Source organism: Phocoena phocoena, chromosome 7, assembly GCF_963924675.1.
Source record: "Phocoena phocoena chromosome 7, mPhoPho1.1, whole genome shotgun sequence".
In the NCBI taxonomy this organism is placed as follows: domain Eukaryota; kingdom Metazoa; phylum Chordata; class Mammalia; order Artiodactyla; family Phocoenidae; genus Phocoena; species Phocoena phocoena.
The window spans coordinates 80,777,702-80,849,790 of NC_089225.1; the positions used below are offsets into that span (position 1 = coordinate 80,777,702).

Here is a 72,089-nt window from a genome sequence, read left to right on the forward strand (position 1 = left end):
AATTTATTTAATCTTTACTTTGTAATACTCCACTGTGCAATACAATTAACTTGCCATCTAGGTGACTGTGAAAGCTGGCTGATTCAAAAATTACTTAAGACAGCTAGAAACACTGATCAAAGTCATTTCATTGGGTTTATTTTTGCATTTAAATAAATCCCCAGAAATATAATCAACTATAAAATGGCAGCATTCAACTGCTATGTGGCAGAAAATAGTAAGGCATAAATTAGAATAAGAAAAATGTATCTATCCTTATATCTGTGGTATAGATACCTACATTTCCAACACTTCCCCATCTATGTTTACTACTCTACATTTTTTTCTGGATTTAGTACCTTTCTTCACATGCTGTATTCACCAACTACTAGACCAGAACTGTAAAGAAGCTACAGAAGTGGAGAGTGCTACATTTACCATAGGACAAGTAAAAGGAGGCAGTGGGGTGTTAATACGCATTCAACGGGAGACAGGAGTTTAATTCTGGCTCTGCTTCTTAGTTATGTGACTCTGATCACATTACAACCTTTCCGAGCCTCAGTTTCCTGAGGATGGATATGGAGGGGTGGGTGCTGGGAGACTGGCTAGATTATCTCTACAGGCTCTTTAGCACAAAAATTCTGATTCTATAATAAACAGGCACAGGAGCGTCATCAGGAGGGTAAGAATGGTGGTAGGGGTCAGGATTTCAAATTAGAACCATCAACCCCCTCCAGATTCTCAAAATATTTTTATATTTAAAAATCTTACTTCCAAGGTAGCTTTCACTTTACACTTGGTTTGTTCTAGAACATGTAAATGTTCTAGTAACATGATTACAAATTAATGTCATAGTGAAGAGTTCCCAAAGCTTTCAGATTTCTTTGTATTTTTTAATCAAACCCGGTATAGATGGCATCAATCAAATTTTTTTTTATAGAAAACAAGTATTTTCTCCCTAACTAGCTTGTCCATAAATGGAAGAACTTTTTAAAATGGAAATTAGGAAGTATAGAAACAAAAGGTTGTTAAAGGAAAAAGTGTGAATATTGCTGGCATATATTTGTAACAGCTGTATATCTCAAAACTATTTTACATTAAATGCCAATAAATAATGCAAATGAATATCAAAAATCTCTTAGAAAATGTGACTATGGTTTATGACTGACTCATTCCATTTTAACTATATCTTGCACAGGAAATCTGTTCTAAGACTCCGAATGCAAAATTTGAACTAAATGAAATGTTTCTTCTTTGGGGCCAAATTATATCACTTAAAAGAATGGAACACAAATGTTAGAGGATAATGAAATATTAACAGCTATGTATATGTACAAAATATATACGAATACACATAGAAATAAATGAAATTCTCTAAGGTGAAAGTTTTTCAGAACAAACTTTTCAGGTATAATGTAAGATTTCTAACAAACGAGAGGGAGAGCTTATTATATTTATTATAGCCTCTGTTGTAATTTGGTATTATTTGGTATTTTTTTGTGCTTTAACTAAAATCATGGTAGATTTAGATGCCAATAAATGCACAATGTGTTGAATTAAAAACAACCCTTCAGTCTCTTAAATCAACCAGACATTCCTGCCATAAAGTGACTGATCTCCAGCCATGGCCAAGATCTCACCCCCTGGTAAGTACAATGCTCTTTTCCTTTCACACCTGAAACTCTGTATGTTACAGACCTTTACACCTCATTTATTTTGTTGCTTTTAAATCATTTATCTGACATCCCTTAAATTAAAAGAAGTAAGGGATATCTAAAATATTCTTTGTGATTTATACATATACACACTACACACACACACACACACACACATATATATATACACAATCAACAAATCTCTGTTTATCAACTTTTAGCTTTCTCCCGGACTTTGGCAATGTTGTAGGTAATAGTTCAGGTTCTAGCTTTCCATTTTCATGTGAGCTGAAAAATATTACACACCACCAAATTCAAACAAGCATCTCACTGTTCTTATAAAGATTCTAACAGAAAGTCCCTTACAAAAACCTCTTACAATAAAAGGTGGGGGGGATGGGTAGATTTTTAGGTGTGAAAAAAACAAGAGGCATTTTTCTGGTTATTTTATTTATCAAAATCTATTGTAATTTTAATCAGTAGGGATAATATTTTAAACTTTGTTAATTAGGAGAATACTTGCTTTCTATAAATTCAGTATATTTTTCTTTCAGAACAATAAAATAAAAATGTCTAAATGTACAAAGCACTAATCACTCTGACATACTGTGTGGAAGAATGTATAGCAGTTCAAGTCACAATACACTGATTTTCAAAAACCAGTATATTTTCTTCTATTTCAATCAAGCATTAGAGCCTGAGACCCAGAAGAGGTCATAAAGAAACCTTATCCAACCAAATCAGAACTAAAAAAAAAATTTTTTTAAACCAATAATGCACTTTTGTAACCTCTTAGCACAGTTACCAAATGCTACGTACATACATTCAACATCTAGCTTACTGGCATGATTTTTTATAAAAATGAGAAACTTTTGCAGATATATGATTAGAAGGTACACAAATTGCATTACATTAAACACAAAGGCAGTGTGGTCCTTTTAGGAGAAATCAAGTCAGTACCCCCTGGTAGAAATGTTCTATAAAAATGTGTCACATTGAAGCATCAGTGTTTTCAGCCAATTATCTGTCCCTGATGTATTTCCTTGGAGTATATGATCTATCAGGACTTCAGGTTTCTTAATCCAAAATATCTGACTGAATTTAGGTACATCTAGAAAGCAGCTGAAAGGGTTTCTCCAATAGTCTGACATCACAGAAAGTGGGTTGAGAAATCCCTCTCTTTACCTGAAGACGTACCTGTTCTACTTCAGTCATCAACAGCTCACAAAGGAAAAGAAAAAAAAACAATCAAAACTTCCCCTCACACACAATCCCACACAAGCTAAACAAAAACTACCCCCTCCCCCCATAAAACCCCAGCACCAAAGTGTCAATCATTCCTGGGAAATAGAACATGCCCCTTGGATTCTCTGATTTATTAGCTGTTCAAACTTGAAGGACAGAAATGACCTTATGTCCTTGTGGGGAGGAGGGAAGACATGTTAATAATGACTATAGAGCCATTGAGAAAGTGCATTATCTATTACACAATCAACTTAGAGCCCTGTCCTCCAGCAGAGGTGGCTACAACTTGATTTAAATGCCTCAGTAATTGAACATTGTGTCCTCGAGATAAAGGAGATGGGGGAAAAAAGAGCCACCCTCGTTTTAATGAAAAAGTGCAGCAGTCTACCACCTTTCCCCATGCTTCTCAAGAAAATAATTGCACAGACTCAGAGAAGTCCAAAGTCATAGCAGAATCTCTGAGGCACTCCTGGTTAAGAGAGAAAAAATATGACCCAGTAATCTTCATAGATTATGAGAACAAACCCGTTTTTTTTTAAACAAAAGCTGAAGAATCATTCATAGGGATCATATACACCATTTCCTCTAACATAACCTCAGTCTCACAGTGTTGAAATGGGACCGATCAGCCTACGATGGATTGCACTTCACCCAAGGAGAAAGGAAGGTGTGGAAAACACAAACATTTTCTACTGCTTCACAAACACATTTACAAGGAATAGGTGAAGAGAAGATATAGGAAGGAGGGAAAACAAAACCTTATTGCTGTTTCCATACAAAATACAGTATGAAGATACCTAAACTAAATCAAATCTGTTTATGATGACCAATATTTTCACAAGTGGGATGAAGTGTCTTCTTGCACATGAAATGTTCAGTTTAGAAGGTAAGCAGAAAGATGAGAGAGGATGTCAAGACTACACCTGGGATATTAGCTGCATATTGAAACTTGGGGATCGAGACTGCTTGGTTAAGGGAGCCCCTGGGCTGAGGAGCTCTTTACCTTCTCCAGCTTGACCTAGCCGGTCTTCCTGCAGACTGACAGTTGAATATCGATTAGCATTGTTAGCTGCTAAATTAGTAACACCCTCAGTGCCAACCCCAATGCTGGTACTTGCTTGACTGCCATTTACATAGTCAAACGATTTACTTGAGGAAGCACTGGCTGTCCGGATTAGACTTATACTATTAGTTTTTGGCACCACCTGGCCAGCAGGCAGGCTCAGGTGTTTCTTCATCGGCGTCAGCTCAATTGAATCTACACTAAGATCAGTTGGTTGCTGTACATACTGCCTGCGAACTACTGAATCTCGAGGGCTCTCACTGGATTTGATAGCAGAAGTTGTTTCTTTATCCTTGGCTGAACGCCCAGTTGCTACTTTCCTTAAGTTTCCCCTCTGAGAAGAGGAGGATGGTTTGGTCCCAACTGGCTGGCTGCTGAGGGAAGCCCCTGATGAAAATCCTTCATCTGCATCATTCAGGTTTACCGACTCCTCTCCTCCATTTACACCCTCAGCACCTAAAAAACAAATCAGACAGACTCAGCAATAGCTAAAATAAATAAGAAGCAGCTGTGAATAACAACTCAACTGACCTTATCTCCTAGGTAATGTTTGCTATAGGTCAGCAATGGCCCTTGCTATCAACACTTCCCCTAAATAATTTAGGGAAAGAAACCTTAATCTAGAATTCTAATGTTATTCATTCTATTCATTTAGCTTTAATTAGGCTAGCTTTTGTAAAACTATCCACAAACAAACCTAGCATACCGTCAATATTTAGACACACAAAACAACTTAAGGTAAAATACAACATTTTGTTACATAAATCTTTATGATACACTTTGTCAATTTGAGGTGACCATATCTATTTAAAAAAACAAAAATTTTTCCTCATATCTTCCTTAACCTATCATAAAATAGAACTTACAAATGAGACCCCCTTCTAATTTCAGTCACCCAGAATAATGTCAAAAACTCATCCCCAAACCCTTTTTAACTACAACGAAATTTTATATTTATTCAACAGCTAATGCTTCTAAATGGCTTTAAAACCTTTAACATGGAACTAGTACATCTTCTAACTCTAAACTAAAAACTCTAGATTGCTTCCAGTAACTTCATATTCACATTTTGTCTTATGAAAATCTCTACTCACTTGTTTCCATATTTTTCTTGATCGATTAATGCGAAAATATTTGATTATCAGAGAGCAAGGGTAGGGAACCAGCAGGGATACTGAGGAAGAATTTTTACTATTTTATAATATATAAATAATATATACAATAATTTTTATATGATGTATTTCCATAATATTTTTAGTACTGAGATATATTATTGTCGGGATCACAAAATACTATAGTGTCTCATTACGTTTCATGCAGAAACTGCAGTTAATGAAAGAATCCTTATCTTGGGATTTTGTAAGAAAGGAAGCATATATAATATATTTAGCTTGGGGTTTCCAGAAAGCCCAATTCTCTTACTGAAAGTATGATCAACATTCTCTTAGAAAGTAGAACATTTGTTTCTTTCAAAAACTGATAGCAGTTTGCTACCTTTTAAATATGTTTACCAGACTGTAAGAAAGTTAAATCTGAATCTACATACAGATATCAATATTATAGTTAAGGTAAAATGTTAGGAAAAAAATCTGAAAAAACATTACTTTGAGATACAAATTACCTAAGTAAAATATACATGAAATACTTAAACACAATCTTTATTTAACACAGTACCTGAAAAAAATTAAAATGTTTTCTCATATGGATTAGTTATTTCTTTGCTTCAAAAGAAGAATGAACTAGGCTATCCTTAAAGCAAAAGGCATCTTGTTATATCCAGCAGTTTAACAATCTTTATTCATCATGCAAAGCCATATGAAAATGCAGCTGACACCACTTCTCTCAACCCCTTCTTCAAAAGAACCGTATATAATATACAGCAAAACAAAAACTTTATATGACATCATCTTAGCAATTTATTTACAATTACTCTAAAGAACTCCACAATGCCCAAGAAAAGACAGTTACTGGTTCAGAATTAATATCAGTAATATAAAACTAGGAGTGAACAGAAATGTATCATTGGGTATATATATGGTTAGGAAAGGAGACTGAGAGACTTAGTGCTAGCTTCTGAATCTTGCCACATGCAGATCTGATGCCCAAGCAATATGGCCATAAAGAGATGATGATAACATAAAAACCACCATGCAAGAGAATCTACTGATATTTTATATACTAAGAAATGCTATTTCAGTATAGTGGAACACTGAATATACTTTAATCATAAGCGTTGTCCTCAGTTTAGTAATAACTTTAAATTCAGCTTTTAAAAGTCACAAAATAAAATGTTACTTCACAATCGGGATAAAGGTAGGTGATGGGCTCATATTCTCCCTTCAATCTCAACATATAATAAATACAACTTTAAAACTATTTAAAACCATTAGAAAACATGTTTTCTTTTTCTTTCTTTCTTTTTTTGGCTGTGCCACACAGCTTGTGGGATTTTAGTTCCCTGTCCAGGGACTGAAATTGGGCCCTCGGCAGTGAGAGCACTGAGTCCTAACCACTGAACCACCAGGGAATTCCCTTCTTTTTCTTTTAGAAGACCAATTATTGATGCTAATCCAAAAGCTCCAGAAGACTTCAGAATTACCAAAACTTTTCATAGGTTTTAGCAATTTCCATATTTCTGTTTAAAAAACCTCAAGGAATAAAAAGGCAATTGTGTCTAACAACTTTTTTCCTTTCTAATTTTCCCCCGGGTGATAATACTATTCATGATCCAAAGATGAGGCAACCAAAAAGGATTTTTAATGAACTTTTCTATTTATGTCTGCCTTTCCTTATAAATTAGCTTTTACTAATATTGATTTAAAGCTACAATTAAGCTAGATTAAAAGGGAAAATAATTTGAGAAATTTCAAACACACCAAAGGGACTCATTCCTCTTTCTTTGTGGCTACACCCCACCCTCACAAAGTGAAATTTTACCAGTAATAGGAGATATTAAAATAGGATGTTTTAACATTTAATAGGATATTTTAAAGGAATTCTATTTTGATTTCTTTTTCAAAGTGTATGACTTATGATTAACAGGAAGAAATGTTTCTACCTAATCCCATACTTTTTAGAATTTCATCAAGTGTTAATGTACTTCTGTTTAGCACAAATACTCCAATATTCTAACAATGGTAGTAGATACACGTCAAGTGTCTCATTTAGGCATCAAGAATGTGGAGAAATAGACTGTTGTTCAATTTAGGCCAACTCTGAATTCGACATCTATTCATATACTTATTTTTATGCATTATACAAGATAAAACTGACTCCCAGGGATAACATAAAGAGATACAGAAGAACGAAAAGGGAAGGCTGCGTCTTTCACACGATTCTTTTCATAGCACCAACTTCTTTGTGTCCCTAGATCATGCACATGCAACAATATTAAATGAAGTAAGGCCAATCTGGGCAAATGGGCAAGGAAACAGAGGGTAGATTTAGATTCTTACTGAGCATGCTCAAATTTCTAATGCACCAAAAAGCAAGAGATTTCCCTAAGGTAGAAGGTAACTGCTTCATGTATGTTTGGTCTTTAAAATAAGTAAAAATATGTAACCTATTTTAAAACTTCTTGCTATATTTCATAAATTAGTGTATAGCTTCCACAGCAGCAATATATTAAATAATGAAAAACTATCAGGCCACAGTTCCCTCTTTCACAAAACCAGCTTCTATGGCATCACATGTAAAACTGCAAATAAATACTTTCCTATCAGAGAGAAGTATTCTTTTCCAGATAGTGGTCATGGGTGTGGTGGCAGGGGAGGGGTAAAAAAAATTCTCATTTGAGATACCCACACTGTAGAAAAAAGGATCTGCTAGGATTTATAACCTCTAAATAATACATTTCAATTCTGTTTGGGAGCTTTATAAGGCAATCATTATTTACAATAAATGATAAAATGTAGTGTGCACCAGGACAGCACATTTATAGAGGAAAGATGTCAGTAGTTCACTAGTTAGACCCAGGCAACCTGACTCAACGATTATAAAAAGCCAATCAATACTTGTTTATTCTGTCAAAGAGATAAGAAATTCTTGTTAATTGACCACCCTGGGACTAGAGACAAATCAGCTGGCTCCACTTTAGTCCAGTTTCTCAAAGATAATTTGTTAGTGCTTTACAACTCTCCTCACATATTTTCAAAAGAATACATTACTATATAAATGAAATTGATGCATACTGACTAATAAGGCTCATGTCCACTGGGTGCATTTTTCCTTTCCTGATGTTAGAATAAACATGCTCAGTAATGAAAAAATCCCAAGCATTTGCAGACCTTTTGGAGACAGGCCTCTCCCTTGTTAGTAGCCATGCCAAGCTGTTCTTTAATTACACAGGGATGCAGACTCCAGGCCAGCACAAATGGTAACTAAAGATTGTACCTGACCTGGTGCTAGCCATATGGCGGGGGGGGGGGGGGGGGGGGGGGGGGGGGGTGCACTTTGCAAGGAGGAGCTAATATACCCTGGGGTAGTGGAAACACACACTAGAATGGAAAGATGTTCTGCTTGGGGACAGAGAGCCAGGATCCTTCTCCAGCAACTGCCTCACTGACTTTTGCCTCCTCATCTCTGTCCTACCCTCTGTTGTGGCTGCTGCTGAGTTGGGCTCCGGTGAGCCGTGCTCAGGAGTCCTGCGCACCAGCACCTCCCCCTCTTGCACACGTTTGATCCCTAGGTCAGTGGAGCCGTGTTGGATCGGGGAGCCAGGAATACTCGAGTCAGCCTCGTTTGAGAAGTCAAAGCCATCTGGGATTCAACATATAAAATTTTAGTGCTTTTGTGCTGCTCTATTCTTTTCTGAGCATTTTGACCCAGGCAGATAAGAGAATGTATATATGGATATGATATAAACGCAAACATTACTTATATAGTTACATGTGTGTGCACAGCATGCACACACATAAGGTAGCAGATGAATAATGTGAGGTTTGCAAATGAATAGGAGAGAAAAATATAGATCATTAAAACGGCAATTAATATCTCTTAGGCAAGACAGCTTGACTATTCAAGTACCATACGCCTATGAAATACTGTTGGACTCAGCACTTATATGAAAAGAAAAAGAAAGATAAAAATCAATTCTTTTATGGATGGCTGTATTATACCATTAGTTTGGCCAGTTATAAAGTTTTCTCCCACAATTCTCATACAGGCACCTTTTTTCCCAGTATGGTAACAGGCTTACAGAAATTTCTTTCCTATTGTTATTACTAGTTCAAAAAAAGACAAAAATTAACTTGATCTTATTTTCTGTTTTAACATTCATAGAGCAGTCTAAATAACATCTTTCTGCTTTATAAAATATATATACATATTTATATTAAAATGAATTCAGGTATTTAAACCATTTTCTAGCGCTATTTTTAACAACTAAACAATTTTACTGTAATTACATAAAGTACTATAATATCATGTGCTAATATAGTCTGTAAAAACTTACTTTAATCCGTGAGTGGGCTGTAGGGATTTCGTACTCACCTTCTCTCCTCCATCTATGGCGACGGATTGAAGCTGTTGTAATCGCAGTCCGAGAAATCCTCGGCACTGTTGGAGTGACTTCGACTTTAAGTACTTTCTGGCCTTCTTGTGAAGAATCAGGAGCATCAAATGGTAATGAGTTTTTCATGGCATTGGCAACCTAAAATGATAACATAAGTCTATATATATTTATACCCAATATACAATTTATGCTTATTTTATACTTCGTGTTTCCCTACTTTTTAAAATATGTACTTAAAACATCTATTATAAAATATACAAGCATAATGTGTCAGAAATGTCTGTATCTCCACTGATGTATATTCTTTTAGGCAGGCTTTAAAATGAGAATTCATTTAAAATAATGTGAGTCACACACCCCCATCGATTCCTTGAAGTGGTTGACTTTCAAAGAGAAAAAAACACTCCAAAGAAAGAAAAAGTGTTTTTAACATTTGAACCCTGATATAAGAAAATTTAGAATAAGTTTCTGATTATTCAGATGATAAATAACATGAAAAATTTAATCTATAATAAAAAAATTAGCTTTGTTTCCATGAGGAGAAATTTTCCCTAAACACGTCTGGCATTTTGTTCCACCACTTTCTGTTCTCCATGGAGGAGAGTGAGTAATCACCATTGGCTGCTCCATGCTTCCTGATTGGGTAGTCCTAATCTAGCAAAGACCTTAAGCTAGAGGACTGTTTGCTCCCTCCCTCTCCACTTGGAAAGGGCAAGTGAAATGCAACAACCTGGATACCTGTGCCTGCTCTGCCAACTCAAACCTTCTCTCCAGTGGGCTGTTCCAAATCCAGATGAAAGTGTAGGGAGTGAAGTCTTTCAATCTAGCCTTTATCAGCAATAAAGATGATGCTTGCTTTCCTATCTACCAACTATTTTATCTATATCACCGGGCTCTATTTTAGAGAAAAGAAGTGTTACTCACTGGGTCCCTTGGAGACCCCTAACAATAAAGGATTATTCTAGAACTACAGATTACCAATCTCTCTACTTATATTGCCTTGGAAATGCCACCTCTAGTTAATTTATAAGACTTACAAGGATAAAAGTATGAATTTAAAGAGTCTCACATGCATGGTCTTATTATCATGATACAATTTTTTATCTTGTTGTCCATTTGTTTTTTGGTGTTCTTTTTGGATGCACCGTGCAGCTTGTGGGATCTTAGTTCCCCAACCAGGGGTCGAACCTGGGCCCTCGGCAGTGAGAGTGCAGAACCCTAACCACTGGACCACCAGGGAATTCCCTGTCCATTTGCTTTACAGTAACCTTTAGGGTTAAATTAGGGATGCTGACATGAGGAAAAAAAATTCAAATATGAAAGAATTAATGTAAATGTTACTTCAATAAATTTATATTTAGCTTAAGATATAAAAAATGATATGAAGAAAATGGCTTTAAAAATTGTACTCTTAAATTGCTGCAAGTAAAAATACATAAGTAATATTTTTAAAATACCATTATAAAATACTACAAAAAGCTTAGAAAACACAGAAAATTGCAAAGAAATAAAAACTATCCACAGTTGAATCACCTAGACAACTATTAGCATTTGTTTCCTTTGTCCTGTCTAGATTTAAAAAATAGTTGTATACTGCTTTACCACTTAACACAGCTAGCATGTTCCTTTAAAATGAATTTTCAAACATATAACTTCATCAAGTAAATAACATAACTTAATCATTCTCTGCTGTAAAATGTTTAGAGTTCTGATTCCTTTGCAATTAAACTAACATTGATCTAGTGTTCACAATACTTAAAAAAAATTTTTAAGTAGTTTCTTGGGAAATGTTGCTAGACATGGGAAAGAAAATATGCACACATTACCAAACTGCTTCTGCAAAGGGATGATCAGAGTTGTGTCATACTGTTACTGGTAACATAGAGAATGCCTTCCTTACTCTGCTACTGGATGTTCACATTTATTTTTTGATTGATCATTTATCCTTTGGAGACATATTTATTTTGTGGAAGAGTATAACATTTTTATATAGAACAAAATATTAATTGGCTTTTTTGTCATGCCTGTTGATAATATTTTTCTCAATTTGTGTACCACATATTAATTTTGGTTTTAAAAAACTGATGGTTTAGGGAATATTCGGTGGTCTAGTGGTTAAGACTCCGCACTTCCATTGCAGGGGGACATGGGTTCAATCCCTGGTCAGGGAACTAAAATCCCAGATGCTGCATGGTGCAGCCAACAAATCAAAACAAAACAAACAAACAAAAACTGATGGTTTAGAATTCAGATGTTTATGTAAGGAAAAAAGAAATCAACCTTTTATGGTGATGTGTCACCATCACTAAAGCTTAGAAAGTCCTTCCTTCTCTAGAAATTTGAGTAAATATTTATAACTTTTCTTCTTTCTTTTCTTAAAGGATTTTAAGACATTTAATTCTTTAATTTATCTGAACTTTATTTTGATATGTTGTAAGAGGACAGGATCTAAACCAATTTTGTTTTCTCTCCAATTGTTACTACGGAATAAATCTTTTTCCCTCAATGATTTAAAATGCCTCATATATTACATATTGAATTTTAAACCTACTAGTGCCCTTTTCAGGCACAGGAATGTTTAATAAAAACTAAATATAACAACTTACCAATAACGGTTGAGAAAAGAGTTCTAGCTGAGCTCTATAAATGATGTCATCAAGGACTTCCTGGCCAAGATCCCATTGTCCATTATACCTATGCAGAAGCAGATTATTTACTATCTTTAGAAATTATCTCTAATTTTCAACAACCATCTTTTCTATTCTTCTATTATTTTGGTTCTGTAACAAGATTTTCACGTTAATTTGTGCATCATTTCATTTCTTGGTTACAAGAACAAAATGAAGATTTCAATACTAACATTTAAAATATTTTACAGGACTTCCCTGGAGGCTCAGTGGTTAAGAATCCACCTGCCAATGCAGGGGACATGGGTTTGAGCCCTGGTCCGGGAAGATCCCACATGCCGCAGAGCAACTAAGCCCATGTGCCACAACCACTGAGCCTGCGCTCTAGAGCCCGCAAGCCACAACCACTGAAGCTGCATGCCACAACTACTGAAGCCCGCGCGCCTAGAGCCCGTGCTCCGCAACAAGAGGAGCCACCACAATGAGAAGCCCGCTGCAACGAAGAGTAGCCCCCACTCGCCACAACTAGAGAAAAGCCTGTGCACAGCAATGAAGACTCAACACAGCCATAAATAAATTCATTAATTAATTAAAAAAAAGAAAGTCATGAAATTTTCTAAAAATAAAATATTTTACAGATGTCTCTACATATTAATTGGTTTTTATCATGTGTTGATATTTAGGGTGATCTATTTAATGCATTCATGAAAACCTGGGTTATGAACTACATAGAAAGACATAGAGTTCCATACAGAAAACCTGACAGTTTTTAGTCTTCAATTTAATGATTACTTATATTTTGGCTATTTTAAAAGTACTGAAAGGACTATGGACAATTATACATCAACAAACTGGACAACCTAGAAAATGGATAAATTCCTAGAAATATACAACCTACCACGACTGAATCATGAAGAAATAAAAATCTGAACAGACCCATCACTGTACCCACAGGAGATTGAATCGGTAATCAAAAACCTCCCAATAAGCAAAAGTCTGGGACCAGATGGCTTCATGGGTGAATTCTACCAAACATTTAAAGAAATAATACCAATTTTCAAATTCTTCCAAGAGTGAGCACTTCCATATTCATATCACAAGGCCAGCATCCCCCTTATACAAAAATCAGACAAGGACACTATAAGAAAATTACAAGCCAATATGCCTGATGAACATAGCATAAATGCAAAAATCCTCAACAAAATATTAGCAAACTAAATTCAACAATTCACTAAAAGGATCATACACCATGGTAAAGTGGGGTTTATCCCTGGGATGCAAGGATGGTTCAACATCTACAATTTAATCAATCGTGATATACCATATTAACAAAATGAAGGATAAAAATCACACAATTATATCAATAGATGTAGAAAAAGCATTTGACAAAATTCGAAATCCATTCACGATTAAAAAATTCTCAAAAAAGTGGGTACAGAGGGGATGTAGCTCAACATAATGAAGGCCATACATGATAAGCCCACAGTCAACAACAAACTCGATAGTGAAAAATGGAAAGCTTTTCCTCTAAGATCAAGAACAAGACAAGGATGGCCACTCTCGCAACTTTTATCCAACATTGTACTGGAAGTTCTAGCAAATCAGAAAAAAAGAAGTGAAACTGTCTCTATTTGCAGATGACATGATATATAATACAGGTGACCCTTGAACAACTTGGGCTTGAACTGCACAAGACCACTTATAAGTGGATTCTTTTCAATAAATACCAACTACAGTAATACACAATCTGTGGTTGGTTGAAGCGTAGATATGGAAGGCTGACTTTAAAGTTATACTCAGATTTTCAACTGTGCAACTGGCACCCCTAACCCCTTTGCTGTTCAAGAGTCAACTGTAGAAAACTCTTAAAACTACACCAGAAAACTGTTGGAATAAACAAATATGGTAAACTTGTAGGTATAAAAGCAATAACAAAAATCTACTGCATTTCTTTAAAAAAAAAAAGAGAATCCCCCAGTGGTCCATTGGTTAAGACTCTATGCTTTCATTACTGAGGGTGTGGGTTCAATCTCTGGTTGTGGAACTAAGATCCCACAAGCCACGTGCTGTGGCCAAAAAAAAAAAAAACCAAAAAACTGCTTTCTATACACGAATAACAAACTAACAGAAAGGGAAATTAAGAAAACAATCCCATTAACAATTAAATTAAAAAATACCTAGTAATAAATTTAACTAAGGAGGTGAAAGATCTGAGCATTTTCTTAATTGTGCACTTATGATTTTTCATATAATACCTCAATGAAAGAAACTGAAGAACACACAAATAAATAGAAGGATATTCCACGCTCAAGGACTGAAAGAACTAATATTGTTAAAATGTCCATACTACCCAAAGCAATCTACAAATTCAGTGCAATGCCTATCAAAATTCTAGTGACACTTTTCATAGAAATAGAGCAAACAACTCTAGAATTTATATGGAACCACAAAGGACCCTGAATAGCCAAAGCAATCTTGAGAAACGACAAACCTGGAGGCATGATACTTACTAACTTCAAACTGTATCACAAAGCTTTAGGCCTAAAAACACACAGAGATCAATGGAACAGAATGGAGAGCTGAGAAATAAACATATGCATATATAGTCAATTAATTTAAACAAATATGAGAATATAAAATAGGGAATGGATAGTGTCTTTACTAAATGGTGCTGGGCCACGAAACCAGCTTTACAACAAATGCTAAAGGAACTTCTCTAGGCAGGAAAACACAAGAGAAGGAAAAGACCTACAAAAACAAACCCAAAACAATTAAGAAAATGGTAATAGGAACATACATAATGATAATTACCTTAAATGTACATGGATTAAATGCTCCAACCAAAAGTCACAGACTGGCTGAATGGATACAAAAACAAGACCCATATATATGCTGTCTACAAGAGACACACTTCAGACCTAGGGACACATACAGACTGAAAGTGAGGGGATGGAAAAAGATATTCCATGCAAATGGAAATCAAAAGAAAGCTGGAGTAGCAATTCTCATATCAGACAAAATAGACTTTAAAATAAGGACTATTACAAGAGACAAAGAAGGATACTACATATGATCAAGGGATCAAACCAAGAAGAAGATATAACAATTGTAAATATTTATGCACCCAACATAGGAGCACCTCAATACATAAGGCAAAATGATAATAGCCATAAAATCGACAGTAACACAATCATAGTAGGGGACTTTAACACCCCACTTTCACCAATGGACAAATCATCCACACTGAAACTAAATACGGAAACACAAGCTTTAAATGATATATTAAACAAGATGGACTTAATTGATATTTATAGGACATTCCATCCAAAAACAACAGAATACACTTTCTTCTCAAGTGCTCATGGAACATTCTCCAGGATAGATCATATTTTTTTTTTTTTTTTTTTTTTTGTGGTACATGGGCCTCTCACTGCTGTGGCCTCTCCCGCTGCGGAGCACAGGCTCAGGACGCGCAGGCTCAGCGGCCATGGCTCACGGGCCTAGCCGCTCCACGGCATGTGGGATCCTCCCAGACTGGGGCATGAACCTGTGTCCCCTGCATCGGCAGGCGGACTCTCAACCACTGCGCCACCAGGGAAGCCCATAGATCATATCTTGGGTCAAAAATCAAGCCTTGGTAAATTTAAGAAAATTGAAATCGCATCAAGTATCTTTTCTGACCATAACACTATAAGACTAGATATCAATTACAGGAAAAAAAACTGTAAAAATACAAACACATGGAGGTTAAACAATATGCCACGAAATAACCAAGAGATCACTGAAGAAATCAAAGAGGAAATAAAAAAATACCTAGGAACAAATGACAATGAAAACACGATGACACTACACCGAAAGCAGTTCTAAGAGGGAAGTTTATAGCAATACAATCTTACCTCAAGAAACAAGAAATATCTCAAATAAACAACCTAACCTTACACCTAAAACAACAAGAGAAAGAAGAACAAAAACTCCCAAAGTTAGCAGAAGGAAAGAAATCATAAAGATCAGAACAGAAATAAATGAAAAAGAAATGAAGGAAACAATTGTAAAGATCAATAAAACTAAAAGCTGGTTCTTTGAGAAGATAAACAAAATTGATAAACCATTAGCCAGATGCATCAAGAAAAAGAGGGAGAGGACTCAAATCAGTAAAATTAGAAATGAAAAAGGAGAAGTAACAACTGACACTGCAGAAATACAAAGGATCATGAGAGATTACTACAAGCAACTATATGCCAATAAAATGGACAACCTGGAAGAAATGGACAAATTCTTAGAAAAGCACAACCTTCTGAGACTGAACCTGGAAGCAGTAGAAAATATAAACAGACCAATCAGAAGCACTGAAATTGAAACTGTGATTAAAAATCTTCCAACAAACAAAAGCCCAGGACCAGATGGCTTCACAGGCGAATTCTATCAAACATTTAGAGAAGAGCTAACACCTATCCTTCTCAAACTCTTCCAAAATATAGCAGAGGGAGGAACACTCCCAAACTCATTCTACGAGGCCACCAACACCTTAATGCCAAAACCAGACAAAGATGTCACAAAAAAAGAAAACTCCAGGCCAATGTCACTGATGAACATAGATGCAAAAATCCTCAACAAAATACTAGCAAACAGAATCCAGCAGCACATTAAAGGATCATACACCATGACCAAGCGGGGTTTATCCCAGGAATGCAAGGACTCTTCAATATACGCAAAGCTATCAATGTGATACAACATATCAACAAACTGAAGAATAAAAACCATATGATAATCTCAATGGATGCAGAAAATGCTTTTGACAAAATACAACACCTATTTATGATAAAAACTCTCCAGAAAGTAGGCACAGAGGGAACCTACCTCAACATAATAAAGGCCGTGTATGACAAACCCATAGTCAACATCGTTCTCAATGGTGGAAAACTGAAACCATTTCCTCTAAGATCAGGAAGAAGACAAGGTTGCCCACTCTCACCACTATTATTCAACATAGCTTTGGAAGTTTTAGCCACAGCAATCAGAGGGAAAAAAAAGAAATAAAAGGAATCCAAATCAGAAAAGAAGTAAAACTATCACTGTTTGCAGATGACATGATACTATATATAGAGAATCCTAAAGATGCAATCAGAAAACTACTAGAGCTAATCAATGAACTTGGTAAAGTAGGAGGATACAAAATTAACACACAGAAATCTTGCATTCCTATATACTAATGATGAAAAATCTGAAAGAGAAATTAAGGAAACAATCCCATTTACCACTGCAACAAAAAGAATAAAATACCTAGGAATAAACCTACCTAAGGAGACAGAAGACCTGTACGCAGAAAACTATAAGACACTGATGAAAGAAATTAAAGATGATAGAAACAGATGGAGAGGTATACCATGTTCTTGGATTGGAAGAATCAACATTGTGAAAATGACTCTACTGCCCAAAGCAATCTACAGATTCAATGCAATCCCTATCAAACTACCACTGGCATTTTTCACAGAACTAGAACAAAAAATTTCACAATTTGTATGGAAACACAAAAGACCCAGAATAGCCAAAGCAATCTTGAGAAAGAAAAATGGAGCTGGAGGAATCAGGCGCCCTGACTTCAGACTATACTACAAAGCTACAGTAATCAAGACAGTATGGTACTGGCACAAAAACAGAAATACAGATCAATGGAACAGGATAGAAAGCCCAGAGATAAACCCACCCACATATGGTCACCTTATCTTTGATAAAGGAGGCAAGAATATACAATGGAGAAAAGACACCCTCTTCAATAAGTGGTGCTGGGAAAACTGGATAGCTACATGTAAAAGAAGGAAATTAGAACACTCCCTAACACCACACACAAAAATAAACTCAAGATGGATTAAAGACCTAAATGTAAGGCCAGACACTATAAACATAGGCAGAACACTCTATGAAATAAATCACAGCAAGATCCTTTTCGACCCACTTCCTAGAGAAATGGAAATAAAAACAAAAATAAAGAAATGGGACCTAATGAAACTTCAAAGCTTTTGCACAGCAAAGGAAACCATAAACAAGATGTAAAGACAACCCTCAGAATGGGAGAAAATATTTGCAAATGAAGCAACTGACAAAGGATTAATCTCCAAAATATACAAGCAGCTCATGCAGCTCAATATCAAAAAAACAAACGACCCAATCCAAAAATGGGCAGAAGACCTAAACAGACATTTCTCCAAAGAAGATAGACAGATGGCCAACAAACACATGAAAGGATGCTCAACGTCACTAATCACTAGAGAAATGCAAATCAAAACTACAATGAGGTATCACCTCACTCGGGTCAGAATGGCCATCATCAAAAAATCTACAAACAATAAATGCTGGACAGGGTGTGGAGAAAAGGGAACCAGCAATTCTACTTCTGTTATATATCTGAAGGAAACTAAATCACTATCTCAAAAGAATATCTGCACCCCCATGTTCACTGCAGCATATGTACAATAGCCAAGACATGGAGACAATCTAATTGTAAATGGACAGATATATAGATAAAGAAAATATGGTGTGTGTGTATATATGTAATGTATGTGTATATACAGTATGTGTATACATACAATTATATACACATATGTGTAAGTATATGTACGTAAGTGTATACATACACATATATATACACACGCGTATATATACACATACATACACACAATAGGATATCATTCAGTCATTTAAAAAAGGAAATCCTGGGACTTCCCTGGTGGTCCAGTAGTTAAGACTCCACGCTTCCAATGCAGGGGGCCTGGGTTCGATCCCTGGTTGGGGAACTCCCGCATGCCGCGCAGCACGATAAAAAAAAAAAAAAAAAACAGAAAAAAGAAAAAAGAAAGGAAGGAAATCCTGCCATTTGTGACAACATGTATGGATCTTGCGGGCATTATGCTAAGTGAAATAAATCAGACAGAGCAAGACAAATGCTGTATAATATCATACTTGTGGAATCTAAACAAAACAAAAAAAAACCAGTAACTGAACTCATAGATACAGAAAGATTGATGGTTGCCAGAGGCAGGGGCTGGGGGGTGGGCAAAAATCGTGAAGGTGGTCAAAAGGTACAAGCTTCCAGTTATAAGATAAAATCCTGCAATATGATGTACAGCATGTACAGCATGTATAGTTAACAATCCAGTATTGTATATTTGAAAGTTGTTGAGAGAGCAGATACAGAAAGTTCTCATCAAAAGAAAAATATGTAACTATGTGTGGTGATGGATGTTAACTTGTGGTAATAATTTTGCAATATAACATATATCTAATCATTATGTTGTACACCTTTAACTAATTCAGTCTTACATTTTAATTATATCTCAATAAAACAATTGTCTGTTATTATATAGCTTTCAAATAAAATGTGTAATTCATTTTTTAAAAAGTACTAAAAAAGAGAGTTCGACTTGCAGACGAAGGTGGCAGCCACGCACCACATCCACCCCTCCTGCAAGCCCACAAGCCGGTGCGCCCAGCCCGCCTGCCCTACCCGCCGCCTGTTCATTCCCCTGAGGAAGCCAGCCAAGAGTTCACTGATGCACCCATTCCAGTGGTGTAATGGGTTTTTCTGTGGCCTGGGACTGGCGAGCACCAACAAGTCCTGCTCAATGCCACCCATCAGTTTCCAAGACCTTCCCCTCAACATCTACATGGTCATCTTTGGCACAGACATCTTTGTCTTCATACTCAGCCTCATCTTCTGCTGCTATTTTATCAGCAAACTCTGGAACCAGGCACAGAGCAAACGATATGGATATAAAGTGGTGATGCTTAAAGGTGATGCCAAGAAGTTACAGTTATATGGGCAGACCTGTACAGTCTGTCTGGAAGACTCCAAGGGGAAAGATAAGCAGGGTGTGCTCTCAGGCCAACATGCCATTCACCACAAGTGTCTGGTGAAGTGGCTGGAAGTACGCTGTGTCTGCCCCATGTGTAACAAGTCCATTGCTGGTCCCTCAGAGGCCACCCAGAGCATCGGGATCCTACTGGATAAGCTGGTGTGAGTGCTGCCTCCATACCAAGGCCTGGAGAAGACCTCTAGCCTCATGGGTGCCTGGTCCTTCCGCAAAGCTGCAGAGAACAAGACTGGTGGGTGGTGATGGGCGTGCTCACCTGGAGGGGCAGGGGTGCAGGTCTGGTCTTCCAGCATCAGGGTGAGACTAGACTTGCCCACCTCTCTGCTTCCTGAAGCCTTCTTCCCTGCTACTCAGTTTTGATGGACTTGCCCATGAGGAACACTGTATCCTGGTACTGGACTATCTGCCTGCCTTGTCCCTGCTCTGGGAAAAGAAATCCATTCCTATTTGGCCAAGAACTTAGAGCTCACTCCCTTGAGGGTTCTGCTGAGGAGGACAAGCTGCCCTGACCTAGAAGAAGGGATGAGGTGGGCTCTGCCCCACTTGTGACCTCCCCACCCCCTCCCCACTCCTTCCAGAGGAAGGTTAGAAGGGAAGGAAAGTTGGAGGAACCAATTGCCTCCAGTGGAAGCGAGGGAGGCTCTGTAGGAAATCGGGAAGAACAGAGATGAACAGAAGAAAAGTCAATGTTTACATGGGACCTATGGAAACAAAGGCTGGCTGGCCGGCCTGCTGACTACAGGTGGGTAGAGGGCAGCCCCCTCCCCCTCCTAGATCTGAGGTGCTATCCGTTCCCTATTCTTTGGTTGATCTCAGAGCTTCCTATTCCTTGTTGGGGTTTGAGTATCCACCGGCCCAGAGGAAGGGCTTGGTCTACACTCAAATGGATTCCCAGGGTTTTTTCTAAAGGAGCAAAAAGGGGCCTGGGGATGGGGATGTCTGAATATTAAGGTCACAGTGGACACCCTCTTCCCCTTTGTAAATAGTATTTTTATACTTCACCCTCACCATCTCAGGCTTTATACATGGAATCCCCCAAATGGAAGGGGTAGGGGTTTTCTGTTCCTCCCCCAAGTGGGTGAGGGTGGGAAAAAGGTATGTATTTAAAGAAAATTAAATTTAATAACAAGTTTCTCTAAAAAAAAAAAAAGTACTAAAAGAAATTCATATTAGAAAAACAAGATAATGGGTCCATAATGGAACAAAAAATTCAGTGTTGTGAAACTAATAAGGAAAAAAGAGAAACATAAGTTTCCAAACACTAGAAAGAATTCACCCAATTTCACAGTACACCTACTTACATGGCATAGTAAACTCCTGTGAGAAGTTGCACCATAAATTCGGGATCCAATACTATTCGACCACAGAGTTCTTTCCAGTGTTTTTCATGTTGCCGTGGAAACCCACTCACACAAACCCTAGGAAAATACATTATTTATCACATGTGATTTCCTGATACATTAAATAAAACATTTTTGTTTCCATAAATTCACTTATTCAATGACTCATTTCTCAAATATTTTTTGAGTACTTGCTATGTGTCAGTCACTATCCTGGGCCCAAGCATACAGTTGTAAACAGGCAAAAAGATAAAAATAAAATCTGTGCCCTCATAAAACATACATTCTAGTGTACTATATCAATAAAAGTAATAACTTTTCTCAAATAGGTATCTCTTTCATAATCATCCTTCTCCCTCTTCACAAAAGAAATGCATAACTTTCATACATCCCAAATTGAATCAGGATGGAATTAGTGGAAGATATAGAAATCTCCAAACAAATAACCAAAGTATCATAAACAATTCTGTTTTCCATCTCATTAAGAGATGCTTCCAGAAAAGTTACCCTTAATAATTATCAAAAACTGTTATGTACTTCTATTATTTTAAGAAATTAATTTATTAGAATAATTGTAATGGTGAGTTCAGAAGAAATTTTTTAGTGTTTCATGCATTATGGTCAGGAAATATTTAAAAAATTTTAATTTACGCATTTTTTTGGTGGCAGAGACGTATAATTAGGAGATCAATAAAAGATCTGTAAGTATAATACGGCACGATATTAGGATAAAATTATGTGGATAAAGTGGAACAGAAATTCAATTTTAAGGAGATAAAGAATGTTAGACTATTAAAAGCTTGTTCATTTATTCCATACATGGGATGAGGGTGGTTATCAATCAGATCACTGTGTATTTACATTATATACATTTAAAATAGTGATCAGCAATTATTTATTATGTCAATATTTACCTACTGGAAATCATATAATTTACAACTATTTAAAACAGAATAAAAAATTTAAATGTTAACTTAAAAGTGTACAAAGGCTACACAGTTTTTCGAAATTCCTTAGGGGATATGTGAATAAAATTCTGAGGACTACTAAACTCTATCATCACTTTTGTTATTTTTTTTTTTGCGGTACGCAGGCCTCTCACTGTTGTGGCCACTCCCGTTGCGGAGCACAGGCTCCAGACGCGCAGGCCCAGTGGCCATGGCTCACGGGCCCAGCCACTCCGCGGCATGTGGGATCTTCCCGGACCAGGGCACGAACCCGTGTCCCCTGCATCGGCAGGCGGACTCTCAACCACTGCGCCACCAGGGAAGCCCCTACTTTTGTTATTAAGAAACTCTATTTCATGCCACAGTAATGTTACCAATTAGAGATATGGCAGATTTGTTTTAATGAGCCCAAAAATAGTCATTTATAAATAAATTTATCTGTAGATAGGCAGCAAGTGCTTAAACAGTATACTCTCTTGATAACAGTATCTAGGTTAGAGACAAGAATTTTTTTTTTTTTTTTTGCGGTACGCGGGCCTCTCACTGCTGTGGCCTCTCCCGTTGCGGAGCACAGGCTCCAGACGCGCAGGCTCAGCGGCCATGGCTCACGGACCTAGCTGCTCCGCGGCATGTGGGATCTTCCCAGACCGGGGCACGAACCTGTGTCCCCTGCATCGGCAGGCGGACTCTCAACCACTGCGTCACCAGGGAAGCCCGAGACAAGAATTTTGTTAGTCATTAATCATATTATTATAGGCACGTGAACTTTAAGATCCTCTATAAATCAATCTCACAGCTAATTTAGATCCGCCTTCCTTCATTTAGCAAAACTGAGTTTTGGTCTCTTCCCGATAATACAACAGCATGAACTTGTGCAAAGCATTTGCAGTGGGCAGACTCTTTGGAGGGTGGGGTCAGGGGCCCTGATCCCTATGATCCCTCCTTCCTGGTGTTCACACCCTTGTGTCATCCTCTCCTCTTGAGTGTGGGTGGAACCTGTGATTTGCTTGTAACAAGGCAAAGGTGATAGGATTCTCATGCATACATGTACACATTATGTGATTATACTATATAAGAAGAACTGACCACTGGCCTTCAGCAGACAGTCAACAAGAAAATGAAGCCTGTCCTACAACTACAGGAACTGAATTTTGACAAGAGAAGTGTATAATTCCTCAAATGAACCGCAGATAAGACTGCAACTCCAGCCAACATCTTAACTGCAGCTTGTAATACCCTAAGCAGAGGGTCCACCTAAATGATACCTAGACTCCCAACCCCAAGAAACTGAAATAATGAATGCATACTATTTTAAGCTACTAAATTCATGGTGTAATTTGTTATGAGGCAATAGAAAAACTAAAATAGCATTTAACTTTTGTGGGGGCCTAGTTTCCTCAAATAAAAATCAACTGGGCAGGATAAACTGAGTGTTCCTTCTATAATTAAAATTCTGCTCCTCTGTCTCCAAACTCATTTATATTAATTTTTTTTCAACAGTGGAAATTTAAAATTTCAGCTCAGGTTTGTCCAAATTATTAGAAATTCTGATTTAGTAAAGATTAGAATATACAAATACAAATGAGACATACACATAATTAATGTCACTGCTAATCTTATCCAAAGCAGACAGTTATTTGTGAGATATATAAAGGAAAAAGTTCATGTTTCTTACGACTTTCTCTACATAGAGGACTATTTATTCAAATCACTCAAAGTGATTTATAAAAATTGGCATCCAAGCAGTGACTAGGTATATCACCAAACCACCCTAAACCTAAAACATCTTGGCTTAGCTCAATGTTGAGCTAGAAAATGCTTCTTTAGTAACTGAAATATTTTCAAGAAATCATGATGTATGAGGGATGATAGGATTCCTATAGGAATGTAAGTTCCCTGAGTTTTGTTTACTGCTATATCACCAGAAGTTAGAACAGTGCCTACCAGAGAGAATGTGCTCAATAAATATGTGTGAAGGTTAATGATAATTATTCTTCTTACCTGGAGCCCATTCGGCAAAGAGACTGGTAAGATGAAGCAGGCATATACACAATAGCAGAATTATAACATAACATAAGAAAACTCAGGACTTCAAACCTAGAAAAAACAAAAACAAGGAAAAAGGATTACAATTATTTCTACTTAGAGACTGTAGTAAATGATTTCGTCGTTTGATGGTTATAACAACAATGCCTTAATATTGACCTTCATAATTTCTCAATCAGATTACTGTAATATCCTCCTCAATAATTTCCCTATTTCCATTTGCCTTATTAAAGGTCACAGCTCTTGCTGCCATCTATATTTTCTTCCTAAGGAAAACCCCCATCATGCTTGAACAGATGACTCCTCTATGCTACATGAATCCACTATTCCTATTGACTGCATGATAAAGCCCAAACTCATCATGGCATACAAAGTCCTTTAAAATCCACCCTCAACCTACCTCTCCAGCCCTACTTCCCTCTACTGTCTACCACATACACCACACTACATCAGTCTTATACCATTCCATGAATATGCCATAACCTTTCATAATTCCTTGCTTTTATGGATGCTACCCTTTCTTATTAGAACACACTTTTCACTTGGGAAACTCCTGCTAAGGTTTCAAATCCTGGCTCAAACTTTAATCTCAGACATAAAGCCATTCTCAATTCTTCTAACTAAAACAAACAAACACTGTTCCCTTTATCTGTGTAGCTCTAATACAGCATTTATCCCACTAAATCAACTCTGTCTTTACCTCTGTTTTATCTATTTAGTAATAAGCAACTTTAGGACACAGACTCTGATTTATTCATCTCTAACTCTAGTGTCCAGCATAGTGTTTAATACATTATTACTGCTCAATTAATTTTTATTGAATGAATAAATGAATGCTTTCCTAATCTTTATGATCACTAAGAAAGTGGCTCCTAAGCCTGGATGCACATTATAGTTATTTAAGGACATTTTGGAATAATATATTCCTGTGTCTCAACCCAGACTGACCCAATTAGAATCTCTGAGGGCAGGACCCAGGAATGTTGTTTGTCTAAAAAGCTTCCCATAGGTGGTGAAGAGTATATGGAAACTCACTGTACTATTTTTGAAACAAAAAAGCCAGAAATTATTTCAAAATGAAAAGGTAAAAAGTGAGTTGAAAGTCTGACGTGGAAGCAAGCACATCTTCAGATCCTTTCCCCTTCTCTATGCTGCTAGGTTTATTGAAGATTTATTTTCTGAAATTGAAGATTTATTTTCTGAAAGGATAAAAGAGAAATTTCTACCTGGGAACCACCAGGCACAATTATGATTTGGGGTCAGGGCAGGGGGTGGGGGAGGAAGGGAAGACACTGAAAATAGAAAACTTAAGTGAAATAGGTCTTATTGGATATTGAGACCTCAAGTCCTCCTTCCCTATGTGGTCACAGAATGCTAGCAGCAAGCCCTCTGGTTAAGAGACTAGAAGAGTTTTCTTTGGGGAATTTGACCACCCTAAGAGGAAAGACTTAACGATATGGACTTGGGAAGTTCCCCAGCTGGATGGCCCAGTGAGAAGTTGTGAAGTTCACCGTCAATTAGCCCTACCAACATGGTCATAGCTTCTCATTTTTTTTATTCCCCTACTTTTAAACATAAGCAGGAAAAAAGGATTACCAGACACCTGAGGAACTTCACTAACATGAAAATGAGATCAAAATAAAGAAATGGGGGGTGGCGGGGGCACAATTTGGAGGACACAGAGAACACAGAAGAGGAAAAAATAAAGCTAATTAGCATTAATATTCTAAAAGATGAGATGTTGTTTCAAAAAATTAAAAAAAAAAACACCAAAAAGGGTCTATTTTAAAAGACCATTCAGAAAACAAGAACACCTTTTAGATATACAAAATATGATGACAGAAATTAAAAACTCAAGAAAAGGATTGGTGGATGAAGTTGAGGAAATACCACAGAAAGTGAAGCAAAAGGAAAAAGATATGGTGAATGGAAGAGGAAAGAGGACCACAACAGGAGTTCCCACATTCAAATAATAAAAGCTCCAGAAGAAAGATAATAAAAGATGAGATAGATAAAAGACAAATAGTAAAAGACCAGATAAAATGGGGAGCCTAAACTAATTAACAAAAATAATTCAAGAAAATTCCCAGTCTGAAGGACATGAGTTTCTAAATAGAAAAGGTCCACATAGTGCTCAGCACAAGGAGGAAATAAACCCACACCAAGAAATACCACCATGGAATTTCAGAATACTAAGAACAAAGAATGAGGATACAGGGTGCAGGAAACAGTGGATCCATCCACAGAGGAAAAAGACAAAGAGAATTCCCAGGATAAGAGTGAGGGGAGATCCCAATATAATGTGTACACCAGGCAAAGAGGGCAACACAGTCCAGATTGGAGTAAGTCAAAAGGTTCTGAGATAAAACTGAGAAAATAACTGGTGTAAATGAAGTCTTGGAAGGCTATGTAGAAAACTGATAGAAAATTTGCAGGGTTGAATTACAAAGCACATAGTAAACAAAGAAAACAAAAGGCCAACGATGAACTTCAAGGAAAACAAAAAGATATGCAGGAAAGGAAAAGTAATAAACTAATCACAAAGCTCAGCCTGAATAGCTCTGATGAACAATGATCATTCATAATGATGAGAAATCTAAATAATGAGTTCCCCATAATTACAACATAAGATAGGACAATGAGAGCGGTAACAACCTAAATTTTTATCTTTCCTAGAGATAAGTTATTAGATAATGCCCCAAAGTGAAACATTAAAAAGCAGTAAATTACTCAAAGAAGTGGAGGTAAATATTAAAAGCAAGATTTCTCAACCTCAGCACTATCGGCATTTGGGGCTAGACAAGTGTTTGCTGTGGGGGGCTGGCCCAGGCATGGCAGGATGCTGAGCAGCATTCCTGACCTTTACACTTGAGATGCCTGTAGCAGTCCTCCCTCCCACTCAGTTGTGACAACCAAACAAGTCTCCAGACATTGCCAAATGTTCCCTGGGGGGCAGAAGTGCCCTGGCTGAAAACCACTGGTTAAAAGTTGTTACATCTGGGAAGGGAGAAGTGGAATGGAGAGGGGGCTGGAGATTGCAGTTCTTCTTAATAAGCTCTGTAGGATTAATGCATATTTAACTGAAAAAAAAAGGGTGTGTGTGTATGCGTATTACTGATACAGTCGGCGATACAAAAAAGTAAAATATACAGCAAAGACAAAACAATAGCACAATAATGAGATACCAATTGTCATACCCACTAGGATGGATATAATCAAAAAGATGGAAAATAAGTATTGGTGAGGATGCTGAGAAACTGGAACTATCATACACTGCTGGTGGGAATGCAAAATGGTATACCACTCTGGAAAACAATATGACAGTTCCTCAGAAAGTTAAGTATTAAGTTAAATACCATATAGGGACTTCCCTGGTGGTCCAGTGGTTAAGACACCGCACTTCCACTGAAGGGGGCACGGGTTCGATCCCTGGTCAGGGAAGTTCCTCATGCCATGTGGTGGAGCCAAAAAGTAAAAATAAAATAAAGTAAAATAAAATGAAATAAATACCATATAACCCAGCAATTCTACTAGGTATATGTTCAAAAGAACTGAAAATGTTTACACAAAAACTTATAAACAAACAAATGTTGACAGCAGTATTATTCATAAATATTCCAAAACTGGAAATAACCCAAATATCCATCAATTGATGGATGGATGGATAAACAAAATGTATATTGTGATAATGGAACATTATTCAGTCATACAAAGGAACTACACACTACCACATAAACGAAACTTGAAAACATGTTAAGAAACCAGACACCACAAAAGGCCACATACTGTATAATTCCACTTATATGAAATGTCTAAAATATACAAAACCATAGAGATAGAAAGTGAGATACATGGTAGCCAGGGGCTGGGGAGAAAGGAAAGGGGAGTTCTTTTTAGTGTGATGAAAACATCCTGGAATTAGCTAGTGGTAGTGGATGCACAAGCTTGTGAATACACTAAATATCACTGAATTGTATACTGTAAAGCAGTGAATTTTATGGTATGTGAATTATATCTTAATTTAAAATAAATTTAAAAGTCAGTAATTAACTTAAAATGTACAAGTGTAAAACACAGTGCAATTTCCTCAATATTTAAAAAACTCTTGGGGAATTCCCAGGCGGTCCAAGTGGTTAACATTCCGTGCTTCCACTACAGAGGGCATGGGTTCAATCCCTGGCTGGGGAACTAAGATCCCGCAAGCCTCTCGGTGCAAACAAACAAACAAAATAAATAAATAAACAAATAAAATCCTTGCCAATCACTAGAAAAAAAAAATACACAGTTCAATAAGAAATATGAAAAAAAAAGAAATATGGACATAGGACATGAATATGCAGTTCACAGGTCAAGAAAAATACTTAATGAATTAACATATTAAAAGCATTCAAGCCTAGTCATAATTAAAGGAATGCTAAGTAAAATAATGTGACATCAATTTTTAATGTTCAGATTGGCCAAGATTAAAAAATTTGAAAATATCCAGTACTGGGGGTTAGTATGAGGAAAGAGGCACTCTCAAACTACTTGTAGGAGATTCAATTAGTCCATTGGTTTTGGGGAGGGTAATTTGGCAATACTAACTCAAACTGAAAAAGCAGACAATCTTTAGCACAGCAATTTCACTGTTAGGAATTTATTTTACAGATATTTTGGTGCTCCCATGCAAATATTTATACAAAAAATATTGTGTTCCTTATAAGATTGTTTAAAAAAACTGGAAAAAATCTAAATTTTAGTCAGAATGAGAGTGGTTAAAAACTGATAGTATGGGCACTTCCCTGGTGGCCCAGTGGTTAAGACTCCACGCTTCCACTGCAGGGGGTGCAGGCTCAATCCCTGGTGGGGGAAACTAAAATCTTGCATGCCACGTGGCATGGCCAAAAAAAAAAAAAAAAAAAAAAGCAAGTTGTACAATGTGTACAAATGAATCCAGTGTGTATGGGTCTGCAAGTGTTTAAGGCTGAATATATGCTTTTGCATGCATGAAAATTTTCTGGAAGGACACATAAAAAACTGCTAATAATTTAACTACTGAGAGTAGAAATGGGTGGTTAGAGGGAAGAGGACATATACTTTTCTCTTTGTACTCTTGCCTATTTTTACTTTATACTCTGTTCTATTTTAAATGTACCACAAGTATATATTGTTATACTTTAAAAAATTAAAATGAGAAAACAAAAAAGGAATCAGGTAACCAGATGATTTTTATGCAAACTAGTCTGCAAACAGTACTTATGAACCACTATTCTAATATACATTTTCTATTATTAAATGATTTGAGTACCCCAACATAACTGTATAGAAAAAAATTAGGTTGTTACTTTAAGTTGGGATAAGGTCTTCTCCAGGTGTTATACAGCACCCTGCTGGCTAATAAAGAACAATCACTAAAGCTGAATTCCAATATGTTAGGAAACAAGGGAAGCCACTGTGTTTTCTATCATATGTGTAATATTGGAAAGACCCTTAAGAAGAACTGGAATTCCAGACTGAAGCACTTGATCAAAGGTCAATAATTTAGAAATCTGCTTGATCCTATAGTCCTTCCATAACTCTAATATTATAACCAATAAGATGAGTACTATTTTACTATGAGCATAAAATATTATATAACAAATAATAGTATCGGGACTTCCTCGGTGGTACAGTGGCTAAGACTCTGCACTCCCAATGCAGGGGGCCTGGGTTTGATCACTAGTCAGGAAACTAATCCCACATGCCACAACTAAGAGTTCACATGCCGCAACTAAAGATCCCCGCATGCCACGACGAAGATCCCAAAGATCCCGCAGGCCACAACTAAGACTCAGTACAGCCAAATAAATAAATAAACATTTTGTAAAAAAGAATAATAATAACAGTATCACTAACATATATTATGTTCCAGGCACCATGCTAAGCATGTTTTAAGCATCATCTCATTTACTGCTCCCAATAACCATGCAGGGCAATGTATGGTAAAAAATTTGGCCTTGCCCGAAGAAAGTTTTAGCCTTTGCCCTCAGCTTCTGGGAAGTAACCTATGTCATACCTGATAAGTTGTTTAGAATGGAGGCTGGTGACACAGGCTCTCTTTGTTGGTAATGGCTAGATTGAAAGGCTATATAAGACTGCGATGATTGATAGGATTAAGGTGAAAGTTTGGGTGAACTTTATGTGAAGTGACTGTGTCTCATTTACCTGAATGCATTATGGGAACAGATACTGTGTCTGAAGGACACTTCCTCTATCTAGCATTGTAAAACAGAAGCCATGTAAATCCATCCATCCTTCCTCTAATATTAATAGAACATGCTAAACAGGGATCAATAAGATTGTCCAAGCCTACAAGGTCATTAATTTGCTGAACAACAGCCCTGTGTGGAATACAGACCTGAGCTTATGGCAGAAGCCAGTAAGTGCCACCTAGCAACAACTTCTGGGATTTGGAACCAGAAAATTTCCATTTGAGAGACAACCTGCTTACCAATGGGTATGAAGTGAGACTGCCCCCATGACTGAAACATAAAATAATCCTGAAATGTGAAATACCCATAATATCTTGGGTAATGTCAGAAAAACACCAGAAAAGTTCCATAATAAGTGCCAGAAGAGTTCCATTATAAGTGCCAGAAGAGTTCCATAATAAGGTGCAAATGGTTTGTGCAGAAACATGCTACCAAGGGAATGGAAAGAAGTACTTATAGTACTCATAAGCAGGGAGGCAGGAAACCTCTTTTTCCCTAGGGCCAACTTTGGCACCACCTGACAATCTGCCAGATTCTATCTATCACCTAGATGGGCCCCCGTGAACAACTCTCTATTGATCAACAAAGAGCTGCTACGTTTATGGATGAGTATTTCACTGCTATGATGTATTTCACTAGTATGACATATTTAACTTTTGTCTTTTATCATACCAAACCTGAACCAAAGTAATTGTAGATAACTATTAAGCATAAATTAACAATTTTTACTGTCTACAGTTTTTGGGGTTTTTTTTTGTGGTACGCGGGCCCCTCACTGTTGTGGCCTCTCCTGTTGCAGAGCACAGGCTCCGGATGCGCAGGCTCAGCGGCCATGGCTCACGGGCCTAGACGCTCTGCGGCATGTGGGATCTTCCCGGACCGGGGCACGAATCCGCGTCCCCTGCATCGGCAGGCGGACTCTCAACCACTGCGCCACCAGGGAAGCCCTACTGTCTACAGTTTTGACCATTACCGGTTTTGTGCAGTGAATGTTTCCCTCTGTGGATGAAGATCACTGTAAACAACCCTGATGAGATCATGCTGACACAATGCCCCTTCTGTCAAAGCCATGGATCCAATTGTTGAGGGCTACAAAAACAAGGTAAAGTATGAGACTGTGTCTCTAAAATGAAGTAAAAATCTATATCATGTGAGGATATTTAATCCTGTCTCAACAAAAGACAGTTTCAGACCATTTCTTCCGTTTCAAAACCTCTTCCATTTTTCTGTTATATACATTCTACAGCTCCTTTTAAGACGTATTTATACAATATATAAAACTAAAAATACAGTGCTTTGTTTTTTGAAATATTATGGAATGAATCTACATTTAGGACAGAATAAGAAAAGTCATTGAAAAGAATAAAGGCTACAAATAAATCAACTTTAATTTGTTTGTTTCCAGAACTCAGAGCACTCTTGGGGACTATGCATTCAAACCTGGAGGTCTTTCTAACTTCAGGAAGGTTGGTGCTCTCATTAATCTCATTCCACACTGAAGAAAGCAAGGTGCAGAGAGTTATAATTATGGAACACAAACAAGAATACTATGATCAAATGTCTCTTTAATAGTGACATAATTGATTTCATGTTTCTGAAGTTAGAAGAACCATCCATTTGTAAACTTTTCACTACCCTCCATTTTATTTTGTAACTTGATACATGGAACACAGTTAAAATCTATTACTCAGAAATGTTCTATGCTAAAATCAGCCCTGGTTAAATAGGAGGCATTCTATTTTCAACACAAAACAAAGCCCCAGGAGAATTAATTAAGAAAATAAATAGTTGCACAGAGCTATGAGGCAACTGGATACTGTTTGTTGGTAAGAAAATAGATTTCAATTTTTACACTACTGGTAAAGTTTCTTTAAGCGCTTTCCTCAAGTTTATGCACTGAAGGCCACTACAGACAAGAAGCTTGCTTCAAAGCCTATGTCCTTAAAGAGAGCAGGCAGAAGGAGTTCAGCCCAACAGGAGTCATCTACCTATATAATTATCAGTGTTCTCACAATCTTCAACCAAATAAATATAAGTAAAAATCAGAAGTGTAATTATTTTCCTAAAAAATAATGAAAATAAATCAATCTAACATAGATGATTTCTAATTAATATGGAAGACAAAAAAAATTAAAAGAAGATTTTTGAAAATATTTTTGAAAAAAAAAGGCCAAAAACGATACTGGTAGAAGAATGAAAAAGAAAGAAACCAGAACTAGAGGAAAATTTTCCATGAATTACATTCTCTCTCCCTTGACAACAGCTCAGCTTTATATCACTAATAACAAACATCTCCATTAAGAAACAAATCAGTAAAGATGTGTTAGGAATATTTATCTCTAGTAAGAAATTGACTTTTACTCAACATAATTTAAAAAAATTCTACCTTTCCAGTCTTACTTACCTCATGGTATATTGAAGGCTTGGATAAGGAAGGGATAGTAAAAGACAGAACTTTATTGTTCCCATCTTTATCAGCAATTTCCTATGGTTAAAATAAAAAAGCAGAGATAATGAAATAATCACAGGACTATATTAAAAGAAATAATAATTACTTTCTTAACAAATATATCACTGGCAATTGAGGAGAATGTTTAGAAATAGTAATATATAAAAATATTATTACCCTAGTGTATCTTTTCTAACCTATTAGCAGATTTTGTACACTTTGGTAGTTGAGTTATCCTTTGAGAGACACTGAAAGATATAATACTACAATCAATCAAATACACCATGACAACAAAGACATGAAGTAGGTGCACAAATTTCATGATAAATTTACATACAGGCTAGGGAGATTACAAGTGATCAGATCTTTTAGTTGAAACATGACTGAATTTAAAAGATTAAAATCACTGCTCGCTTCGGCAGCACATATACTAAAATTGTAATGATACAGAGAAGATTAGCATGGCCCCTGCACACGGATGACACGCAAATTCGTGAAGTGTTCCATATTTTTGGAATGGGAGAAAATATTTGCAAGTGATGCGACAGACAAGGGCTTAATCTCCAAAATATACAAACAGCTCATATAACTCAACAACAACAAAAACAACCCAATCGAAAAACGTGTAGAAGACCTTAATAGACATTTCTCCAAAGAAGACATACAGATGGCCAGTAGGCACATGAAAAGATGTTCAACATCATTAATTATTAGAGAAATTCAAATCAAAACTACGAGATACCACCTCACACTGGTCGGAATGGCCATCATTAAAAAGTCTATAAATAACAAATGCTGGAGAGGGTGTGAAGAAAAGGGAACCCTCCTACACTGTTGGTAGGAAGGTAAGTTGGTATAGCCATCATGGTAAACAGTATGGAGGTTCCTCAGAAAGCTAAAGGTAGAATCACCACATAAAAAACTAAAATGAAAGGTTTTAGCCAAGAAATCCACACTTATTAAAATATGAAACACAGGGCTTCCCTGGTGGCACAGCGGTTAAGAATCTGCCTGCCAATGCAGGGGACACAGGTTCGAGCCCTGGTCATGCCACGGAGCAATTAAGCCCGTGAGCCACAACTACTGAAGCCTGTGCACCTAGAGCCCATGCTCCGCAACAGGAGAAGCCGCCGAAATGTGAAGCCCGCACACCCCAATGAAGAGTAGCCCCCGCTCACCGCAACTAGAGAAAGCCTGCGTGCAGCAAAACTAAATAAATTCATAGAAAAAAAAAAAAGGAAAAACACTGTTGTAACACAGGATGAATCTTAACTAAAAGAAAATCTTACAATTATTCAGCAATAAATTAATGACCTGAAATAAGCTACGTATTAACATAATTAATAGTAGTCCAAGTGATTAATCATAAGTTCATACTTAAGTGGTTTTTACTGATTACAAAAACATTCCTGTGATTTTTAAAAGCACTTTATCTTTCACTGAAAAGGTTAACAGCATCTATTTCTACAGTCTCTGGCACTGCCAATCTTCTACAGGTATCAATACAAATCTGCCTACAGACTTCCCTGGTGGTGCAGTGGTTGGGAATCCACCTGCCAATGCAGGGGACACGAGTTCAAGCCCAGGTCTGGGAAGATCCCACATGCCGCGGAGCAACTAAGCCGGTGCGCCATAACTACTGAGCCTGCGCTCTAGAGCCCGTGAGCCACAAATACTGAGCCCACGCGCCACAAATACTGAAGCCCACATGCCTAGAGCCCGTGCTCCACAGCAAGAGAAGCCACCGTAATGAGAAGTCTGTGCACAACCAACGAAGAGTAGCCCCCTCTTGCCGCAACTAGAGAAAGCCTGCAGGCAGCAAGGAAAACCCAGTGCAGCACTCCCCACCAAAAGAATAGATATGAGATCCTATTAAAAAAAAAAAAAGATCTAATAATGTTTTAAAAAAAAAAAACTGCCTACAGATGCCAGCAATTAGAGAGGTGAAATGCTCCTCCTGCATTACTCCTTTTCTCTACTGTCTTTAGCCTGTTTCTTTTAAAACTCATATTAGTATACATAACTGGCATAAAATACAGACAGAGAAGACTGCCCTAGAAGGAAGGTAGTCAGAGAGAGACTGAGTAGTTGCACAGCATAAGAGGAAGAAACAACAGGAAAAAAACCCAACTATCATCACCAGGACACAAACCCAAAAGAACTTCCCTATAGGGCTAGTTTTGGGGTTTAATATGTCACAGAAGAGTACCAATTACATGTGAACAATGGCCATACCTCTAATTTTGGCAGGAAAATGGTTTAAAAATCCCTAGAAAGATCATTTAACTACTCTGTAGGCAAAATAGTTACCACCACATCTGGGCCACTGTGCCTCAGAGAACATCTATGCTAAGATGAATGGTCCTGATTTAAGTTAGGCAATAAAATTTTAATTTTTATTCCTAAATTTCAAATTAAGCCAAATACTTTTTATTTATATCTGTGTATATATCTGTGGAGAAGGGTGTCATAAAATTTTTTTAAGTTGAGGTCAATATAAAGCTCTCTCTTGGGCTACTGAAGCAAGGGAGAAATGCTGGAGTGAGAAAAGAAGAAAAAGAGAGAAATTAATATATAAAAGAAATCCAGTGTGGTAAGAAAAATCGAGACACAGAGAAGAGAGAACACAGGTATCAAGGGAATTAAAAGAAGACAGAAACCTGACGTTACATTTCTGATATATAATTGAGCATCTTTAAAACAGTACACTATTTTTTTTTTTTTTTTTTTTTTTTTGCGGTACACAGGCCTCTCACTGCTGTGGTCTCTCCCGTTGCGGAGCACAGGCTCCGGACGCACAGGCTCAGCGGCCATGGCTCACGCGCCCAGCTGCTCTGCGGCACGTGGGATCCTCTTGGACCAGGGCACGAACCCGTGTCCCCTGCATCGGCAGGCGGATTCTCAACCACTGCGCCACCAGGGAAGCCCAAAACAGTACACTATTTTTGAGATACCAAAAGATAGTTAAACCATAGCACCAACAAGTACTGTCAAGAACTTGTCAGGCATCCCACTATACAAAATTTTTTGCTTCATTTGTCCCACTACTGAATTTTATTACATTAAACAAAACAAATGATAGCTTAATGTCAAACATAATCTAAAACACTAAACTCAATTTTTAAATCAACATTTACTAAGTGCTTTGCTAAGCACTAGAAACACAGTGATATGTGAAACAAATTTCCTACTTTAACAGAAAAAATCAGGCAAGGTAGCAAAATAAAGAATTTTATACCTACACCAGCTTTTCATTAAAAAAACCCATCTTTAATTATGGTATAACTATTACTACTACTATTTATAATAATAGTGGTAAACATTTGATAAACACCTCAGGAAACATGTTGGGTTCTTCTAATTGCTTTCAATCCTACTAACAATGTTTTATTTCTGTTTTACAGGACGAGGCAACTGAAGTCAAGATATTAAGTAACTTGCTTAAATTTAAAACAGCCAGTAAGTGACAGTACCTGATTTTAGACAAAATACAAGTGATTCCACAGGCCAGGCTCCGTCCTTCAGATTCTAGTGATGGAAATGTTTTTTTAATGATTTTTTAAGGGATAATACTTAGAGGAATGAGCACTGGTGCAGAAGAATATTTATTTTTTGTGAGATTCAATGTTTTGTGAGGTACTTTGGTTGAGGTACCTCTCAACTACAAACTTAACTTTAATATGTGGAGCGTCTGTTTACAGTGAATACACAGAATATAAGAATTCAAAGGGCAGGAATTTCAATACCAATGTTCTAAACTGGGCACCAGGAGAAAAAAAAAACAACAACAGAATAATAACGTTTAAGAATTCCTTAGAAGAAAAAAGTTTCATAAATAATGTATCAAATACATAATGTTTTATCAAATGATTAAAAATAAATTTAAAAAAAGGCATTCATAAATATCAGTCAAATAAAATAATTAGAAAAATAAGCCATAAAATATTAATAATGCTATCAATTATAAGTTTCACCTACTTTATAAAATGCACTACCATCAATTACTTATTAATTACTGTACTCAATTACCGTACTCAATTTAGTTAATTCAAATAAGTTATTCAAGAGACATTTAAATTTATTTTCCTCTAAATAGTCTTCAAGTATTATTTCAGAGGACTTTAAAAAATACTTAAAATTTCCCAAACTATCATTTTCCACTTACCAAATTGTAAATTCCTAAAAGTAGTGCTTCAATGCAACCATTACTCTGTCTGTCTCGGCTAACTGTAAGCCGTAAATAAACCCACATCAATTCTGGCAAGAACTGCAGTGTGAACCTCTTAAGTCGAACTTCAGAGCTACGGTAGAGCTCAAACAGCTGGTGGCAGACAGGCTCCAGGAGCTAAGAAGAAAATAAAGTGCATCAGTTATTTCCATTCTTTTGGCTGTAACTGTAATGTTCTTTTTAGGCACATATACCTGTATAATATTTTTAAAATAAATTCTCAACATTAATTTTTGCTTATTCTGAATCAATGCAACCAAAACCTCAATCTCTATTTATACTCAGAGACTACACATTAAACTGACCAATCCAGTAACTGCAAGAAGTACTTTGTGCCCAGATAATAACAACATATCTTTCAATACACCGTACTATTAAACTTATTAATTAGTTCTTTAACCAATGTACTACTTTATATTTAGTGAGTTTCCTTTTCTGTTATTACCAAACCTTACTATCCTCCATTTTTAAAAGTTTCTATTGGAAGAAAATAATTTCAAATAATCTTGTTGGAAATAAACTTTAAATCTCAACTTAAGACTATGATTTATACAAATTATATACCACTCAGTAGATAAAGGGACTTGGCAATACATAATATTTGGACATCCAAAATGTTAGTTAATATTTTAAATACATACAAGTAAAACAGATTACTTCTATGTTTTAAGACTGACAAATTCTACTAATTATATTTATTGGAAAGATTTTGAAAAGGAGGAAGTATAAGTATACAGAAATAGCTTTTCCAATGTTTAACTGGATAATTTTTCATATGATATCATACAATATGACTTATAAGGAACTTCATAATCTTAAAAACTGAAGAAAATGAGCAGTTTAAACAAACCTCCCCTTTTCCCCTAAACTTGTACTGCTAATTTAGACTGGTTTTGTTAGAATAACTGCAGACTTCACAAAACTGGCTATGATTTTAAAATGCATATAAAACACTGAGAGGAAACTATAAAAAAAATTTAACACTAGCTTTTGTTTTGTTTTGTTTTTAAAAAATTTTTGTTGGAGTATAGTTGATTTACAATGTTGTGTTAGTTTCAGGTGTACAACACAGTGAATCAGTTATACATATACATATATCCACTCTTTTTAGATTCTTTTCCATGTAGGTCATTACAGAGTATTGAGTAGAGTTCCCTGTGCTATTCAGTAGGTCTTTTATTAGTTATCTACTTTACATATAATAGTGTAACACTAGCTTTTAAAAAAAAAGAACGATTCAGTAATTTATATGCTTACTTCTATTCTGAATGATTATAATAATATATATATACACTTGTATATCTGCTTGAATGTAGTTATATATGTCTGTAATAATCTAGCACTCTAGAATAAAGTCATTACTTTCAAAATTTTAAATTAAAAGTCAACAAATCCTATGTTGATTGTACAGTTAATACACTTAGATGACTTAAGCTTAGCTCTTAACAAACAACTTTAAAGCTAAAAAAATTTACACGCCTAGTCTAGTAACTACTAAGCTCTTTATATGAAATCACTCTCATAGGATTTAAAATATTAAAAAACATTCCAACTCTCCCCTTACACGGAAGTCTAGACCAGTCAGACAATTTGCCCAAGGTTACAGAAATTAGTAGCAGAGAAAGACACCAGAATTCAGATCTTCTGACACCAAGTTGATGTTCTCACTATACCGCATTTCTTATACCAGGATGGAAGTGGAGGAGGAGGTGAGCGTTGTTTAATTACAAATAGTGTAGTCCATGTAGTGCCAATAACGAAGTAATAAACTTTTGAAAATGGTCAACTGCTGGCAACTTTGTGAAGTACTGACAACAATATTCAGCTCCTTAGGACAATTAAACATTGTTGCTCTCACAAATTTATGTATTAAAAATATATGTCCATGTTTCAAATCTACTTTCCTCTTTAGTAAAAGACTCTAAAATTGCCTTCTCTAAATTTCACTGGCCATGGTACAATTACAATTTGTCTATGTCATAAAGACCTTATTTTCCTTCCTCAACAGCAAGTACATTGGCATATAGAGACTATACTTTAATAAGCATTGCAAAGATATACAGAGTTACCAAAATTATTACTCTGCTTTTTTTTAAAAGGAGGGAGGAGTGGCTGGCAATCCAGTAAATTTTCATCAACTCCACTGCAAAATAACACTGTTAAAAACCTGCCAATGTGCTCTGTTAAAATCTTTAATTCTAAGCATATGTTATCATGCCATCATGTTCTCAATTTTTCAGTGTCAGAAATGACCTCCCCTAAATGGTGCTATCACCCACAGCAAAAGGTGTTAAAAATCATTATCTTCTCGTTAAATAAAAGCTTAAGAATAATTTACACCTTCCCCAAACTTAGCAAATAGTTTTGACATGATAATTACTAAGAGGCATGCCATATGATGAACGCATTGAGAGCAGTTTGGGTGGAATAATGGAGACTGAACCCAAATATGAGTGGGTTAAAGAAAAAATATGAGGTGAGGAAATTGGCACAAGTAGACAGAGACTGTGAATAAGCAATACTTTATAAAGTTCATTGGGAAGAAGGACAGAAAAATAGGGTAGATAATAAAATAGGAGGCAAATCAAAGAAGGTTTTTTAAAAAATAGAATATGGTTGTTTATCATATTCCTTTCATCAGAAAGGAAAAAAAAATCAGTGACAGGGACTTCCCTGGTGGCACAGTGGTTAAGAATCCACCTGCCAATGCAGGGGACATGGGTTCAAGCCCTGGTCTGGGAAGATCCCACGTGCCACAGAGCAGCTAAGCCTGGGCGCCACAACTACTGAGCCTGCACTCTAGAGCCTGCGAGCCACAACTACTGAGCCTGCATGCCACAACTACTGAAGCCCGCACGCCTAGAGCCCATGCTCCGCAACAAGAGAAGCCACCGTAATGAGAAGCCTGTGCACCACAATGAAGAGTAGCCCCTGCTCGCCACAACTAGAGAAAGCCCTCACACAGCAATGAAGACCCAATGTAGCCAAAAATAAATTAATTAAAAAAAAAACTGCTGTTTTAAGAAAAAAGGAATCAGTGACATAGGAAAGGGAGGGGATAACTGCAGTAGCAATCTTTGAGGTAGTTAGAGAAGATGGGATTCAGGCCTAAGTGGAAGAGATGGCCTTTGATACAACCTGAGACACTTCATCTACCCAACAGCAGAAATGGCAGGAGAGTGTGGGTAAAGATGCTGGTAGAGTGGTAGATTTGAATGGGAGAATAGAGTTTCCAACTATTTTCTTCTTTTATAATGACAAAGAAAGCAAACTGAAAATGAGGAGGAAGGGCAGTAAGTGTGAGGAAAGAGAAGGTATAAAATGAACACTGGGACAGTTGTACCAATGAAATATTATGTGCTCATTTATGATTTTTAGTCCTGCATTTAAATGGAAAAAGTCAACAAAATTGTGTTTTTTCCAGGTACGTTCAGCCGCTCAGGTACAGGCATGAAGTGGATGGCTGGGTTTTATCCAGTGTTGAGATTTTGCCCAAAGAATATGAACTAAGGGAATGACAGGCAAAGGAGCTCAGAATGTTTGCAAGGGAATGACTGTAATGATGGATCAAGAAAATTTAGCTAAGAAAAGAGGCAAGTGAGACATTTGAAGGAAGTGAGACATTTGAAGGGAGGCAAAAGGACAATCACATCATAAAAAAGCAATAGGGTTAATGGTCTCCTTGAAGTGGAAGAACTGCTAGAGTGACTAAGGGATCTGGAAGGAGGGAAAGGAGAAAAATAAAGCAACATGTTGGTCTAGAGATTAAAACTTGAGCTGTAGTACAGGTTGGCCATGATATGTAATATTAAACTTCTTTGGGAATTCCCTTGCGGTCCAGTGGTTAGGACTCAGCGCTTTCACTGCTGTGGCCCGGGTTCGATCCTGGGTTGGGGAACTAAGATCTCCCAAGCCGTGCAACATGGCACAGCCAAAAAACAAAACAAAACAAAACACAACAAAAAAAAAAAGAACTTCTAGGAAATATACTTTCTTAAGAACTTTCATGGTATTTAAGGCAAATTTGTTTCTTATTAGTAAATAATACATTTATGTTTCAGAATATAACAAAATCAGGACTAAAAGGGTTCTCCTTCTAGAACTGAAGTCCAGAATTGCTTTGAGATTCTACGGAACTTAACACTCTGTTTTTCTGAAGTATGAATGCATGGTTAGAATCTTATGACCTGACAGGAGAAAGGATGGAAAGACAGACCTGTTCTAGTAACTGGTTGATTATAATGACTGCTGGTTCTTGAGCTTGAGTCTCTCAAGTTGTAATTTTTCTATTTCTAGCCTTGACAAAGTCTCACACATTAGTATTATGAAGTATGACAATATAAAGTGAGTTAATTCTTATAATATCACAGCTTCCAAAGCATAAAAGAAAAAATGGAAGCCAATACATTTCACATACTTGTGAGTCCTAATGAAAACGACAGCATTTTAGAATCTCATTTTGTATTTTACTATTCTTTTTTTCCCCCTGATGATTCTTTTTTGGCCGCGTGGCTTGCGGGATCTCACTTCCCCAACCAGAGACTGAACCTGTGCCCTTGGCAATGAAATCATGGAGTTCCAACCACTGGACCGCCAGAGAATCCCATGTATTTCACTATTCTTCTAATCAATATTTATTAAGTGTTCATTATGCACATGATAAAATACTGGATTCTAGGGAATTAACAGATATATATGTTAACAGATATAGAATATATGACCACTGCCCATGAAGAGCTTACAATTTAAAGAGAAAGCATGAAACAAATGCATTTTAATAAGCAAAGCTAATGTTAAGACAGTGCAAAACAAGGGATACATACATTCAATATTCACACAGAATTTTGAAAACTCCTGACCAAGAAGGATATGCATATATGTCCATTACAATACCTAAAGTTATAAAACATTCAAAAATACATAGCAAGAGAAAAAGAAGCAAATGAATCCTGCGGTTCCTGCTACAAATAGCAACAGATGCAAGCCCAACTGAGAGCCAATCCAAGTTTAGGAGATAGGAAAGAAAGAGGTCAATAAGCAAGCTTTTAGTGATAGTACAAAAATGAAGATGCACTTTAAGTTAAGCTGCTGGTTAGAAGATGATTACCTGAACTTCTTCAAACTCACTCCAGTACACAGCAGAGGCACTCTTGGAGGCTGTATCTGGGAAGATAAGAAGCTACTTTCCTGTGTGTTCCTTTCATTTCATTTTAAAGCATACATGAATCCAGTGGTGATAAAACTGTATGTCATACTATTGTGTTAATGGAAAGAAAATGTGTGTATTTTGTGTAAGTTAACACATAGAGCCAATAGCTGCACCTTTTTTCCCTTCTAGCACAGGCTAAATAATAGGAAACTGTTATTCTAAGTTTACGGATCCTGACTATTTAGGCTTTCTCTGATCATTTTCAAACTAAACTTGCAGCAGCATCATTTCATGTTACCAGTTTGACTGAATTCACTAATTAGAGTGATTACACATAGTTCTTTACCGTCAATAAAAGGACTGCAAACAATACTTAAAATTAATAAATCTCAATCAGTATATGGTTAAAATTTGGACTCCAGGAAAGGAAACATTCCAGAACAGGAAACAGAGAAAAGTTTCAAATTAAATAAATAATCTACTGAGATGGTGGTCACTCAAATCAAGAATCAAAACATACTGTCCTCAACAGGAACAAATTTAATCAAAACATTAAAAAATATGGAGAGGGAGGTCATGGGGAAAGCCAAAGCAACTATCAGAATGAAAAATAGCAGAAAGAAAGTTTTCCAGTCCCACTGGAAGGATTTTAAAAAAAGAAGGAAAACTGCAAAACTTATATATATGTGTTTTAGTGCACATATTTCATTATGTACTACATTAAAATTACTTTTCTTATAAACTCTCCTACCTCATTATTCGAATCTTGAATAACTTTATACAGGGCTGGTACCAGTGTTTTTTTCCGGTGTAAAGTTGCTGCATAATTGGTGATCTGAGTGTCAGGTAATGCCTAAAAGAAAACATCAAAGGAAACCAAAAGTGAACTTAATATTTGAGAAGTTAGAAACTTTATTTTATATGAGTTCCTCTTGAAAAGATTTATAATTGAGTCAACTAAGAAAAGTAAAAATAATTAATATAAGAAATAACCATGAGAGTTAATAAAACAAATTAGTTAGGATGTTATACAATTCTTCTAACTACTCAACAATGAGAAATGATTAGAAATCACACATTACACCAAGATTTGCTGAAGTGAGTCACCTTATAATCTAGTCTAAAAAATTAGTGTGCAATAAATACTTTTGTTCTTAATGAGGTGTGCATTTTTTTTAAGTCTTTTTATTGAATTTGGTACAATATTGCTTCAGTTTTGCATTTTGTTTTCTTGGCCGCGAGGCATGTGGGATCTTAGCTCCCCAACCACGGATCAAACCCACACCCCCTGCGTTGGAAGGCAAAGCCTTAACCACTGGACCACCAGGGATGTCCCTGAGTGTGGGATATATTTCAATTGTTGTATTTTATGTTCACAAAACACTTATTTCCATAGTGTTTATAAATTATATAGCTTTCAATCAAATTAATGAGTGATTTTTTTAATCACAGGAAATAAAAATATAAGGCACAAATCTCATTTCTGTGCCTTATTAAAACTTGGAGGCTTCCCCTCTTTTATTGAATATATCTTAAAATTTATATATCACCTTATCAATCCATTGATATCAATCCATATCAATTATACTCCAAAGTAGCAAAAACAAGTTTACTAGCTTCATTTTTACATTACCTTCTAGCCATTATTCACATTAGTGCCTAAAATTTTTAAAGAGGTGCAGCTACAGAAACATGTTATTTCATATTTTGCCATTCCTACTTCGTAACTTTTGTTTCAGTTTTTCCATGAACATGTATAACTGAATTACTGATATATAGAATCATATGACACATTCTTATCCTCAATCCAACCTACCTTGAATTCTGATAACCATTCTTCCACAACGCCACGTTCAGATCCCAGCATCTTCTTCTACCTTCTATTCCTCTTTTCTCTCTGAAAGAAAAAGGCACTGAACTTGAGGACAGTGTTACTTACAGGAACTATCAAAGGTAAATGATGTGTGCCTTTCACTAAAGGAGAAACTCATCTAGTGTATATTTTAGATAAGGAGGCTTACTTTTAGACTAGCGTTCAATTAAAACAGAACTGTTTATAAGAAATAAGTTCTATTTTTAATGATACGTTTGAAATCTATTTTCCTAATGCTTTTCTATTTTCCAATTATACTCCAAAGTAGCAAAAACAAGTTTACTAAGTAAAATCAAACTGCACATTACCCAAGACAAATGCACAGTCTATGCCTAGAGCTTTTACCAAATATACAACTGGCACATACAACTGGAAAAAGTTATACATAATAGAACACTGTGACAGATTTTTACAAAGGTAAAAAAATTAGAAATCAAGGGTTATATGTACAGCAAACTGATTATAAACATATATATATATTATATGAAATAAGGCCTTTGAAGTAGGTAGATTTATGTTTTCTAAAATGGAAAAATAGCCAGATAGAAAAAGCAAGTTGTACAACAGTATATAAGCTATAATAATTCCACTAAAAATTATATAAATGTGAAAAAGCTGGGAGGAAAAATATATATACTAAACTATTAAGTGTTGGCCTCTGAAGGAAGGATTACTGAGGATATTCTAATTATGTAACTTTGAATTATAAAAAAAAATAAAAATTGGTATGTATTATTTTTTAAGTGAGACAAACAACAGAAGGTTTTTGGTTTTAAATTTAAGGTTCAAAAGGTAACCAAAAGAAAAAAGGAATTTCTTGGGCAGGGAGGGAAATGTCTCCAGAGCAAATGAAATGAAAGTTCCTTTATTAAAAAGACATATTTATCAAAAAGACAATATGTGTCATATTCCATAATAAATTTCTATCTAAAAAAAAGAAATCAGATTTTCTAAACCCCTTCCATTCCTTAAATATCCATATATAATACACTATACCAAGTATTATATAAGCAAGAAGTACAAAAAGGAGTAAGAAATGCCCCTTATTCTCAAGTAGCAAATGCTCTTAAGATGGACTGGTGGATTTATTCAAATAAATTGCAAGAGGAAAAAAGAGACAGCAGATTAAAAGATATGTTAAGAAAAATCAAGAACCAAAGTATGAATCTTATTTGGACTGATTCGAACAATAAAAAAGAGCATAACACAATTGGAAAAGGTTAAACATGACTTATTGTATGACTTATTAATACTGGATGATACTAATTCAAGGAATTATTATAGGTTACTTTTATATTTGATAATGGTATTATAATTAGGCTTTTTACTATTTACTTTTTAAATACAATTTATTTATTATTTTGTCCACACCGTGTGGCACGTGGGATCTTAGTGCCCCAACCAGGGATCGAACTTGTCTCCCGACCCGCCCCGCCCCAGCAGTGGAAGTGTAGGATCTTAGCAACTGGACAGCCATAGAGGTCCCTATAGTTAGGTTTTTAAAAATACTGTTTATCTCTTGCAAGATTCACACTGAAATATTTACTGGTGAAATGATATCTGGGATTTGCTTTTTTTACAAATATATATATATTTAAATTTATTTATTTTTGGCTGCATTGGGTCTTTGTTGCTGTATGCGGGCTTTCTCTAGTTGCGGAGTGAGGGCTACTCTTTGTTGTGGTGCTCGGGTTTCTCATTGCGGTGCTTTCTTTTGTTGCGAAGCACAGGCTCTAGAGCGCAGGCTCAGTAGTTGTGGTGCACAGGCTTAGCTGCTCTGCGGCATGTGGGATCTTCCCGGACGAGGGCTCGAACCCGTGTCACCTGCATTGGCAAGCGGATTCCTAACCACTGCGCCACCAGGGAAGCCCTGGGATTTGCTTTAAAATAATCGGGATGAGGGTAGCCAAAGGAGGAGAGTGCATTGGGTATAAAATATGACTGGCCGTAAGTTGACAACCACTGAAGCTAACTGGTATACAAGTTTCATTACACTACTCTACTTTGTTATAGGTTTGAAGTGTTCCATAATGAACTTCAAGGGGGAAAAATAAAGGATCGATGAACTAACTCTACATACAAATCATAATATACATGATATAAAACAATGGTTCTTAACCTTTTTTGGGGTGGGGCAAAAGCACAAAGTTACAGACCCCCTTTGATAGCTGAGCAAAACTATGTACTGATCCCTACTTCAGAAAAAGATAAATATGATGCCCGCATGTCCATGATTTTACAAATAATTTCAGGAAGTTCACTGATTCACTAAAGCCCATTAATAGATATGGACTCCCAAGTTATAAACTCGTGAAGAAATCAGACTCTTAAAAATAACTTTATGAAATAGAGCACAACTACACTTCCTAATGATAATGTCCTTCAAAGAAGTCATTTTGTAAGGTTCCTATATTTACTACAATGATTGTTCAAATCACTGTCAGAATTTTTTTTTCTTTCAAGTACCAATTAGTTAAGTAGTACTAAATACTCTGTATAACCTAGTACTTCACCTAAAAATGGACTCCATGACATAATTATCATTACTGTGTATCTTGTTCTATGCAAATTACACCTCTTTAAAAAAAAATTTAACTATAAAAAATAAAATAACAAGCCTAGATCCATCATACATTATAACTTTCAGTTATAAATAATGGGCTAAATAACCTAAGGCAGTTGCCCCTGGAAGCTTCTCAGAAAGAACTCAAGGAGGCAACTGACCAAAAAGCAAAGGAATGATTCAGTCAGATATTCATCAATTCATTCCATAAATATTTCTTTCTTTCTTTCTTTCTTAATAATAATTCATTATTATTTTTGGCTGTGTCGGATCTTAGTTGTGGCACACGGGCTCTCTAGTTGTCCTGCAGCATGTGGGATCTTAGTTCCCTGACCAAGGATCGAACCCACTTTCCCTGCATTGGAAGGCAGATTCTTAACCAGACCACCAGGGAAGTCCCCCATAAGTATTTCTTAAGCAAAAACTATATACCTGCCATTATGCTAGGAGCTGGAAGTACAATGGTAAACAGAATCAGATGTAGACTCACTCTAATGGGGCACTTACCTAGTGGAGGAGGCTAAACACATTTTTGCAGAGACAAGGAGTAAGAAGGAAAGGTACACGAAAGCGTAAAACAAAGGAACCTAGTGCTGATGAAGGTTTCTCTGAGGTAGCACTTAAACTGAGATATCAAAGATCAGTAGGAGTCAAGGGGAATAGTGAAGGAACATTCTAGAAAGAGGGAACAGCATATAAAAAGGTTCTGTGGGGGCTTCCCTGGTGGCGCAGTGGTTGGGAGTCTGCCTGCCGATGCAGGGGACACAGGTTTGTGTCCCGGTCCGGGAAGATACCACATGCCGTGGGGTGGCTGGGCCTGTGAGCCATGGCCGCTGAGCCTGCACATCCAGAGCCTGTGCTCCGCAACGGGAGAGGCCACAACAGTGAGAGGCCCGCGTACCACAAAAATAAAATAAAATAAAATAAAATAAAATAAAATAAAATAAAATAAAATAAAATAAAAAAGGTTCTGTGGCAAGAAAATAACATAGGAAGATGTAGAATCTGAAAGAATATCCAAGTGGTTAGGAGCACAGAGAGCAAGGGGCATGGTTGAGGGCAGAGAGAGAGAGGCATGGGCTGATGTTATAATAAACAAGACCTAGTCTACATTAAGTATGGAAAGTGACTGAGGATAAGATTAAAGGTTTGAGAGGCTTACCTGGCTATGATGTAGAGAACACTCTTTCAAAGCTAGCTGCAAAATTCCCATTAGCAAGAAGACTAGGGGCTTCCCTGGTGGTGCAGTGGTTGGGAGTCCGCCTGCCAATGCAGGGGACACACGTTCACGCCCTGGTCCGGGAGGATTGCACATGCCGCAGAGCAGCTAAGCCTGTGCGCCACAACTACTGAGCCTGCGCTCTAGAGCCCACGAGCCACAACTACTGAGCCACGTACCACAACTACTGAAGCCCATGCACCTAGACCCCGTGCTCTGCAACAAGAGAAGCCACCGCAATGAGAAGTCCACGCACCGCAACCAAGAGTAGCCCCTGCACGCCACAACTAGAGAAAGCCCACGCACAGCAATAAAGACCCAATGCAACCAAAAATAAATTAAAAAAGAAAAAAAAAAAGAATTAGGTGAAGAATACAAACAGGAAATTCAAAAAAGAAAAAGAGAAAAAGAAGACTAAAAATATTCCAGGCTTGCTATATATAGCACTTGCTCTGAGAGTTCCTACCTACTAAGTCAAGTCAAGTCTCTGGAAGTTAAAAAAAAAACCAAAATAGCTACTGATAATAAAAATGGTTTTTATTTACAAAGTACCTGAAAAATAAAGTAGGTTCCATTTTTATTAAGCTTCAAATAAAGTATAAAAAGTAAAAGCAATGCCTACATTATTTTCTCTGGAAATAATTTTTTTAGGGATAAATTCTAACATCTGAATCTCCCTTTAATATTTCCCTTTTATCCCAAGTCTCTTATGAAAGTATAAACAAGAGGGGCTGTTTTGTTGATATTACTTACAACATCTCCTTCTACTACCTCATTATCACTAATGAGTTCAGCAGGCCACAAGACTGAGGAAAAATAGACTGAATTTTACATCCTCTTTGAGAAGTACTCCAGAAAAGGAGGTAAATACTTTCAATAAATATACTACCACGTAAAGAAGAAAACCACAATTTCATTCTAGTGGTGACAGAAAGGACTTATCTTCTGAAATAAACAAAATAGGAACTTAAAAAAAACACACAAAACTCCTTTATTTCCACTGCTGAATTTTAATAATGATTGATTTTTGCTTTTTATTTACTGGAAACTTAAAAAGCTATTCTTCCTCTGTACCACAACTATTACCTCTAATTTTACAAATATCCTTAGCTATAAATATGAATAGTTGATATTCAATTATTAAATAATTTTAAAATAGTTATTATAAATAGTATATGTCTATTAAAAAAAGGAACTTAACTAACTACTTCCCCCACCCACAAAGATAAACAGAGTTAACCATTTGGTATGTATTTTTCTTCACATACATGTTTACGTATATGCATGTATGTATATGCGTGTGTATACAGTTTAAATATAGTTGTGTTCATTGTACATAGTATTCCATAATTGTTCTTTCAATTCTCAAAAATATATGAAAGACCTATAGTTCAAGCTCACACTTTTTAATGGGTATAATTAATTATAAGTATAATCCCATAACTTATTTATTTACTAATAAACAAATCTGTTTTCAACTTCCTTATATTACAAAAAAATGCTGCAATACACATCCTTGTACATACTTATGTGTTTCTATTGTCATCTTCTGTAGTATAAATTCTAAAACTTGAATTTTTTTTTTTTTTTTTTTTTTTTTTTGGTACGCGGGCCTCTCACTTGTTGTGGCCTCTCCCGCCGCGGAGCACAGGCTCTGGACATGCAGGCCCAGCGGCCATGGCTCATAGGCCCAGCCACTCCGCGGCATGTGGGATCCTCCTGGACTGGGGCACGAACCCGTGTCCCCTGCATCGGCAGGCGGACTCTCAACCACTGTGCCACCAGGGAAGCCCTTGAATTTGAATTTTTAAGGTCACAGGATATAAATATTATTAATAGCATATGCAAATACAAATAAATTCTCAAAACCATAATCCATCATATAATTTTAAAGAGCATACGATTGTTACATATACAAAATAATTTCTTCCTGCTCTATTTATAAAGTTAATACCTTAGCACTGAAATCTAAAAAAAATCTAAATCTAAATACCTCAATTTTTCTACATTTGTTAATATGATGTATATGACTTTTAAAACTAGAACAACAAAAATCGGTATCAGAACATTCGAGTGAGTACTAGTTACCAAAACATTAAAAATTTAATACACAGAATGCTGTAATGTATTTGAAAGAGGCATGGCAAAAAAGATACCACAATATATTTTACTGTATTTTAAAAATCACTCTGCTTGTTTACTAAAGGCTTGAATCTTCTAAAGTTAAAAACCACATCTATAGTTTACTCTTTAAACAACCTGAAAGTTATTTTAGAATGCAATATGAGATTAAGATCTAACAATGTTTTCTCCCAATAAAAACTGTTTTCTCAGTTGTTCTAACACCTTGTTTGCATGTCCATTTTTTTCTAACTTGCAACACTATTTTTATCATACACTAAAAGTCCCACGTATATTTGGAACTATTTCTGAGCTACTTTTCCCATTAATTTGGTACCGGGACTATAATATTTTAATTACTGTGGCTTTATAATGCACTTTATAATAGTACAAGTCCCATAATAATTCTTTTTCCTAAAAATGTATTTTATTATTATTACCTGCTTATTCTTCCAGTTAAATATTAGACTTCTAATGATAAGTTTCTTTCCCATACTCTATCCTTATCGGAATTAAATTTACAAATTAATTTCAAGTGACATCTTCACCTAATTGAGTTATCCAATACAGAAGCATGGCACTGCTCTTTATTAAAAATCTTCTTTTAGGAATTCCTGGTGGTCCAGTGGTTGAGACTCCATGCTCCCAATGCAGGGGGCCCAGGTTTGATTCCTGGTCAGAGAACTAGATCCCACATGGCACAACTAAAAGATCCTGCGTGTTGCAATGAAGACCCGGCATAGCCAAATAAATAAATTTTTTTAATAAAAATCTTCTATATGTCTCTATAAATTTTGTTTTCTTCATATAGATCAACACATTCAAATTAAGTTGATTCCTAAGTATAATCTTCTATGGACAACTGGTTCCAGACCCATTGCAGATACCAAAATCCAACAATACTCAAGTCCCAGAGCTGGCCCTCCCTATCAGCAGATTCAACCAACCATGCATCGTGTAGCACTGCATGATTGATATTTATTGAAAAGAAATCTGAGTATAAATGTATCTGCACAGTTCAAACCAGTGTTGTTCAAGGGTTAAAAGTTTATATTTTCCTGCTGCGACTGTGATTCTTTTTCATTATTTCAAACTAGCTGTTGTTACACACATAAAAATAAACACTTTCTTAAAAAATCAAAACGAGGGCTTCCCTGGTGGCGCAGTGGTTGAGAGTCCGCCTGCCGATGCAGGGGACATGGGTTCGTGTCCCGGTCCGGGAAGATCCCACATGCAGCAGAGCGGCTAGGCCCGTGAGTCATGGCCGCTGAGCCTGCGCGTCTGGAGTCTGGCTCCGTAACGGGAGAGGTCACAACAGTGAGAGGCCCACGTACCACAAAAAAAAAAAAAAAAAAAAAAAAATCAAAACGAACAAGTTTTTAGATAAATATTTAAAATACTGAAAATCGCTTAAATTAAGACTTCTACGTTTTAGGAAAAATTTATAAACTAATAAGTTATCTTTTTACTAACTACAATGAATTAGAAGGTTTTTTAAAATGTTGACTACGTTATAGAAAGGGATAAGAAAAAGCAAGTACAATTAATCAAAAATGTTTTCCAAATTTTTTACAAAAAACATCAGCACAGCTCTTAAAATAAAAAAGAAAACCAAACATTATTTTTTGAAAGAAACACAAAATTTTTAAATGTAATATATACTGCATCAGAATCCTTATCTGATATAGGGCCCGGAATATATATTTTGAAAAAGTTTTCCAAGTAATCCTGATGACCACCCTTCAGTTAAAAAAAAAAAAGTATCACATCCAGGTTAAATTTCTTATTTTAAATTCCTGTATGATCTCTCCTATAACCACAAATTTGGCACACCAAATCACTTTAGTTTCTACCAATACCATTTTTTAAATGACTGCAAGTTAATTAACTTTAGATAGAAGAACACAGTGGTGTTAATAATAATTATAACCAAAACACTAACATATTTCCCCAATTTTATGATACTAATTTTAAGACAGTAATTTATTAACAAATTTAAGTAGGAAGTAAGACACAATCCTTTATTAAAGTGAAACAAAGTGTTTAAAGGATAAGAGCATAAGCATATCCATATAATCACATATGACTTTTAAAAATTATCCTTGGGCTTCCCTGGTGGCACAGTGGTTAAGAATCCGCCTGCCAATGCTGGGGACACGGGTTCTATCCCTGGTCCAGGAAGATCCCACATGCTACGGAGCAACTAAGCCCATGCACCACAACTACTGAGCCTGCATGCCACAACTACTGAGCCCACGTGCCACAACTACTGTAGCCTGTGCGCCTAGAGCCCATGCTCTGCAACGAGAAGCCAGTGCAATGAGAAGTCCGAGCATGGCAACGGAGAGTAGTCCCCGCTCCCCGTAACTAAAGAAAGCCTGTGCGCAGCAACAAAGACCCAAGGCAGCCATAAGTAAATAAAAAAACTAAACAAGACCAAAAACCCTTACTTTAAAAAAAATAAATTAAATAAAACCTATGGTTGAACAATGTAACATGGTCCCTTTCTTATAGTTCATACTTCTCCCCCACCACAACTTCCTATGTTCTGGCCATATTCTCATTTCAGTTCCTCTAGAGCTTCACACACACCTTCACCCTAGGGATTCTGTGTGGACTGTTCCAGCCTGGAATGCTGTCCTACAATCGCTATTTAAATAACTGGCTCCTTCCAATCCTGTTAATCTCAGCAGGCCTTTCTTGACCACTTTATCTAAATAGGAGCCCTTTCTCCCTTCTCCAGTATTTTCCATTCCAACAAATATGGTTCATTTCCTTCCTAGGGCTTTGGATTTTATACCTTGTATATTAAACCTTATTGTCTATCTTTCCCATCAGGTCACAAATTCCATGAGAACAGGGTCCTCTTCTGTTCTGCTAGCATTTGAGGGCTCACTATGGACTCAATGCTAACAAGTATATTATGGTATCTAGACATATGACAGGTACTTAATGTATATTCATTGAATCAATGAACCACATAGCTTATATGACCTTGGACAAATCGCTTAAACCTTTTGGGCTTCAGGTCACTACAATGATAAATTACTTTCTAAATCTAAAATCCTATAAATATATTTTAGTACCTTCATTTGGAAAACAGAACAGTACTAGTTACAGAGAAATTTTTTAAATATATGTTTTCTAACTAGAATCAGCATCTTTTAGTATTTAGAGGTAGCTATAAACACAGTTATAAACATACTGCAAGCTCTCTTTTTATTTAAACAGACAATATGGAATTCTGAAAATCATTTATTCTACTGTGTTACACCCATCCCATCATCTGATGTATAAAAGCTATATTTATTTATTTGTTTATTTATTTTAACATCCTTATTGGAGTATAATTGTTTTACAATGGTATGTTAGTTTCTGCTTTAAAACAAAGTGAATCAGCTATACATATACATATATCCCCATATCTCCTCCCGCTTGCGTCTCCCTCCCACCCTCCCTATCGCATCCCTCTAGGTGGTCATAAAGCACCGAGCTGATCTCCCTGTGCTATGCAGCTGCTTCCCACTAGCTATCTATTTTACATTTGTTAGTATATATAAGTCCATGCCACTCTCTCACTTCGCCCCAGCTTACCCTTCCCTGTCCCTATGTCCTCAAGTCCATTCTCTACGTCTGCGTCTTTATTCCTGCCCTGCCCCTAGGTTCTTCAGAACCATTTTTTTTTTAGGATTCCATTTATATGTGTTAGCATACAGTATTTGTTTCTCTTTCTGACTTACTTCACTCTGTATGACAGTCTCTAGGTCCATCCACCTCACTACAAATAACTCAATTTCGTTTCTTTTTATGGCTGAGTAATATTCCATTGTATATATGTGCCACATCATCTTTATCCATTCATCTGTTGATGGACACTTAGATTGCTTCCATGTCCTGGCTATTGTAAATAGAGCTGCAATGAACATTGTGGTACATGACTCTTTTTGAATTACAGTTTTCTCAGGGTATATGCCCAGTAGTGGGATTGCTGGGTCATATGGTAGTTCTATTTTTCGTTTAAAACCTATATTTAAAAGCAAAAGTCAAGCTGATATTCTAGCATGCAGATCAATTCAGGCCCATATTGCCTCACTTCCAGAGTATGAAGCAAAATAAAGAGGATATCACAGAAAATGATTATCTTTTTGGTGACCATGGTAATGGCAACCTTTATTAGCAAGCCCTGAATAAAACATAATGAAAAAAATAATAAATTGCTGGAACATGATCTGAAAGAGGTCAATAACTACTTGCCAGGAAGCAAACTCACAGTACTTGCACAAGTACAGTAAGTTCTCCATTAACAACACTGGTAGAAATTGTGTCTTAGCTGATAGCCAGCATATATGTTCTTTTTTAGGAATTGTCAATTTAGAGAGAAAAAGGATATAACAGGCAGTACTGCCTAATGGTTAAAGAAGACAGGCTCTTGCTCTAGACTGCCTGAGTTTGAATTCTACCTCCTAGACCTACAAGTTGTGTTTCCTTGGGAAAGTTACTTACCTAACCTGTGACCTCAAATCCCTCATTTATAAAATGGGGATAATATAAGTACCTATGTCAAAGTTTTTTTTTTAAAGATTAAATAAATTAACACATCAGTGAGCAAAATTATTAACTGCTCTCAAGGGTTTCTAATGGACGAAAATTATTGTATAAACAAACCTATACAATGATCAGGGCAACATATGACAGTAAAAAAATGGCTAGGCTACTGAACATTTTCAAACTAGGCCAAAAACTATCTAGATATTTCAAGGTATAAATCAAAAACAAAGCACTTAACATGTGCTATTACTGTACTGTAAATACCAAATTCCCTAAGGAAAAAACTAGAGCTGCACTGTCCAGTTAGTTTTAATTAATTAAAAAAAAATAAAATTTAAAAATCAATTCCTGAGAATTCCCCGGTGGGCCAGTGGTTAAGACTGCGTTTCCACTGCAGGGGGCCTGTGTTCAATCCCTGGTTGGGGAACTAAGATCCCATAAGCCGCGTGGCACAGCCAAAAAACTGAAAAAAAAAAAAAAAACTAACATTGTATTAAAAAAAAAAATCAATTCCTTAGTTGCACTAGCCACATTTCAAGCACTTAGTAGCTACATGTGGCTAGTGTCTCCCATATTGGACAGCACAGATGTAGAACACAGACATTATCAAAGAAATTCTATGATCAGCACTGCTCTAGATGTAGCTAGATAATACAATTATGCTGAATAAACTCAGTAATTCAAGAGCTGTAAAATTTAGGTAACAAAAAAGTTAAAAGACACAACTATTAAAAAGGAAACACTTTCAAAAGTAAAATTCAAAGGCAATAATTAAGATGTGACTATTCTCCGAGGTAAAACTGCTTAATATATAGAAGCTACCCACCAAAAATTACCAAAAATTCTAACATGTCTGACTATGGGAACTTCATTCTTTACCCTTTAAAAAGTTAAATTCTTTAATTTTACCTCCGTTCTAAGATCAGTGTTCCAATGGAGGAGGTGGCACAGGAATGCGGCAGAGTTCAAGTGTGGAATTCATCTGTTGAGACTTAAATGTTTTCCAACTCTATAAAAAATGAAAACGAAAAACTGTGAAATAGTGAGAGAGAATATCCTCAAGAATGTAATATAAAGGAGAAAGAACAATTTTGAAAAGGCATTTATAATATAGTTTATCTAATTTTAAAAATAATTGGGATTATTTTAAGTTTTCTATAATAACTAGGCTATACTTATGTACCATTATCAAACCTATTTTAGAAGACATCAGATTTGGAAAAAAGAAGTCTGAGTTTTAGTTTCAAATTTACCATTAAATATCTGTAAAGACTTCGAGTAAGTTAAATTTTCTGGAGCCTCACCTGAAAAATCTACAAAAATAAGTACTTTCCAGCCAAAAATTCTATGAGTCCAACTTTTGAAACATATTACAGTGATCGCACACACACATACACACACACACGCAACGATCATTAAAATTTTAATATGCACTATAAAACCAAGCTTAAATATCAATGGCTACATTATAATTTTGGATAAGTTTCACAGACTGAAAATTTTATCATTTTGAGAAAGAACATAGAAAATGCTGTTACTTGAACTTTTGGCACAAAAAATATTAAAAATCATTTTCAAATTGATAAAAGTATACTTTTCTCATAAAGTAATAACTATTATCATGTAGTTGTTGACCACATTATACTCTACTTCTTTGATTCAAAACTTATCACAACTTTAAAAGCTAAAACACCAAAAGAAAATTAGCATTTTAAAATATGTCCATTAACAAAACTTTTTTTTTTTTTTTTTTTTTTTGCGGTACACGGGCCTCTCACTGTTGTGGCTTCTCCCATTGCGGAGCAACAGGCTCCGGACGCACAGGCTCAGCGTCCACGGCTCACGGGCCCAGCCGCTCCGCGGCATGTGGGATCTTCCCGGACCGGGGCATGAACCCGTGTCCCCTGCATCGGCAGGTGGACTCTCAACCACTGTGCCACCAGGGAAGCCCACAAAACATTTTTTAATACAAAGAATACTGCAATAATATTCTCTTGGAGTTAAACAACATTATCATTGTAAAGTCTCCAATGTTTTCCAAACTGAAGATGTGTCAGGACCTCCTATTCCAACCATCTCGTATATACTGGGCTATTGCATGGGATTTTTATTTCATGAGAAGTTCTGCAGTGGGGAAAAAACTTGAAAAGGACTAGCAAGTTTTCTGTTAGTCTCTGGAAAGATACACAAGAAATTGGTAACACTCTGGGAAGGGGCAGCTGGTGCCAAGGAGACTGTCTTTTTGTACCTTGGGAATTCGGAACCACCAAGACAATCACCAGATTTTGAAGCAGTGCAGGCAGGCAGACTTGAGAGCTATGCTGGGAAGACTGTCTCTGACAGTCTTTCAAGGCTAAGGATACAGATACTAGGCTCTCAATTGAGGAAAAAGCCAAAACAAAACAAGAAAACCCAACAGGGCAAATGACAAGAAAACTGAGCCATTCAGAGTATGTTCTTTAACCACAACCAAAGTAACCTAGAGATCATTAACAACAATTAATAAATAAAAACCTAAAAAACCCCCAACTACCTGGAAATTTTAAATTATACTTCTAAATAATCTATGGGTCAAAGAAGATATTAAAACCAAAATTAGGGACTTCCCTGGCAGCCCAGTGGTTAAGACTCCACACTCCCAACGCAGGGGGCACAGATTTGATCCCTGGTTGGGAAACTAAGATCCCACATGTTGCACAGCACAGCCAAAAAAACCCAAAAAACAACCAAAATTAGTAAAAATGCCGAACTCAGTGCTAAGAAAGATATATTAAAGCTTGTGGGATGTAGCTGTAGCCTTATTTCATATGTAGAGAGTTCTTACTTTGCATGTATTAAGCAAAGACATAGTTCCTATATGCATTTAGGAGTTTCAGTTAACCTGGTACCTTGCAAAGCTAAGATTGCCTATATTAGCAGAGAGTCTGAAAAAAAAAATCAGTGGTTTTATCTATTGACAGATATCTATCTCTAGAGGTCAGAGAGGATAGCAAATGAGTGAAACAGAAAACAAGCACACAATCGAGGGAAAAAATCAACAAAGTCAAAAGTTGGTTTTCTGAAAAAAAAAAAAAGTTGGTTCTTTGGAACTTCCCTGGTGGTCCAATGGTTAAGAATCCGCCTTCCAATGCAGTAGATGTGGGTTCGATCCCTGGTCAAGAAACTAAGATCCCACAGGCCACGGGGCAACTAAGCCTGTGCGCTCTAGAGCCTGAGTGCCACAACCAGAGAGAAGCCCGTGAGCACTGCAACAGAAGATCCTGCATGCCGCAACAAAGACCCCGCATGCCACAACTAAGACCTGACGCAGCCAAATAAATTATAAAATATTTTTTAAAAAGTTGGTTCTTTGAAAAGATTAATAAAATTGACAAACCCCTAGTAATACTTATTAGAGAAAACACAAATTACTATGAAATTTTTAGACATCCAAAAGAAAAAGTTATGATAAACTTTATACCAATAAATGTGACACTTGGCATGAAATGAACACATTTCTTGAAAAATACAAATAACCAACACTGAAAGATACAGAATATCCATACAGCATCATGGATATTAAAGAAATGTAATCTATCATTAAAAATCTTTCCATAAAGAAAATCTCAAGTGCAGATGGTTTCACCAGTGGATTTTTCCAAACAGTTAAGGAGGAAACAACACCAAGGTTGTACAAGTGTCACAGTCAATGATAAAATATTGAAAACTTACTTTCTGAGGTTGAAAACAAGAAAGAGGGACTTCACTAGAGGTCCAATGGTTAAGACTCCACGCTTCCACTGCAGGGGGCGCTGGTTTGATCCCTGGTCAGGGAACTAATATCCCGCATGTCGCAGAGTGACGCCAAAAAAAAAAAAAAAAAAAGAAGAAAGAGATAACCATTATCACCACTTCTATTCAACACTGTGCTGGAGGGCCTAGCTACTATAGCAAGTCAAGAAAAAGATATAAGAATAATAACCAGAAAAGAAAAAAGGTCATTATTCAGAGATAATATTATTAATAGACAATATAAATATGTACCAAGAAAATTCAGAAGATTCTACAGAATAATTATTAGAATTAATAAGTGAATTTATCTAGGTTTCTGGATAAAAGGCTAAAATATAAAAATCAATTATATTTCTGTAAACTAGTGTTTTTTAAAAACACAACTTCAGGCTTCCCTGGTGCAGTGGCTAACAATTTGCCTGCCAATGCAGGGGACACGGGTTCCAGCCCTGGTCTGGGAAGATCCCATATGCCGTGGCGCAACTGAGCCCACGCACCACAACTACTGACTGTGCTCTAGAGCCCACGTGCCACAACTACTGAAGCCCACGCGCCTAGAGCCCGTGCTCTGCAACAAGAGAAGCCACCACAATGAGAAGCCCACGCACCACAACGAAGAGTGGCCGCCACTCGCCGCAACCAGAGAAAAGACCACGCACAGCAGCGAAGCCCCAACACAGCTGAAAACAGTAAGTAAATAAAATAAAATAATCAAATAAATAAAGAAAATAAAAACACAACTTCCAACAGCATTTTTTTTGAAAAAGAAAGACATCTAACAAAAGATGTGCAAGACCACTACACTGAAAACAAGAAAACATTTTTGAGAGAATTTAAGGGTCTAAATAAATTGAAGGACATACCATGTTCACAGGTTGAAGACTCATAGTAAAAATGTCAATTCTCCCCCAATTGATTTCTAGTTTCAAAGCTATCATAATCAAAATCCCACTCTTCTCCTTTTAAAGATAAATTGACAAGCTGATTCTGAAATCCCTAGGGAACTACAAGGAGCCAAGAATAGTCAAAGCAACCTTGAAAAACAAAAAAAATTGGAGAGCTATACTGTAAAATATTAAGATCTGTTATAAAGCCATAGTAATTAACTGTACAAGTATAGTAACTAAAACTTATCAATGAAAAAATAGAGCCTAGAAAGTCACACACAAATAAGACTACTTTATTTATGACAAAGGCAAATTGCAGTGCAGTTGGGAAAAGACATTCTTTTAAACAAAAGACGCTGGGTCAACTGGATATCCCTATAGAAAATAATGAGTGTATCACGATCTCTAACTTTACACAACTCAACAAAAGTAAATTCCAAATAGAATGCAGGTCTAAATGTGAAAGTAAACAAACAAAAAACCATAGCAAAACATCTTTATGTCCTTGAAGCAAATATTTTTTAAGCAAACACAAAAAGCACTAACCATAACCATAACAACAACAACGATAAATTGGACTGTATCAAACCTGTCATCAAAAGAAACTGAGAGTGAAAAGGCAAGCCAAAGACCAGAAGAAATCAACAATACCTATGCCCGATACCTAGAGAGAGATGTGACTGCTTGGTGGGGGGGTAGGGCAGGAAAACTGTAAGATCCATAACTTCTCCAGGACAGGGAGGACGTCTCAGATGTATCTGTATTCCCAATTCCTGGGACAGGGCTTAGCACAGTTAGCACTTAGTTCATGACTATTGAGTGAAGGGCCTACCAGCAACAAGCAGTCAGTCAGCGGCAGACTCAGCTGAGGAGACAGGCAGCAAGTATGGTAAAGACTACTAGTTCCCATCTGATAGAGATCTACACCTCCTCGTAATGATCTAGTCTATACAGTCAGCTAAAGCCATTTCTGACCCTCACTTATAGCTAAGTATGGCCAAATGACTAAGTTCTGGTCAATGAGATCAGAGGAAATACCATGTAGGGAATTCTAGAAAGGCTTCTTTCCTTCTTTTTTTTTTGTCATTCACATGTGGCTTGCAGGATCTTAATTCCCCAACCAGGGATTGAACTCGGGCTCACGGCAGTGAAAGCATGGAGTCCTAATCATTGGACACCCAGGGAAGTCCCTAGAAAGTTTTCTTAAAAGATGGAAGGTATGCCCCTTTTGTCCTCTGCCTTTCTTCCTCCTTCCTTCTGCCTAGATCATGGATGGATATCCAGCAACCATTCTGTGATCTTCAGAATAGAAACCACATGCTAAGGATGGCAAAGGAAAGAGAGAGAGAGACTGGGTCCTTGACAAGTCTATGGAGTTGCTGTACCAGTCTTAGACTATTTCTGAATTTGTTTTTACAAGACAAAGAAATGAACTATTATCTTATTGAAGCAACGGTTATTTCTTATCTCTGTTTCTAGCAGCCAAACACTATTGCCACCTGATAAGGTAAGAAAGAGACTGCAGGAACAAATTTATGGTCTAAGATGCCAACAAGCCATCTCAGTTATGCTTCAATTTAATGCTAAGAATAAAGTGTTTAGGATATTCCACTGAAATTGGGGTGGTGGGGAGTGTAGGAAGCAAGACTGACCAAAGAATCTACTCTGTGAAGGTGCACCACCATTACAGTTCAGACAGAGGGGTGTTTATAATAGTTCAGTACACTGACAAGACTTCATAATGCAGTACTATAATTTCTTGCCAACAGTTGGGAGTTATGTTCTAGAAAAGTAATGTGGCTTACTGTGACTGGCCAAAACCAAATTATATGAAAATGAGAGGTTAGGAAAAATAAACAGTTTAATGGAAGATGTTAAATCAGCTGTTTAAAACCTGTTCAAATAAAAACCCAGTGAACTTTCTACAGATTAACCTCCTTCAAGTTTTCAGGAAACACTACTGTAGCACAACAGTTAGATAAGGCTGATTCTCCCACATATTATGCACATTATTCTACTTCATGAAGATTTTGAACCTGTCCTTCTTGGCTTGCTATCTAATGTCTTTGGTACTTGTGTTTTTACTTTTGTTAGATCTCAGCAAACATTTTCAAATTCTTATAGTGACTGTGTCACTTTTTGGACTGTTGTTCATCCTTACATTAAGAAAACAGAAAATAATCTGATCTCTCTGTGAACTATTGTTATAGACTGAATTTTTGTGTCTCCCCAAAATATACTGAAATGCTAACCCCCAGTGTGATGGTATTAGGAGGTGGGGCCTTTGGGAGGTGATTAGGTCATGAGGGTAGTGCTCTCATGAATGGGATCAGTGTCCTTATAAAAGAGATCCCCAGAGAGCTCTCTCACATGTTATAACACAATGAGAATGTAGCCATCTCGGAAATAGGAAGTGGGTCCCTAGTTGACACAAAATTTTCTGGCACCTTGATCTTGGACTTCCCAAGTTCAAGAACTGTGAGAAATAGAAGTTTGTTGTTTAAACCACCCAGTCTATGGTACTTTATTATAGCAGCCTAAATTGTCTGTGACAAAGGTCCTTTTCCATTTTTCCACTCCCTTGAATTTGGGCTAGCTTGGTGAGTTGCTTTGATCATCAGAATATGGTGGAAGGGCTGTTATACAATTTCAAAGCCTAATCCTCAAAGAGGCCTTGCAGCCTTACAGCTTCCACCTTCACCTTTATAGAATGCTACCCTGAGAATGCCATGTAAGGATGCCAGACTAGCCCACCATATGAGAAGTCACACTGAGAAGAACTGAAGCACCTTAATGGAAAGCCAGCACCATGTGCAAACATGTGGGTGGAGACATCTTGGACCTTCTAACTCAGTCAACCCTCCAGGTGGATTCAGCTACATGAGACAGCCAAGTGAAACCAATAAAGGAACAATTTAGCCAACCTACAGAATCATGAAAAATAACAATAAATCTTTTTGCCCTGAGTCATTTAATTTTGCAGTAGTGTTTCAGGCAGCAATATCAAATAAACTTTAAGATAACACTTAAAATAACAGCTTCTTCAAGGTGAGAACAATCGCTTTAGATTTTTCTGTTTTTATCTTTAATTCATATGTTATAGCACCCTGGAAGCTATGCCAACTCCAATGCTGCTTTCCACTACGATTGAAAAAAAAGAAATTAATGTATGAAAATACAATGGGGAGCCATTAAAAAATTTTGTATGAAGTAATATGTAATAGGCACTTTAGAAAGAGAACTCTGGTTACACTGTAGAGTGGACCACAGGGAGGAAAGACCTATGAGGGCAGAGTGACCAATATGAATACTGCAGGAATAGTCCTAGGGAGAGGCTTACTAAGAGGTTAGAAGGCTAGACTATCATTACTACTGCTGCTGCTGCTACTATTATTTGCATTATATATTTATTTTATTTGTTTTAATAGAATGTCACCTTGGTGACTTTTTAAAAAATTTTTATTTTTATTGAAGTATAATTGATTTACAAAGTTGTGTTAGTGTCAGGTATACAGCAAAGTTATTCAGTTTATATATGTGTGTGTATATATACATATATATATATATTCTTTTTCAGATTTTTTCCATTATATGTTATTACAAGATATTGAGTATAGTTCCCTATGCTATACAGTAAGTTCTTGTTGGTTATCTATTTTATATATAGTAGAGGTATTATGTATTTATGATGAACCAAGCAAGTACTGTAACTAGAACCTCATATGTATTTGCTCATTTAATCCTTAATACAACCCTTTTTAAAAACTTTTTATTTCGAAATAATTACAGACTCATAAGTTCCCAGACTACATGCCAGGAGGTCCCATGTATCCTTTGCCCAGTTTCCCCCAATCGTTAACATCTTGCATAACTATAGTAAAATATCAAGATCAGGAAACTGACATTGGTATAGTCCATAGAGGGTTACTCAGATATCACCAGTTTTACAAGCACTCATTTGTCTGTGCATGTGTCTGTAGTTTTATACAATTTTATAACAGATGTAGATAATGTGTAACTACCATCACAATCAAGATATAGAACTGTTCTATCACCGAGAGGCTCCCTTGTAGCCACCCATTCCCTTCTCCCTGATCCTTAACTCCTGGCAAACACTACTCTGCTCTTCATCTCTATAATTTTGATATTTCAAGAGCGCTATATAGAGGAAATCATACAGTATGTAACCTTTTGAGAGTGGCTTTTTTCACTTCAGATCCATCTTAGTTGTTACATGTATCAATAGCTCATTCTTTTTATTGCTGCATAGTATAAACGTGCCAGTTTGTTTAACCATTCACCTGTTGAAGAACATTTGGGTTGTTTCCAGTTTTTGACTATTAGGAATAAAACTGCTATGAACATTCAGGTACAGGTTTTTGTGTGAATGTAAGTTTCAATTTCTCTGGAATAAATGCTCAATAGTGCAACTGCTGGACTGTACAACTCTGTTTTTAAAGAAACTGAAGCTATAAATGGCGAAGCTGGGATTCTAATCTAGATATCTGCCTCTAGGTCCTAACTCTTCACACAATTTCCAGTGGTTGTAGAAATTGAGAGAAGTAAATACAAAGGTAGAGTCAACAGAATATAGCATCGCTCAGATGAGGGGTATATGAATAGTGTCAAAGATAACACCAGGTTCCAGCTTCAGCACATTAGACAGATGACAAAATACGAATTCACTTTTATATATACTGTATTTGAGGTATCTGTAGGTCATCCTCAACTAGCAGGCAATTAGATTTATAGAATAGGAACCAGAGATTAAGAAAAAGCTCTGGATTAGAGATTGATTTGAGTAAATAACATCAGAGGGACAGGGTACAGAATGACAAAGAGATTTGACAACAGAACCATGAAGAACAGAAACATTCATTTCCTCTAGTTTATTCCCACAAACAATAAAACAGCAGGTACTGTGACAGACTGCAAATTCATATTAACTTTAGATATTATAGCACATCATGTCTACCATACGAGTTTTACAATCATAGTATAAAGTATAAAGGGAGTAATATATGCTCCCCTCCCCACTCCCTTTTCCATTTAAAAAGAAAGAACTACAAAAGGAATACCTGCTGATTAAAAAGCCTTAATACTACTCCGTATGATACCATAGTGATTATATGTCATTATACGTTTGTCCAAACCCATACAATGTACAACACCAAAACTGAACCCTAATGCAGACTATGGGTGATAATGTGTCAACGTAGGCTCATCAATTGTGACAAATGTACTATTCTGTGGGAGATATTAATAATGGGGGGGTCTATGCATATGTGAGAGGGTTTATGGGAAATCTCTGTCCTTTCTACTCAATTTTGCTGTGAACCTAAAACCGCTCTAAAACGTTCAGTAAACAAACAAAAACAATTAAGCCTCAGTATAAAAGAATATGTAAAAAGCATAAGTTTCACTCCCCGCTCAGCATCCAACTCCCTCCACCCATTTTTCAAAAAAATACATGGGGAAAGGAATTTAAGGAGGTAAACTGACAAATCTTAGTAGCTAAATAAGAAGCAAGCAATATCAAGAGTCAAGGGATAGGGACATCACGGGTGGCACTGTGGTTAAGAATCTGCCTGCCAATGAAGGGGACACGGGTTCAAGCCCTGGTCCAGGAAGACCCCACATGCCACGGAGCAACTAAGCCCGTGCGCCACAACTACTGAGCCTGCACTCTAGAGCCTGCAAGCCACAAGTACTGAGACTGCGAGCCACAACTACTGAGCCTGTCTGCCACAACTACTGAAGCCGGTGTGCCTAGAGCCCGTGCTCCACAACAAGAGAAGCCACTGCAATGAGAAGCCCATGCACCGCAACGAAGAGTAGCCCCCACTTGCCACAACTAGAGAAAACCCACGCAAATAAATAAATAAGGGCTTCCCTGGTGGTGCAGTGGTTGAGAGTCCGCCTGCTGATGCAGGGGACACGGGTTTGTGCCCCGGTCTGGGAAGATCTCACATGCCGCGGAGCGGCTGGGCCTGTGAGCCATGGCCGCTGAGCCTGCGCGTCCGGAGCCTGTGCTCTGCAACGGGAGAGGCCACAACAGTGAGAGGCCTGCGTACCGCAAAAAGTAAGTAAGTAAATAAATAAATAAATAAAATTGAAGGAAAAAAAAAGAGTCAACGGATAATGTCAATTATACCTCAATGAAAAAAAGCCAAGGATTCATAATGACAAAAGTGATAGATAAGTTTGATTCTAACCTTTTTTGAAGTTCAGTTTTTGGAATAGAACAAAAAACTATTATGTAATCCATGCTTTGCCATTTAACAATTTAAGTGCCACTTACCATATATATATATATTTTTTTTTTTTTTTGCGGAACACGGGCCTCTCACTGTTATGGCCTCTCCCGTTGCGGAGCACAGGCTCTGGACGCGCAGGCTCAGCGGCCATGGCTCACGGGCCCAGCCGCTCCGTGGCACGTGGGATCCTCCCGGGCGGGGGCATGGACGCGTGTCCCCTGCATCGGCAGGCGGACTCTCAACCACTGCGCCACCAGGGAAGCCCCCACTTACCATATTTTATGACCACATTTTTGGCAGTTGTATTTCAAACTTAGAAAGAACTATAATCCCATAAGTAATCAAAGTCACACCCTTAATATATTACATAATTGAGTTTTTTACTCCTTTCTCCAAAATTAAAGTCTACTCATTTACTTTTTCTCGTAATTGTCTCCATGACAGACAAATACCCAAACAGAAAGTCTAGGATTCATAAGAATGAACCATGAATCTCTAAACAAGACCTGTGTCAAAGTCAACACATTCATAATTTCAAGTTTTAATATATATTATTTGTTTACAAAAAGATAAATGTATACCTTCATCATATCATAGCAATATTGCAAAAAAACCCTTTTATCAAGAAAACTTCCAATTCTTATTTTCCAATTCTAGTTTAATTTAGTACTAGATAGCTTTCAGAGACATTGAGAAAACAGGTACAAGTAAATATCTGTGCAAAGCACAGGTCTGAATTATGAAAGAAATTAGCTTGGTTTATGTAAAGCAGCTAAGTGCCAAGTAAAAAGTAATCCCAACCAAAACATTCAGCACAATTTTTATTTCTGGCAACTTTAGCTCCTGGTTAGAAAATCCATCATCTCAGCTATGACATTAAATGGTGAAAATTTATTGAGCTATAATATATTGATAGATTTAGAAGCCCTTTTTCTCAAGCTAAAACTACTGTTCTGGTTCACACCACAGTGTGAGAGCCTTGAATTAGATCAATGATTCTCAAATAGAAGCCCATTATAAACCATATCATCCAGGGAATTTTTTTTCCTTCAAAATATATCTGCCTCCCTTCATATTGCCCCTACCACTAAGATTCTGCAGGGAAGTGGAGATGATATAATAGATATGCATGTGTGCCTTTTTTTTTTAACTCCTAGATTATTCTGATATACATGGAACTCTCTCAGAGTTACTCACTTTTATGGAGAATGCCTGAATTAGGTCCAACTCTATTTTTTAACATTGTATCAACAGCAGGCAAAAGGAGCAGAGCTACATAGTGATAGGAGCACAGCAGAAAGCTCTGCAGGTAAGGGGCTGTACTAATAGCAGCCATAATCTTTCTGTGCCAGCTCCCTCCAGAATCCATTATATATTTTAGACAATGACAAATGTTCAGTTCATCATCCTGAGAAAAGCACACTGTCTACCAGTCAGATAAAAATGTAAAAAGAAGCTATTTGGGACATCAAAAAAACTAAGCCACAGAAAAAGAAAGACAAAAATTCCTCTATTCTTTAAAAGAACATAACAAAGCATTAAAAGAAAAATAACAAAGTATTATTTTGTGCAGCTGTTAATTTGTTTGGAGACTTTCTGCCCATGTTTTATCATTCTAGTTTTTCATTATGTAGCATTGATTTTTCTATTACAAAATTCAGTCAAGCTGAAAATCTTAACCATTCTAGAACCGAATAAACTACAATAAGATGACAAAACTGTATTAAAAAACAATCAAACAATCCTAAATCCATATCGCATGTCAAGATAGCTTAAGAGTTGGATTAAAAAACAAGCTTTCAAAGCCCATTTTAGGGCAAACAATTATACTTCTTTACAGTCATTGTTTCAAATTCCTTATAAACAATACTGAAATGTATCAGAAAAGAGAATTTCTAATGATATATAAATAATCAGCCAATTATTATTATATTCTAATTTGGATTAGCATTCCTTAAATCACTTGGTAATTTCCTACTCAATGTTCAACTTTATTGCATTCTACAAGGACACCTACTGGCCATTCAAAATCAGCCATTAGTTCTCTAAGACAACTCTAGTAGGCTGGTTACATAATAATAAGAAACACATACATACACACACAGAGACACATATACCCTACATGAAAGCAGAGATTTGTTCACAGGTACTCACACTACAGAACTGCACCTAAAACAGAAGCAGAACTGTTCTTTGGACTGAGAGTATTATTCTTGCCAAAAGATAAACCGACCAAGAATGAAACACCAAGTATCAAAATTTTTATCTGAAACACTGATAAATATCTCAGTAGGCTAAACATTTCAGAACAAACTCTAATGATCCAGCTCTCTTTACCAAATGACATATAGAAAAAAAATTTTTTTTCAATTTAGTTTCTGGGATACACTAATATAAATTATCAATAATAGAAAAAAATCACATTTTAGAAAGTTTTTCTGACATGCAGTATTAAAATAAGCTCAGGAAAATGATACACTTGTTAATAAATACTACATGAGTCTTTATCTTCTAAGCTAAAGGCAACATTTCAATCAGCTCACATTTTAGAAATTTATAACACTTCCTTTAAAACTGCTTTCCAGTGAGCTATAAAATCAAGTTTTTAATGTAGTCTGTCATTCCATAATACACACTGAATGGAATTCCTATTTTAATTCTGTATTTCATTGTGCAAATAATGAATTATAAAAACTTAGAAAAAACATGATAATCTACAATTAATTATGTCTGTAAATACATTTTACCTCTACCGGAGAGGTTCAAAGAACATACTTTTTAAATCTAAGAAATAAATAATTCAAACTGGTTTCTCAGACTCATAGAGCAAATTTCTTAGAAAGACGACTCTCCCCCCACCAAAACCAGACCACCACCTAATTTTCACAGTCTCTAACATCCAAAATATTTAGGGGGTAAAAAAATCTACCAACTAATTTTCTAGTCATTTTCCAACTTGCACTTACCTCCTACTATAGATTTTTGAGGGTCTCCACTTTCCTGAAGATTAAAAGAAAAAAAAAAGATTTGTAGTCAGCCTTGACCCTCAAAACAAATAAATTCACGAACTACAAAACGTGAACCTGGCCACGCTCATCTAAGACTAACACATCTCTCAACCCAAGTCCATATTTGGGATAAGCTCTTCGTGACTACTCTATCCTTCATGCTTCTTCGCCCACAGAGCCGGCCGGGGTACAAAACAGTCAAACAAACGAAAAAACTATCCTCACACATCAAGAGGTTGCAAGACCTCCGCTTCCAGGAGGAGCAACCTGATTGTATGGGTAAATAACGGCCAAGGATTACATAATATACAGCTACGAAGACTTTCAACGATCTGGCCGCCAATAAATATCTTTCTTCTCCGCTTCCTCCGTTCCCACCCTGAGAAACGGCCCTAAGAAGAAGCAAGCCCTAGGATTTCTCTCAGGTGCCTGCAATGCCGCGCGTCCTCTTTTCTCTCGGAGCTCCGTGCAAGGAATTCTTCCAGCCTTCACGACGCCGTCTTGCTCCGGCCTCTCTCCCGTCTCCGCCGGCGCCACCGCAGCCCCCCACGCCTGAGGCCCCTACGTCGCCCCGCAGGGCTCAGCCTCCACCCGCCTCGGCTGTCTTCTCCTCACGACCCTCCCAAGCTGCTAGATGGTCTTCTAGAGGTTCCGAAACCACCAACACCCAACACTGTGGCTACCGCCTTCCCAGACCACCCTCGGCAGATCCCCTCTATAGTTCCTGTAGCCGAAGAAGAAGAAAATCCCTCCTATCTGGCACTCCGCGTCCCCCAGAGACAGCGCCGCCGCCTACCTGTCACCCCTCTGCCTCTGGCTTCTTACCGCCACCGCCTCCCGCAGCAGCCTGCCAACTGCAGCGCAACAACCGGCCCTCCCATTGGGTGATTCCACGCTCCAACAACAGCACCGCTGATTGGCAGCAGTATGCCCGCGGCCCTCCCCCTGTGCAGAGTCTAAAGATTCCGGTCTCGAGGAAGGACCACGTCGCTTCTTCCCCGCCTTCTGTCCTCCACAGTTTCTCTTACTTCGGTCAGACTCCGGATGCACAGATGTGCGGGGAAAAAGTCCACTTCCAGCCTCCTTCATGTCATCTCCACCTGGTCCAGGAATCTGTGACCCAGGACAACAATGTTAAATTTCTCCTCTGCTTTCCTGCCGTAAGGTACTCGAGGTGACAACTTCCGTTTCCGGTTGCCTCCGGCTGGTGGGTTGAATCTTGGGTGTCCTGAGAGGTCAGATTGCTGTCAGGTAAATAGGGGAGCTGGTGGTAGATCTCTTGATCGGGAATGAGAATGAGACTCTACTCCGGGGATTGTCGGAAAGGAGAGACTAAATAGAGAAGGGTGATGAGAATGAGTAGCTCTAGAGGGAAGGAGATCGAAGAACTAGCAGGAGAGAACTATGAAGTCCTGGGGTAGTGAGGGGCGGTTGTAGAAGGATGCTGTGAGGATCACTGTGGTTGTTAAGTCCAGATGCTTTTCTTCCTCCTGTGTCAACCGCAACACCCCCCGCCCCCTGTTTTTTGGTTTATCTTTGAGTCGAATGAAGGCACAACCGCACTCAAATCGAAAATTTGTAAAATCGGAATACTTGTAATGCCTGTCTCACGAGCATTTATAGTACAGTTTTAAATAAGATTTTTCTGGTATGAAAGTTTATGACACAATGTTAAAAATCACACAATTTTTAGTGTGATTACTATTAAATTGAATATACACGGATACAGGGACTGGAAGGGGCACTAAAGGGGAAAACAGTTAATTTGTCTTTTATTTTCTAATGTTCTTACGGTACAGTTTTTTAAATGAGGAGAAATTGGAATATATACTTCAAAGTCTTCGGTAAACTGTGAAATTACATATAGTGTAAGCGGCATTACCCTTTTATTTCCTTCTTAGGGAAAGTATGCCAACACTGTTCCTGTACTAGAGCCAGCTCCCGTTAGTGGAGGTTGATATCCAACAAACTTGTAGGTTCACTCCAAACATAGGTAGATAGAAGGAGGTGAAAAAAAATTCATGATTACATGCTTTTTCCTTGTTGAACTTATTTCCTTGCTGTTCTTGTTTGAAAAGCTCTGAAAGGGAAATAATCACCTCTTGTTGAGTCCTTGGCACGATTTAAGTCACTTTATCTAATTTTAGTTTTTATTGTGATGTATACGTAACAGAAGGCTGTATAAAACATAAGTACATTTTTAAGAATTATAATTAAGCAAACACTTGATCACCACCCCTCAGGTTAGGAAATAAAGCATTGCCAAAAACTTAAATATGCATTCTCAGCAGAGGTGATTGCCTTTTAAGGAGGTAAAAAATCGTTCTTGTTAGGTGGGGGTGAGAGGGCAAAAAAACCCTTAGATAATACAATAGTTTGTGGCCCTCCAAAGAGCCATAGTACATAAACTGTGGTATTAAATTTTCATGTGGAGGGGTAGGGTGAGAACATGATTAGGGGAAAAAAAAAAGGTCTTAAGAAAGCACCTTTGGGGTACAGTAATTACAATACGTTGAAAAACACTGCCTTAGAAGCTCCCTGAATGAGTTTTTGTGATTCCATCTCCTCCAGCAAGAGGTAACCAGCATCCTAACTTGTAATAATCATTTACTTGTTTCACTTAAATATTTTTTCCTAGAAAATGAATTGTTAGGTTTTTCCATTTATATAAATGGGATTCAAAGTGTGTATTTTTTTCTGACTCACCCCTTGCTCAATCTTATATTTGTGAAATTCATTCATACTTTTGCATGTTGTTTTTCATTGTGTAATATTCCATAATTAATCCATTCCATAGTTGGACATTTGAGTTGTTTACAGTTTGGGGCTAGCATAAATAATCTGGCTAGAAAGATTTTTTTTTCATCGTGTGTTTGGCATTTTTGTGGAATTTTTATTTTAACAGTTTTTCCACCTGATTCTCTTGCATTTTTTTTTTTTTTTTTTGGCTGCGTTGTGTCCTCATTGCTGCAAGCGAGCTTTCTCCAGTTGTGGCGAGCCGGGGCTACTCTTTGTTGCGGTGTGTGGGCTTCTCATCGTGGTGGCTTCTCTTATTGCGGAGCGCGGGCTGCAGGTGCGTAGTTGCAGCACACAGGCTTCAGTAATTGTGGCTTGCAGACTCTAAAGCGCAGGCTCATTAGTTGTGGTGCACGGGCTTAGTTGCTCTGCGGCATGTGGGATCTTCCCGGACTAGGGCTCAAACCTGTGTCCCCTGCACTGGCAGGCAGATTCTTAACCACTGCGCCACCAGGGAAGTCCCTATATATTTGCCTGTTGATTATAAAATATATCTGTTATACAGATGCAAGAGTTTCTCTAGAGCAGTGCTGTCTAGTGCAAATATAATACAAACCGCATGTTATTTAAAAATGTCTAGTAGCCATATTAAAAAGGTAAAAAGAAACATAAAATTAATTTTAATAATGTATTTTATCTAACCGAGTGTATATATTCAAAATATTATAATTTTAAGGTGTAATCAGTATTAAAAGTTATTAACGAAAT

At 36.8% G+C, this 72,089-nt stretch overlaps 2 protein-coding genes, 2 non-coding genes and 1 pseudogene across 5 annotated transcripts in view; 3 read left to right on the forward strand and 2 right to left on the reverse strand.

Moving 5' to 3' along the window:
• Window positions 1–3,796: 3,796 nt before the first annotated feature.
• Window positions 3,797–44,205, reverse strand: HYCC2 (hyccin PI4KA lipid kinase complex subunit 2). Of its 2 annotated transcripts, XM_065880739.1 has the most exons (11): window positions 44,155–44,205; window positions 43,090–43,191; window positions 37,127–37,306; window positions 32,917–32,997; window positions 31,486–31,601; window positions 24,238–24,333; window positions 21,251–21,367; window positions 12,061–12,148; window positions 9,433–9,592; window positions 8,533–8,700; window positions 3,797–4,398 (listed from the first exon to the last, which is right to left on the reverse strand). In XM_065880739.1, the coding sequence occupies exons 1-11, from the start codon at window positions 44,203–44,205 to the stop codon at window positions 3,797–3,799; spliced, it is 1,761 nt and encodes a 586-aa protein (XP_065736811.1). The 2 variants fall into 2 exon arrangements, with proteins under 2 accessions (XP_065736811.1, XP_065736812.1); XM_065880740.1 differs by lacking the exon at window positions 8,533–8,700.
• TRNAE-CUC (transfer RNA glutamic acid (anticodon CUC)) lies at window positions 10,622–10,694 on the reverse strand. The gene has a single exon. It is a non-coding gene; the product is annotated as a tRNA-Glu (tRNA).
• On the forward strand, window positions 19,629–20,096 carry LOC136126081 (RING finger protein 122 pseudogene; annotated as a pseudogene).
• Window positions 33,368–33,474, forward strand: LOC136126198 (U6 spliceosomal RNA). Its single transcript, XR_010656087.1, has one exon. It is a non-coding gene; the product is annotated as a U6 spliceosomal RNA (small nuclear RNA).
• A 25,576-nt stretch (window positions 44,206–69,781) lies between the features above and the next one.
• The window catches only part of NDUFB3 (NADH:ubiquinone oxidoreductase subunit B3), a 10,081-nt gene continuing 7,773 nt past the window's right edge, over window positions 69,782–72,089 (forward strand). The window contains exon 1 of the mRNA XM_065881117.1: window positions 69,782–69,836. The gene's annotated coding sequence lies outside the window, so the exon portion shown is untranslated. The remainder of the gene's footprint in view (window positions 69,837–72,089) is intronic.

Bases quoted from the DNA above. Each gene is read 5' to 3' on its own strand.
- HYCC2 (XM_065880739.1), bottom strand. From the start codon at position 44,205: ATGCTGGGATCTGAACGTGGCGTTGTGGAAGAATGGTTATCAGAATTC. The intron at 12,149-21,250 runs GTAAGTAGGTGT...GCTTCTGCATAG, and splicing joins ACAGGAGTTTACTATGCCAT to GTATAATGGACAATGGGATC. The intron at 9,593-12,060 runs GTAAGTTGTTAT...TTATCATTTTAG, and splicing joins TCTTTTCTCAACCGTTATTG to GTTGCCAATGCCATGAAAAA.